Raw genomic sequence first — 70,759 nt, forward strand, 5'->3', positions numbered from 1 at the left:
TATGAGCCATACCCACCTCCCCCCATGGGTTTCTAAACCCCATAACCTTATGGGTTTGAGGTATGGGTTTAAAATTAAGAAATAAATTAAACAAACACTAGGTATGGGTTTTGTTCATTCCAAACCCATACCTCATACCTTGAACTAATGAACCAAACATATATGTCATGCTTAGTTAGAACTACAGTATAACAAACCCTTTGGAAAATATAAAAAGAGAAACGAGCCACTGCTTAATATACAAAATATAAAAAGAGAAACGAGCCACTGCTTAATATACAAATAGGGAAGAATATCAACAAACCAACCATTTGAAATTATACTACTCCCTCCCTCAGTCTTTTCTATATTAGTTGTTACATTTTATTTTAATTGTCTCCAAAACACAAATTTGACTTCGAAGAAGCAAATGTATCAACTAATTTAAAATGATGTTGCCAAGAAATATGGAACGAAAAGAATATGTTCGGTCGTTCACAAAAAAAAATGTACAATGGTGAAAAAATCCCCTTTCTTTTAAAATCCATTTCATTCTATGTTGTATGAAGTGATTAACTATTTATTTTCTTCTTTTTTTTATTCGTATGAGCCACGAATGTAGTACAAAATACAAAGAAGGAGATAAGGAATTCGAACCTATAACTTGTAGTTCACATCAGCTCAATCTTAACCAACAGGTTAAGACATCCTTGAATATATAATACATATTATTTGTCACTTTGAATATTATTATTACTGCATTAATATTAGTCGTTACTCCAATAATTTACATTACAATATCGATGTATATTGCTTTTAAATATATATAAGCATTAGTACAATAATAACTAATGATTCAAAACTTTATGCGCGTAATTTCTAAATTTATCAATTGAAGATAAAGAGATAGAAAGTAAAGGATTCATCTATAATTATGATTTATGATGATGCTAACCTCATAGTTACTTGACATATAAGGCTCTTACTTTTATTGATAAAAAAATTAGTAGATTAAAATACAACCAAAATGTAATTTAAAAAATTGACCATAGCATCAACTACCAACGATTTGGCAGGTTAGGTTAGTATATTCACATTTAAATATAAGCATGGCATGGAAAAAGGCCAATAAAATCCATATATAGGAGAAGTTTACGTGTATTTGAGTAGGTGAAGAGAATTGGCTAGACAAGTATAAACAAATGTTATAAGGTCTTTTGGCTTTTATTGAACTCCAAGTGTCACGGAAAATGCCACTTATGGTATCTTAAAAATATGGGACTTATCCTAATTAATAAAAACTACACATACATTATAATATACACTAGGAAAGGTTTATATGGCATAGATGGAATAATCTAAAGATTGGCACGTCAAGCTACCCATGTCTACATTCTTTGAAACTTTGAAGATTTTGTATAGGCCAGGTGAGTGACAACAAGGGTCACAATATAGAGTATTTAATTTAGACTTTTAGAGTCCATGTACAAATAAAATACATGTACAAGCGTAGAGAATAATTGTATTAATCTGAGTAGGTTAATCTTGACTTTCAATATATATAAGGAAAAATTGTTAGAAACTACCTATTAAAAACATTTTTTTTAAAAAAACTACCTTATATCATGTTTATTTTACAAAACTACCTTATAAGTGGGAAAACTTTAAAAAGCAATACCAAATTCAGAATGTACTAACTATGGTTAACTACTCCCTCCAATTATCCCTCTAATTTAAGATTATGTAAATACCCCCTAAATTCAGTATGTTACAATTATGATATCATCACTTTCTTGATCATTTGATACTCTATCTCTCAAATAAACATGTGGCAAGCACAAGCAAACCTTTGCTTCCTCAAAAGTCATTCCCAAAAACAAACCAGTAGTAAAAGTGTCTAATAGAGTAAGCTTTGCACCATCATCAAACCATATTCTTCATCATCATCAACGACATCAATTCATGACCCAAATAAAACCCAATTTCTATCTGCTTTTGCTACTCATAATAATGAAGAATTAATTGGTGAAGTAAAAGGTTGGGAGAAGAAATTACACAAACGATTTAAGGGGGTATTCAATAGTTAAACGCTGTTGTGAGGGAAATTAACAAAGAGGGGTTGGGTAATTTAAAAGGTATTTTATTAATCTTATATTAGAGTGATAATTGGATGAAATAGTTAACCATGGTTAGTAAATTCTAAATTTGGTATTGCTTTTTAAAGTTTTTTCACTTATAAGGTAGTTTTGTAAAATAAACATGATATAAGGTAGTTTTTTTTAAAAAAAGTGTCTTTAATAGGTAGTTTCTAACAATTTTCCCTATATATAACATTTACAATACAAGCCTGACTAGTAAACTACCATTCTACCATTTACATATAATATTATCCCCTTTATATATAATGTTATCTAATAATACATTCTGTTGAATTTAGAGTGAAATTTTCCACGTAGTAGTCATTTAGTTATTAAGTTACCACATGATAATGTTAAGAACTTTAGATACACGTTTAATATTGATAAATCAAGACATTTTTGCATAGTTTAAGCATTAACGACATTCTTGCCGGAGTGGCGAGTACATACCAAAATTTATAATGACTTAACTGGTTCAAATTGCTCTTAGATTAACAAAATGGCCAACTTTCATGAATCAAAAGAGACCACAAAAAGCTCCCACTTATTAAGAATTCATTTAACAACGTTCAAAATAAAGTTGAGCTTAAGATCACGGTGTAAAAAATGTAGGACTTGTCGAGTTACCAAGTAGTAATGAGAATGAAGGTGAAGGGAACAATTGTTACAAGACTCTTGGTGAAATGTGAGTATATGCATGGATAAAAAAAACTAATATGAATCCGGTGTACACTAACTTAGTGTACATCTTATCCATCTCACGTGAGTTTTAATGATTACAACTTTCCGTTTTGCCGCATTCAATGTTGCATGTTATATTGTAATTTAAAACGATATAGTGTATTTTAAGATCATAGTGTTTTGCTGAGTTTTTGGCATGATAGTGTTGCATGTTATAATGATTACAACTTTCCGCTTTTGCCGCGTTCAGTGTTGCATATTATAGTGTATTTTAAGATGATATAGTGTATTTTAAAATCATAGTGTTTTGCTGAGTTTTTTGGCATGATAGTGTTGCATGTTATGATGTATATTGACATGATATAGTGTATTTTGAAATAATATAGTGTATTTTGACATGATAGTATTTTGCTGTATTTTTTGACATGATATGATGTGTTTTGACATAATATAGTGTATTTTGAAATGTTATAGTGTAGTTTATTTGTATATTACACAAAATTATCATAATCGATCGTTATAGTGTTTAACATAATAGTGTATTTTGACATGATATAATGTATTTTAAAATGATATAGTGTATGTTTGTTCTGAACAACTGTTTTTGTTAAAATTTTAGGATGAGAGAATCTTATTGAAGAGAGAGAAAATCGCGCGAATTTTGAAAAGCGGGAGTGACTAGTTTGTAATGGGGGCACATGTCTAGGCCTGGTCCACACTAATTTCAATGTGAATCGGGTCCACACAAGACGGGTTGATGCATGGGTATAAGCATGTGGAACATGACCTATAGCGATATTTTCACAGACAAAGTGAATATCTATCTTAATGTGTTGGTGCATTGGTGGCTTTCGTGCTACAACAAATTGTCCAATAAGCAAATAGCATTGATAATGTCACGATAGACTAATTAAGATAGCTTACAAAAGAGGGCAAGGTAAGTCAAGGTGAAGACTATTAAGCCAACAAGTCTTAGTAACAACACTATTGATGATCATATATTCACCTTCAATATAAGTAGTAGACCAATAAACAATGGATTGACGAAAGCATCTGCATAAACAATCAGCTTCATTATAAGGGATATAAATAATGCATGTCATGTATGATTTATAATATCTTTAAGATAAGAAGGATACGCTTAATCCCCAGGATCAAAATGGTTGAACGATATGAAAAATGTTTTGGACATGTATGTCAAGGTAAGATATCAACGTGCACCAACAAGACTCCGGTAGAGGGCTTATATCAATTCAAACAACAAGCATTTCTTGCTCTCCTTATATTATATCATGTACAAACTTATAATCATAAATATTGTCTCCCATCCCATTACAATTTTGCCAACTCACTAATTTAGAATAAACTACCTTAAAGCAATTAATTTTATTAGATGAAGTGGCAAAATAAGAGCTATTAGCGACACAGAATGAGATAACATATATGATAAACAATAATTTATTTCTTACAAAAATCTAATCTCGATTATATATATATATATATATATATATATATATATATATATATATATATATATATATATATATAAGGGTGTGTAGTGGTCCAATATTGGACTAGATGAGATACTAATTGGACGTTAGGTTTTGGATATATTGGACCAAAATTTGTATTTTTTAAATTAAAAAGATTTTTATGTTTATATTTCAACATATTTATAAATTAGTTACATTAAAAATTTTATCATTATAACAACAATAATCCTAAGGGTAATAAAAAGTAGGTTTTTAGTTTTCTAATTTTTATACTTTTTTAAATTATAAAATCAAAATTTCCGATCCACCTGTCTGAACCAAAATTTTCTCCTGGTTTGGACTGGACGACCGAATTAGAAACCCGAAATCGTAATTTTATATGGATCGAGGAAACAGTCCAGTCCGAATTTCGGCCCGCTGATGCTTACAAAAACCTAAATATAATAAGGATTTCATTTCAATTTTAACATCCCATTTAAATTATAAAATTATATATTTCCACAAAATGAGCAAATATGGTCTCGAATATTGCTGCCGTCTATACTTAGGCGGTGGATAGTCTTGTTCCCATGTAGTAGTAATTGGTTTAAAACCCTTGATTCATTTGAAACCAGACCAACAAAATTCCAATTACCAATAAATAATGCGCGTGTCCCACCACCCACGTTAAAAAAAAAAAAAATACTCCATGGGGGTAATTTTAATTCCCATCGTTAAGGGCGCCTGCTCACTCCCACCCCATAAATGCTAAAGACACCTCCTTTGCATTTGCATTTCACAAGAAGGTTTTTGGGTCCCACCGCCTCATCACTTTCTTTTTGTCGGTATACCCTTAGTCACGAGCAGATGTAGGTCCCACCAGAGAGAGAAAAAAAAAACCCAAAGCTTAGCTTAGCATTGAGCCGCGTTTCTACCTTTTACTTCCCGCAAATCCAGCCCCTTTGACATTTTGATTAAGTCAACCTATACCACTCTGGTTTTTCAGAGGAGAGAGAAAGTGGTGGTAACATATTAACAAAACCACCCTTTTTCTTCCACTACCACTTTCATCAAATTTGTATGTTCATTCATATAACCTTATGTAGTTATGTTAACACTTTTTCTTTAAATTAGTTTTGAAGGATTACGTAATGCTCTCATAAAATCACTATTAGTTTTAAATCTTTATTGTTTGTTTAGTACTTCCTCTTTGTTTTTTTAATTACATCATTTTTTTAATGTTTATCTATATATTTCTTTCGATGTTAATATCTGTTATTGCGTATCAGTAAAAATTATAAAAAATTAATTATTAGAATCCTTGCATTAAGACAAATCTAACAAATACTTGATTATGTTTTTTTTTCTTACTCCCTCCGTCCCATAATATAGTGCTTGTTTCTTTTTTTACGGTCTCCAAAACGTAACTTTGACATTTAATATCTTCAATTCCTTATTAATAAAAAATATAAAAAGTTGATATTATGAAACTACACATTGAGACGAATCTAACCAGATCCTACATGAATATGTTATTTTATATATACAAATGAGAATATTCGGTCAAAGATTTTAAAATTTGACCACCAAAAATGAAATAAGCACTATATTATGGGACGGAGGGAGTATATAATACTCTCTCCGTTTTTAAAAATTGATACATATTCATTTTAGGAAATCAATTAAACTACCAATTTTGACTAATTATTGTAATCTTTTTTATAATTAATAATATAGTCATGTATATTGGATACATTATATTAACAACTTAGTTACACTACTTGCGACTTAAATCTTATTATAAATGTAACATTTAGATTATATAACCCTGTAATTTGACCATAAATTATGCATCGATGAATATGAAAAACATTGATATATAAATCTTGTTAGATTTATATAAATCGTTTATTTTTATTGTATCCACTTTTCATATATTTTATGAAGAATAAATACTTAAAGATACTTAACGGAGTAATATATCTATACAAATATATTAAAAGACGTGGGAATTGAAAACAAGAAACTGTGCCACGTGGCGCTCTCTCTAGGGAGTTGTAGTTCAATGAATCCATGTACAATAAAAATATTAAGAAATTGCATAGTATAAAGCTTGAACCCGAGACCTCAAGTACATATACTAAAGTTTTAACCACTAAGCTAAGTTGTATTTAGTGTTATAATCATAAAGTATTATATTAATAAATGAAATTTTTTCTTACCCGGGGTCGGGGCATAGCCCGGGCCTAATAACTAGTTTATATTTTAAAATGTGAAAACTAATGAAATAAAAAAAAAGGAAACATACAAAATTCAGTAGATATTTATGGAGTTATTGTAGTATTAACCATTTTATTTGGACCATTAAGGTTATAAATCAAAGATCGATTGAGCACCGTATTTAAAAGCTTTTACACCGTCGTAAATTTGTAACCATATCCTCCGTTCCTTATCGGGGTATAGCCCGGACCTAATAACTAGTTTATATTTTAAAATGTAAAAACTAATGAAATAAAAAAAAAAGGAAACATACAACATTCAGTAGATATTTATGGAGTTAATGTAGTATTAACCATTTTATTTGGACCATTAAGGTTATAAATCAAAGATCGATTGAGCACCGTATTTAAAAGCTTTTACACTGTCGTAAATTTGTAACTATATCCTCCGTTCCTTATTTAGGTTGATAGCTTGACTCACACATTTTTCAATGCATATCTTTAATTATAAATATATGTAATTAGTAAAAATTATAAAATATTGATATTATCAAAGTATTAATTGGGAGAATCAAATAAGACCCCACATGATTATATTTTTTTCTTCTATATTAATTTTTTTAATAGTGCCTCTTGAGTGTAATATATTATACCATAACTTATTATGTAACGTGCGTAATCACATACCCTTTAACAAGAATGACATATACTACACAAATAATAGCGTGAATTTCATGTCATTTGAGCTTTTTTTTTTACAAAAAGAAGTAGATTGTTACACCATAAATTATAGAGTAACAATTTAAGGGCCTGTTCTCTTCGGCATTAAACAGCTGAACTGAACTGATCTGAACTGAACTGAATTGAATTGAACTGAACTGAACTGATCTGAACTGAACTGAATTGAACTGAACTGAACTGAATTGAACTGAACTGAACTGAAATGAATAGTGATATGTGAGAGTAAAAGTATTGTCAAGAGCTGAACTGAACTGGTCTGAACTGAACTGGTCTGAACTGAACTGATCTGAACTGAACTGAATTGAACTGAACTGAACTGAACTGATCTGAACTGAACTGAACTGAACTGAATTGAACTGAACTGAACTGAAAATAAGCTGGGGAGAACAGGCCCTAAGAATTTGTAAAACGTAATAAATTCTATGTTATTCTAAATAGTGTTAAGACACAAACTAGGAACATCAATAATTAACAGAAATAGTAGTCCGTTTATGCTTATGCAAATATGGGAACTAGATAATTAAACTATTATACAATATCTTTAATTTGGATCAAGTAACTAAAAAGTTTGATCTATACATCTAGATATTCATTACCTTCTACTAAAACAAAAAAAGATTATGTTTTTTTCAATAATATCAAGATAGTTCCTGAGACGATGCTACATTTTTTGAATACTGTTACGATTGGGGATAATTAGTTTGTATTTAAAACTTACTACATTATAACAAGTAGCAAAAAGAAAAAGAACAATCACCAAAATACATTTGAAGTTCGATAAGTCTTCTTATATTATCCAAGATTTGTTTAATTTCTCATTATACGAAAGTTTTTAAATATTCATCCTGTATAAAACATCGATTATACACTCAAATATACTATAATTATACTTATTGATTATTTACTCGTGTAGATATGTTATTTTGCTCATTTTGTATGTATCCTCCAACATGGTTACATCGATGTTAGTTATATCTTCTTATTTTCCTCGTCCAAATCCTCACTCTTCTCTCATATCTATCTTCTTTCAATCGATCACACTGAGTAATTAAAGCATAATACATGACTTTTTTTTACTTACTCAACTTGATCAACCTCAATTTAAGACCAATATATATAAAAAAATCCCCAAACACAAAATATATAAATCAAGTAATGATACAAAACCCTCCTTATCTATAACACAAAATAACAAAACCCAATTAAAAGTAATTCAATGAAAACATAATTCCCACCTTTAAAATAATTTCTTTACAATATTCATAAAAATGTCAATGTATATAATGCACCCAAAAATACTATACTTGAAATGTCCTTTTCTATAAAATTTCTTTTATATATATAAATCCCATCCCACTACCCTCCTCTCTTTTATTATCTCTCTCTCTCTCCTCTTATCCCCCCCTTCCCAACCTTCCAAAAGTCAGCGCCTTCTCTTGTCTCCTTCTTCATTCCCTGATCTTTCTTCATTCTCTCTCTCTCTCTCTACTTTCTCTCTCCTCCCCTGTTATTTTCTCTCTCCTCTTCACATCCATGGAAACCCCTCCAGATTGGGATCTACTTGCCGTTGTCAGAAGCTGCTGCACCACCACCTCAACCGCCGCAAATACCACCTCAACGGCGGATCTAGAACCTTCTCATCTACCACCACCACCACAACAACAACAACAACAAAACCCATGTTTTTCTTCACCTTCTTCGTCTACTAATTGTTCATTTTTCCAGTTTTCAAACCCTTTTGAAACTTCTTCATCAACGACGTCGTTTTTAGGTGGTCAACAAGAGTTGCAGGATATTTGTAGACCGTTGATTTGCACCACTACTACCAGTGCTACATCTAACACCAACATTATTCTTAATAATAGTAATAATATTAAGAATAATAATAATAATAGTTTTCAGTCTATCTCATCTGCTTCTTTAGCTTCCCCTGTTTCTTCACCTTCTTCTGTTATTACTGGAAGATCTTTTGGAATTACAGAACAACCGCAACTTCGGGGATTAATTAAGCCTTCACATGTCATTTTTGGTGCTAATTCTTCTTCTGTTAATGCTTCTTCTCATACTCAAAGAACAAAGAAAAGGTTGATTTTTTTTTTTCTTTTTTTTCTATTATTAAATTTTATGAGAAAAAAATGAATTTTGAGGATTACCCATTTGCTAAAATGATGTTAATTTTAGTGGGTTTTGTTTTGATTTTTGAATTATAGGAAAAATTTGATGAAGAAGGTCTGCCATGTTCCAGCTGAAGGTCTTTCATCTGATATGTGGGCATGGAGGAAATATGGACAAAAACCCATCAAAGGCTCTCCATATCCAAGGTAGGATTTTTGTTATTTTTTTTTTTTTTACTTTATTTAATGTATTTTTTCTGTGAATATTCTCTTATTAATTTTAATTTTCCAAATTATTTATGTTTGGTCTTGCATTTTTTGCTTGATTCTTACCATAAACTAGAGGAGAATTTTAATTTATTTTTAGTCAATTTATAGAGTTTACACTAAAGCATATGCTAAAGCACCTAATGATAACATGCTCTGATAAGTTATAGAAATTGTGTTCAAACTCTTATTTTGCTTTATAAAGCAAAATCAATTTTAAACCAAACAACAATAAGAATCTCAAATCTCAATTCATTTTTAAACTTTCTTTTATGGGTGAAACCACCAAAGAAGTACTTGTTCAATGAAATAAACCACTAATAGAAATTCACCTACCAAAAAAATTATCTTTTTTTATCTTCAGATTCTGCTTAAATTTTCTTTATTTTTTCACTAATTTCCATATTTTTTTTTGTTTTTAAAATAGGGGATATTATAGATGCAGTAGCTCAAAAGGATGTTTAGCAAGAAAACAAGTAGAACGCAACAGATCAGACCCAAAAATGTTCATAGTCACCTACACAGCAGAACACAACCACCCTATGCCAACTCACCGGAATTCTCTCGCCGGAAGTACTCGCCAAAAACCACTTTCCACCGCCGGAACTCCGCCGGAGCAACCCACATGCTCATCTCCCTCCGCCGCTAGTCTCTCTCCTTTGACCGAAAAGTCAGAGTCAAAAACAGAAGGAGATGACTTACTAATGAAAGAAGAAGAAGATAACAATCATAATAATGAGATGGGTCTCTCTGATTTGATGCTTAATGATGATTTCTATGTGGGTTTTGAGCAAATCGACGCCTCAGATGGCAGTGATGGATTTTCCGACCATTTTTCGCCGTCTTCGGAGTTTCCTTGGTTAGCTAGTAACAGTAGTACTGCCGCTGCCGCCGGTGGGAGTTGACTTTTTCCGGCACAGGTTGACTTTTTCCGGTAAAGGGTTGACTTTTCCGGCAGAGGGTTGACTTTTTGGATTAATTTTCTGGTGATGGAGGTGGTGGTGGACTGGTGGGGGGAAGTTTCTTGTTGTTGATGATGGAGGGATTGACTTTTATTCATTGACATGATGGTTTTTTTTTTTATTTTTTCCCACTTTATTTTGGTCAACTTTAATTTATTTTTTACTTTTTTTTTTGTGCTTTTGTGGAGGGGAAGGTGGGAAAAATGCTCTCACTATTTGTGAGAATCTATGTAAGGTCACAATGGTATTGTGATTTGTAAGGTAGTGGAAATTAACAGTGAAAAGTTAGAGAGAGAGAGGGATAAGGAAGAGAGAGAAAGGACTTTTAGTTGGTAGAATCTCAATTCTCAACTAAAGTGTTATCAAAAAAAAAAAAAAAGAAATTATAAAAGGGTGATATAATGTAAGTGATTGTAATGGGAGTGGTCCATTAATTGTTAGCAAGAGAGGAGAACCTTGTAGAGGAAAAAAGGGGATGGTTGGGTGCATATGCTTATAGTTATTCTTTTGTTTTTGTGAAAGAGGAGGAAGAAAAAAAAAAGGAAAAAGAAAAAGGGAAGAGGAATAGTAGTATAGTGGTAGTACTTAGAGATAATAATAAAAAAAAGTGAAGTTACTTATTTGGTATATATACTTCTTTTTATTGAAAGTATAATGATTGTCTTACTTCTTCATTCTTTTAAGGTGTATTCCATCTTTTATCCAAATTGACTATTCTTATTATTCACTTTTTCATGCATTTTTTAATTTATATACTTTATCTTTTAGATTTAAAGGTAATAAGTCCCCTCAAAAAAAATTTAAAGGTAATAAGTCTTTGGAACTGTGGTATTTAAGGGTTTTATATCCATGTGTTTGAGTTTTATAATGATTGACTAGTTTATACATTCTATAACTCATGAAAGAACATTTAACTAGAATATTTGGTTTGAGAATTTGATATAGAAAAATAAGGTCAAAAAGGGGAAAAAAAACAAAGATTAATTGTAAAATGTTTACTGAGTAAACATTGTTTATAATTATGAGGGGTGTGGTAGATGATTTCGAGTAGCTTTTATTGTTGGCTTTCGACACAATCTAACAATAACCAAGTAAAGCGCTTAATAAAAGACAATTTGGGAAGAAAAGTCAAGTCTTTAGCAAAATCTAAATGCTGATTTTACTAGAGGTGATCATGGGACGGGTCGAGCTTTCGCCAAAAAAATGTCTCATTTTGGGCCAAAGCCTCGGTCTGAAATTACCACGCGTAGACCCGTTAATTCGGACCGGGACAAAAATTAGCCTAAACTTCTGTATTTAATTCTCTCGTGTCACTTTTTTGCCCAAAAAAATCTGGTTGGGACCCGACATCGAGATAAAAAACCAAGCCCAAAGCTCGCCCATTTTGGGCCATATCCATGTTGATCACCTCTAAATTTTACTAGCTTTTGGATTATGCTTTCATTTTGCAACAAAAGAGCCATTAACAACCTTTTTACAAAACCCTCCCCTCATCCGGTGTTCAAGTTAATAGGTATATTAGTTTGTTTCTCTAATATCTTTTTTATAACTTGTGCGGTAGTGCCCAACCTAGATTTTTGAAAGTTTTCTTAAAAAAGAAAGCAATTGATCACGTATTGCAAAATTGTGAAAAAATGGTATATATATATCAAACAACGTCTCACGTGAATGATGCTTTTGCTATAAATTCTATAAATTGAAAGAGATTTAGGACATCGTCGAATAATAACAAATATATTGAGATGCTCTTCTCACAAAATTAGACAAAAGTGCATATTATTAGCTTAATTTATTAAAACCTTCAACCAAGGGATTAAAGTTTGATCCAAAAAACAAATTTTTTTAAATTACTTATATGACGTTATGTACTCTGCTATTTCTTATTACGATGAAAAGTTAATTAAAAGACAATCATTATTGCAGAAATTTGTGTAAGAAAGGCTCAAAATAGATAAATATAAATGTGTTAATGGATGACTATTCATTCTTTTGTAGGTAGGGAAAATTTTTAATTTTCGATTAAATTATTTTAGTTACATTTTCTATATTTTAATTTAAGGGATTTTGTTTCTTCTAATTGTACTTACTCATTGTTAAAAAGGATTTTTGACCAAACCCCCCTAAACAAGGGGGTTTATTACTAGCCATCATAAACTTAAAATATTAAAATAAACCTCTCATGTGTGACAAATTGAGTACTTTAAGCTATTCTTTAACAATTTAATTCAAAAATTTATACTTATTACATTTTTTTTGAGAGAAAAAGGAAACATTAAGAGGATTTACACTTTTACATTGAAGTAGTTAATAAGGGGTCTATTCTTATAGCCACCATTTGTTTGCCTATAATTTTAAGTGAATATAATTGTCTAACACCTTTTTTATTTATTTATATGAACCACGAAAGCAGTATAAAGTACAAAGAAAGGAAGGGGAGATTCGAATTTGTAACCTGTTGTTCAGACGTTCACAACACCTCAATTTTAACCACTAGACCAAGACATCCTTGGTTTTGTCTAACACCTTTGTGCTCCTACTAACAAATATGTTTAGAGAAATGTTCATAATTAAATGTAAGAATACACGTTACATTAGAGGTTTTGATATAGGAATATCTTGATCAAAACATCATTAATAATTTTTCGAAACAAACATGTTAAAAGGTGCCTTTGATTAGACATTTTGTCGTAACCCTCTCGTTTTTTCATTGATGTTGCTTGATAGTTGGCACTATTTGAAATAACATAGAATCTTTAAAATTTTCTCAATATATAAATTTTTTTTTAGCCATGTAAATTGTTGTTTGATTCATCTCTATTACTTTGATAACATCAAATTTGTAATTTTTACAAATACATAATTACATATATCCATATTCAAAGATGTGCATCGGCAAATGTGCAAATTAAACTAACCATGAATAGGGAGCGGAGGGAGTAATATAGATGATTTATTTTAATTTTGATTAGCTTAAGGTAATGATAAGGATAAACCCTTCATTTATGGATGGTTTGCAGTTAAAATCCTACTATATAAAGGTAACTCAAAAGTGGGTTTCTACTTGTTCTGGCTTCATTTATGCTATGAAAGGGATGGTGATTGTTTAAAAAATTGCTAGTTTTGGGACCATCGGATGGAATCTGTGAAAACACATGGTTCACAGCTGTCGGTTCTCAATCTCCAATGAAAGTCACCATCTTTTTCCTCTTTTATTTTGGGAGGACAATTCCAATAACTGCCTAATTTTTAACTGAACTCTGCAAATTTTCAAATTTAGTTGGCTTATTTATAGAGCAGAGACCACTTACAGGTTACAGTACCAAGTTTTGAGAGTAAAACTAGTGTACAAAAGAAGCAGCAATTTCTTGTAGTGCCACTACTGCATATCAAAAAAGAGTGATAGTCTGAAATCCCCATCTATCAACTTAATATGATTTCTAACTGCAAAGTGAAGCATCCACAATTCGTCTTCATGATCTAACTTCTTTTTCCCTGGAAAATTTAATATAGATATTCAACTATGGGCGACCCAACAAAAACGTACTTGGCCGTGGTCGATAGGTAGCCGGTCCAGGCCATTAATAGGGAAGCTTTTGCAATGACTATAATTTTATGGTTGCCATTGGTGATTGTAAATGCAAAGTTTAATACATTGAAATCAAGATGTAGGCCTTGTCATGTTAAATGCAAGTTAGGATTCCTCTCTTGTTTTAGCATCTCTGCTGACAGATTGACAATCATATAAAACAGAAATGTGGGTACGATACACCATCACAAAATCCTCCCATATACATGGGACTTTGAGCTACATAATCAGCTACAGTTCAGCCTGGTTTTCCAAGAAAATTCAGTTGATACTGATAGAGTATTAAAGCTTAAGCTGATGGTTGGAGTCGGAGGAATAGTTTAATAATCTATCAGATACCAACATTTGTATTGTGAGCTTAATAGAGAGGATAGTTGAAGGGTTGTACCAGAGCCATTTTATCCTTTGACAAACTATCTAAGTTAGTCAGCTTTATCTACTGAGCTAAGCCGCTCTATGAGTACCTCCATGGTCATAAGCCATCTGTATCCTTCGTTAAACTGCATCCTTCAGCAAACTGAGTTGTCAGCTTCAAACTACTGAGCTAAGCCACTATATGAGTACCTCCATGGTTATAAGCCATCTGTATCCATCGGCAAACTGTATCCTTCGACAAACTGTCTAAGTTTGTCAGCTTCACCTACTCACCTGAGCCACTCTACGAGTATCTCCATGGTTATAAGCCATCTGTATCCATTGGCAAATTGTATCCTTCGACAAACTGTCTAAGTCTGTCAGCTTCACCTACTGAGCTGAGCCACTCTGTGAGTACCTCCATGGTTATATAGTCAGGATGACAAGCCAGTTCAGTCATCTTTTCCATAAGCTCAAAAGCTTTTTCGAGGTGATTCTCATCTCGTAGGCATTTGAATAAAGCATTGAAGGTGTTCGAATTTGGGCTAACACCTTTGATCAACATGTCTTCAAAAAGAGAGAGAGCCACCTCCATCTTCTTCTTCTGGCATAGAGAATCTATCAAGATATTGTATATCACAGTATTGGGTGGAATCCTGGTGGATGATCTCATTTGCCTGAAAATTTTCATGGCATCATCAAATTTTCCTACCGAACAACACGCGTGAATTAGTGCTCCATATGTGACAACCGTAGGAAAAATTTTGTTGTCCACCATTTGTTTAAGTAGTCTATGAGCGGTTTCAAGGTTCCCACATTTGCTGAAATACGAAATCAGAGTATTGTATGTGATACCATCAGGTTTAAGTCCAACCTTCCCCATTTCATTCATCAACCAATGAGCTTTATCCAACTTATTCTTCTTGCAAAATCCATTAATCATCACATTGTAGCAACCAATGTCAGGGCGAAATCCAGCACTTCTCATCTCCAATAGAACTGACTCAACATCATCCATAAGTCCAGCTTGGGATAAACCATTGATCAGGGTATAGTAGACCTTGGCATCTGGTGCACATGTTTGCTTAATTTCATCAAACAACTCCATCGCTTTACTGATATTATTCACACCACAGAAACCACTTAATAACATAGTATAAGTTACTTTGTTTCCCTTCAACCCTTTTTCTTGCACTTCACGATAGAACTTGAGGGCGCTGCCAACATTTCCATGTCTGCACATACCACCCACCAAAGTATTCACTGTAATGACATTTTGTTGAACTCCTTCCTTTTCCATCTCACCATAAAGTTCAAGAGACCTCTCAAGCTCACCATCTTTCAAAAATCCATCAATTAGACAGTTATAAGTTACACTTGTTGGAGAGCATTTACCCTCTAACACCATCTTTCTCATCAAAGCTAATCCTTCTTCTACGCGTCCAACTTTACATAGCCCATCAATAAGAGTATTATAAATGACTACATCCGGCTCAACCGGAGCACCTATCTTTCCCTGTCTCATCTTTTCAAACAAATTCAAGGCTTCATCAATCCTCAAAGACTTACAAAGATGATTGATACTAATCCCAAGTGTTATAACATTAGGACATATGCCTTTCACCTGCATCTCTTCCATAACAGATTTCATCTTCTTAAATTGGCCATCTTTTGCCAAACCTGTTAACAAAGCATTGCATGATGCAACTTCAACAGGTCCATCCAACTCCATGAAACCATGCAACATCTTCCAAGCCATGTCACTCCTTCTACTCCTACACAGCCCAACAATCCATTTCGTAAGCATAACAGAATCAAGAAACAAGCCGAATCGACCAAAGTTCAATACGAGCTCCAATATTTTCTCTTCAGACATCTCTCTGTCGCCCTTCTTAGCTTCCAACAACACCGGGAAAACAATACCAAAAGTGTTCACATCTGGCGGGAAAATCGCATTTGGTTTCAGCATTTCGTCGAGCACCTGGAATGCATCATGAAAACGCCCACATCTAAAAAGTTCACCAATCAATACATTCCGAACATGGGTATTCTTCATTTGGGCATTTAAACCATCATAAAACATCACTGATTTCTCAATCATTCCTTCTTGCCCACACCACCGGATGAGTAGGGTTGCAGAATTGACAGTTAAAGGAACACCCAACTCTTTGAAAGTGTTATAAAGATCAAAGAGCTTCTTTTTCCAATCAGGTTGACGAATAACAAGCTCAAAAACAGCTTGAAATGCAAAAGAAAGAGAATTTGCATCTGGGAAATTATTACAACGAAGGTGTTCGACGAAATTAATGGCAGTGGAGGAATCACCCAAACGACGAGTAATCTGAAGGATGTCATTGCAGGAGAGAGAATGAGAGTCGGAGAAAAGAAGCCCAGAAAGCTGCTTATTTGTTTTCCAATTTTCATTGTTGTTGGATTTGAGGATGTCGACAATTTGGGCTAATTTGGGTGATGAGGATGATGAAGAGTCTAGTTTGGACGGGTTATTATCAATGCAGGGTTTTTCCGTTGCTAAGTGAAGAAAGGATTTCTGAAGTTGAGGGTTTTGGTGTCTGAGTAAAAGTTGCAGTTTTGAGTATTTTGGTGCTCTTGATGTGATATTCATCTTTCTATCAGTGTGGAAGGTGAAGATTTTAGGGGGGAAGAGAGGGAATCATATTGAACTTTTAACATTAAACGGCTGCTTTACTCGGTTACTCCCGCAGCCCGCAGCCCGCAGCCCGCAGCCCGCAGCCCGCAGCTTAGAGGTTGCGGCGCGACTAGGCGCTCGGGTTAAACGGAATATAATAGCACTTTCTTCGTAAAATAAATGAAACACTTATTATTTTTATTTTATAATATATAAAACATAACTTTATTTAGTATTTACTTTTCTCTATCACTCTCCTTGTCACATGAGTCCATCTTTTTCTTTCTCTCTATCTCTATCCTCTCCTAAATCTCTATGTCAAGGGTCATGCATTTCATTTAAAACAGAATAGAGGAAGTATTATACTTTTACTAGCGCATGCGCAACACATAAGCTAACATGCACCTTACCCGACTTGGTTTAAAAACATGCACCTTACCCGACTTGGTTTAAAGATAAATATATTTTTCTTTATAGATAGAGTTGTCGGCCTGATAAGAGGATTAATATGATTCAACATTATAGTGGTTGTATATGGTCAGATAGACACATTTTTAAAATTCAATATAAGCAGAAAAAAAATTAGAAGAATGTCATGTGGGTTGACATGACATGGGTCATGCCCATCTCTATCTAGGACTATTTGACCATGGCCTGTGTGATCATATCCATTCCATTACATTGTTAAACCTTTATAGAATTTTTATCAATCATACCTATAGAGTATAGAGGCCCTAATTTTCGCATATAAGAATTTGTCAAGGACATAGGAATATCTTAATATGTTGACAGAAGGCAGAGTACGCATATAGATATAAGTTCGATCATGACTGCAATAAATGATTGTCCTTGTTAATTGTTTAAAAGTCATTCTCTTGAGATTCTTAAAAGAGATTTAGAGGAAGTTTTCAAATAAAGATCCAGTTCCGACAAAAGAATGTCAACTTGTGCTTGTATTCGTAATTTCTGATTGGACATTCTCTAAACGGATTTCCAGTCATTAAAAAAGGAACACTTAATATCAAAGAACTAGTGCAAATTAGTAGGTACACACGTCTATGTGGTAAAAAGAAGGTGCACACGATGAACATCAAGCACTAGATTATGAACATAAAGACGAATATCAATAAAGTAATGAACATATACTAACAGAGATGCATATATGTTCATTTGGCTTATTAGCTATGTACATATGTTTATTTGACTTGTTATTCATGTACATTTGACTTGTTATTCATAAAAGATGCACAATACAAAACATTTTCTAAAAAAATTTCATAGAACTAGTGGTCTTTCGTTGCAAACAATATTCATAGAAGATGCACAATACAAAACATTTTCTAAAAAATCTTCATAATATGAATTCAACAATAAATTACATAATTGGGAGACCCCTGCTTTATTGCTTCTGAGCATACAACCATACAGGGCATGATCTCATTAAGAAGACAATCGACTCTTGTATCAGAGAATAGAAAGTCCTACACTAAATGAGATGTCATTTCTGTAACCAAATTTGCAGCACTTAATCTCCCTTTATTGCCATGAAATTTCTCCAGCTAAAAATACAGCCTCTCAGCACAATTACGGCTACTCGACAGCGAGTTATAGGCATGAACAACATTATCAAATCCTATCATCGTGCTAAAGTATGAAATCCGAAAAATTCTGATACCCTAAACTTTATTGGACAGAAGAGACAGTGAATGAGTTGTTACAGATCTTCACTTAGGTGATTTAGTTTTACTCCATCTTTTCAACAGCTTCAGCTGCAGCAGTGGCAGCTTCATTCAATCCCATTCTCTTTAGCTCATCCAAGAAACCATCAACTTCTGAAGCACTGATTTTATATGGGCTGTGAGCAGGTCCAGGGAATGAACCTTTTGTCACTTCATCCTTGTACTCCACAAGAGCTTTGTTAATCACATCTCCCACGTGCGCATATTGCTTGCAGAATTTAGGAGTAACCTGCTCATAAAAAGGCCAATAAGTTATCTATTTTCCCACTTCTGCAAGGGGTGGGAGATGGCAAGGTTCAGAGACTTGCACTGTCTAACCTTTGCATGGTGAGGGTGTTGCAGCATTCCCAGTAGATCATGATACACTAATACCTGAAAATTCAGAAGCATCTTGCTTTGGTGAAAAGGTTACTCATGATAAGATCCAAATGATCATATCTCATGAGGTTGAGTCTACAAATATATGATAGTACGACTGAATGTAGCAAACATCCAAAATCCTATAGTAAAAAATTGCATGAACAATTAAGCACGTTTCTCTGTTTTTAAGTCTGAAACAGCGGTAAAATTAACTGAACATGGGACCAGCAAAAGGGTGCATCATACTAAAACTAATTTATCTGCAGTACTCTGCATCCTTGTAATGAATCCATTCATTGCACAGGGAAGCAAGGAGGGAAGTAGCTATTCTGCATTACAGATTGGTAGGATTCCTACAAGTAGATAAGAATTGATTGTTTAGTGTATCCAATTTGTGATACACAGCACGGGGACCATACTGAACATAATGATATCCATAGATTTAGGTCCACATCAGTGCTTCAAGAAGAGACACTTACTTTTGCAGTCTAGAAGCGGTAAAGCAACTGAGTCGATTTATTAAACCAATAGAAGATGTGCTGTAAATCACAAAAAAATAGCTTTCTATTTTTAGTTTTTCTCACATTTTTAGAGTTAATTTTCCTTGGAGTACTGGGGGATGGTGTACAAGTCTTCAAACAACTTATAACTTGTGCAACATAGATTCTCTTTTTTGACGCGTTGCGAAGAAAAATTTGGGGTAACCTTTCCCATTTCTTTCTGCAAGGAGCTCAGATTGGATGCAAAGTCCTTAAATTTACATTTCCATTGAAAAATGATAATAAGTTCCCATGAGAAAGATGGACCGAAGATCGCCATTTGCAGCATAGCAGAAAGCTTAGCTAAAGAAGAGGTAGTGTTAATCCCAGCAGAATGGGGCCGGTTGCATGAATCAAGATTTTATCTCCGGTGGTGTCTATGTGGAATGTTTTGCTTACTGTTGCCATATGCAAAGTGAAAGTCACATGTAAGTTTACAAATTTTCTACAAACTATCACTCTATGGCTCTATCTAACATTTCCTCCTATAACGCCTGTCCCGCAACCTACATGCCCAACCCACCCGTCTGTAAGAAAATTCAAGTGGACCGCTAATGACCCGCAGCGACCTGCCCAATAATAAGGCCTAGTCACAGACATAGTAACTCCTTTATACCAAAACAAGTCATGAAGAATGTATACACATCCAAAGGAACCTCAAATACTCATAAAATTCAATAACATTCAACTAACCTGTCCACTGCAAAAAGGTCCTGCTCCAATACCAATGGTGGGAATTTCCAACACAGCTGTTGCTGCAGCAGCCACTGCTGCAGGAACGCATTCCAAAACGACAGCAAAACATCCAGCTTCTTGCAGAGCAAGTGCTGTCTCCACAACCTAGTACCAAATTTAACTTCAGAAAATTATTAAGACCAAGATAACATGGGGTGAGGGTCTTTCAAAACCTACCTTAACAGCACTGGAGATGTTTCTCCCCTGAGGCCTAAATCCTCCAAGAACACTTATGGCTTGTGGCGTCAATCCTACATGTCCAATCACAGCAATTCCAGCTTCAACAATAGCCTTTGCTGCTGTAATTCTCGAAGGCGATGCTCCTTCCAATTTTATAGCATCCATTCCTCCCTCTTTCAGAATTCTGACAGCTGAATCAACTGCCTGTTTACCATTCAAACTGCCATATCACAAACCATCACAATTACTGGAAATTGAGACATACATTCAAAATATCAAATAAAATATGCACAAAGACAATGGGTGTGTGGTACAACAACTTCAAAGCTAGCTCACATTTTTAGGAAACCAACTATTGTAGAGGTGTTTGGCGAACAAATAGTTAAGCTAGCTACAATCGAGATGAAATAACGTTCTCCTACAGATTTCAGCTAGTCAAATGTTCTGAATTTCCAAATTTTAGCATCAGGTCAACTACTCCTAAACCGCCAGCCAAACGAGTCCTTTTTTAAGAGTAGGGGGCGGAGTGTGGACACAAATGGAATAGCTTCTGGAGCCAAATGAGTACAATATTCCATCATTTAGACCTCAACAGCTTCCAACAAAATGCACAATGAACCTCCTTGCAACAGCAAATCAATTTCTCTTGAAAGTTGAAAATAGTCATTGCCAGCAATTCAAATCAGGAGTATTATCAATGTAGCAACTAAGAAGGTGGTGAATGTTGATGTACCTTGTACATGAATTTACATGGCATTTCACAAATATCCAGACTAATATATTTCCCCTAATATACCACTCAATGTCATTATATGCTTTTTGAGTACAAATTATTCAGCCAATCAACCTCTTCTTGTCTTTGTGCGCTAAATTGACTAAATCAGATCAACACCAAAATTTCACAATGGTTAATAATTATCCACATTCCACAATCAATCATCAAATTTTCAAACTACAAATTGCATCCCCTACCTAACCAACATCCAATCAAACAAGAAAGACAAAATAAAAACAAAAATGCTATAACCATCAAAAATTAACTTCTTTTCATACAATGAGCAACTTTAAAATTAAAAATAAAATATTATAGAATGTCAAGTTAGAGCCAGTTTATCTCATAGATGTACAAACTTTGTACATCAACTAACTTAGAAATACTAAGTCATATACTTAAATATTAAGGGCTCGTTTGGTTGAAGTTGGAAAGTATGACTTCCCATGAATTTGCATTGCTCATGCAATTTTATTTTCTAAGAAGTACATCTTTTTGTTTCGTTGAACATGGAAAATTTTATTTCTAATGGAAATTTCCACTTACGAGGGGACTAAGTTATTTTTCCTTTCATCTTGTAGGAAATAGAACTTCTTATAAAGTTCTATTTTTCATGTTTTTGCCAATCAAACAACAGCACATATATTTTGTTCATAGGAATTCTAATTTCTTATGTATTTGAAGGTTAATCAAACAAGCACTAAATCAGTGACTTAAATACTACTCTCTCCGTCCCAAAATATTGTTCCCGTTTCTTTTTGCACGGTTTCCGAGACATACCTTTATTTTTATTAGTAAAAAATTTAAAATTTAATATTACGAATGTACATTGAAATGAACCGAATAAGACCACTCATGAGTATATTTTTTATACTACAACAACTATATTTTGAGACCCAAGGGAGTACTAAAATTATGACTTAATATCTGACCCAAATGCCACTTAATACAACATCTCCGAGATGAATTAGCATTTTCTCCGAATACCTGGTGAGTGGTGGACTCATAAGTACCAAAAGGGAGGTCCCCAACAAGAAGAGGGCGCAACGCACCACGCGCCACCGCGCGACAATGAACAAGCATTTCATCAAGAGTTATCGGCAACGTAGTATCGTGGCCGTGCACAACCATGGCAGCAGAATCACCGACGAGACAAATATCAATTCCGGCGGTGTCGAGGTGTACGCCGGACGGATAATCGTAGGCGGTGACCATTGTTATGGGCTCTCCTTTCTTGTGCTTCTGCTTTAGATGAGCTAGTGTGACTCTTTTATCTGGGTTTTGGGGTTTTGGACCGCCGTATACGGTGTTTTCCGGTATGTTGCTCATTTGACGGATGTAGAAGCGGTGGGGTATGATGGCGGCGCGTTTTAGGATGTTGTTGATGATGGCCGCCATTGGAATGAGAGAATTGTGATGGGGTTGTTGGCTAGTTTTGTGATGGGCTGCTATAAATTTCAGTATTAAATTGAACTTTTGTACACACTTTCAAATTCTGCACCTACTAGGCTTCTTCTACTTGCTGGTTTGGTTGAACACAAAAACTAGCATTTTGTGAAAATTAGCCACTAAACTGAACCAAACTGAGCTGAATTGAAGATAAACTAGTTAAGTTATTTTTGTTTTGTACTTATTTTCAATTTAGGGTTATGTTCTCTTCAGCATAAAACAACTGAACTTAACTGAATAGTAATATGTGAGAGTAACTGAGTAAGAGTATTGTCCAGAACTAAACTGAACTGAGGTGAACTGAATTGAGTTGAACTGAACTGAATTGAATTGAGCTGAACTGAACTGAAAATAAGATGGGGAGAACAGACTCTTAATTCAATTCAGTTTTAATTTAGTTGCTTTTAAAAATTTAATTTCTTTCAATTAGCGATAACAATGGTCATGGAAAGGATCCGACTCATTTACAAGGGTTTAGGTCCATACTTTTTAGACCCAACGGACCTTGGCCCCAAAGATCATAGGTCGGGTCTAGATCCACATGTGCCATACCCGACCCGGGTGTTTAGATCTATTTACGTATTTAAAAAAATCACCTAAACTCTAAGGTTTTATGAGTTGTGATTTTGTGAAATCATTAATGTTGTGATATTTTAAGATTTTATGAGTTAATATTTTATTTAGATAATATTTTATCCATGAATGGATAACCGATATATATTAGGGCGAAATTTTCTAATCACATAGATTCAAAGATATGATGAAACTAAAAACTAAGGACTATTTAAGAGTTAAGACCCATAACCCGCTATACCTAGTGGATATGGGTTCGGATCTAGACGACTACTTACTTTCAGCTTTACACAAGTATTATGCACAATTTAACTATAATTTCTCATGTAATATCTATAAAATAGAAAATATTATAAATAAAATATATTTTTGAATATGATCACAAATTTTACTATATTTATCTCTAGAAAATTTCGAGCCGAGCTTTAATAATTTGTGACAGACTAGGAACATTAACCTTCCTAGTACCACCCATATTTGGATATTTTACGAGCTAATTACACCACCCTCAACCAAGTCCCCAACAACCCAAAAAAGTTGTCCCTCTTTAAGTGACGACAGTGAAGTGACCAATGTGGTCAACTAGAATACCCTTCCCTTCCCCATTTCTACTTCTTTGTCGTTCTTCACCATCTTCTCCAACTGCTCCACTTAATACTCTACTACCTCTTCCTCACCTCACCTTTCTCTCTCCTCGCCGGCGATTCGCTACTTACTCCGCCATGGTCGGACCAAACACAACTTCCGGCGATTCTCCGGCGGATCACGTCGTCGGAAAATGGTTCTCAGTGCCAGAGCTCCGGCTGCGCGACCATTACTTCACTGTTCCTCTCGATTACTCTCTCCTTTCTAGTTCATCTTGCCCTAAAATCACTGTTTTCGCTCGTGAAGTTGTTGCAGGTACTTTCTCTCTCAGACTCTCACCCTCTTCGTAAATATTATTAATTCATGCTTTTAACATTGTATTATCAGATATTTGGTCATTTGTTGTCATTGTTACATGATTATTCTATGTAAATACGTTAAAAGAAAAAGGAGGAACCTTTTGCCTCTTGCTGAAAGTAGTATTACTTTTTTGTTTAGCATTGATAATGTTTTAGGAATTTCCTGTTTGTCTTTAATTTGGGTTTTTGCTTAAATAGGAAACTTGTGAATTTTGTTAACTTTTCAAAATTTTATATATTCTCCACGCTAGTTTTCCTGTTGCTGATTAGTATCTTTTTGTTTTACCCAAAAGTCTAGAATCGTATAGGAATTTTTGTCGATTCCTTTTGTGGGGTACTTTTAATTACAATAGTTAAAACCCCTAAATAAAAATTACAATAGTTAAAAGGAAAAATGGATCAGAATACCCCCACTTTGGCCCGTCCGCTTTTAATACCCCCAACTTTGGATTATTTTTAAATACTCCCAACTTTGGGGGTTGTCCGCCAAAAATGCACCCAGATGACTTGTAACCTGTTAACAAGGTAATTTTTTTATCTCTCTTTTATTTTTAATTTTGACTCCTACCCACCACCACTTCAACCACCCTCCCCCACCCCAGACCCTCCCTCTCCCCTCCGGCTGCAAACCCTCATGCTAGCCCAACCATCCCCCTACTCCCACCACCCCAGAACCCCCCACTCCCATCCCCTAGCAGTCCCCCCCCCTCCACCCCGCACCCCGCCACCCAACCCAGCATCCCCAATCCCCCACCCCCACCCCCACAGTAGCAGCCCCCACTGCCCTAACACCCTTCGGAACCCCCTCCCCTAACCCCCGTCGAAATCTCCCTCCCTCCCCTCGATTTTCGCCACCCCTCGCCACTCCTAACCCAGCAGCCCCAATCCCCAACCCCACCCCACAGCAGCATTCCCCCCCCCCCCCACTTCCCTAACAACCTTCGGAACCCCCTCCCCTAATCCTCGTCGAAATCTCTCTCCCCCCCCTCGATTTTCTTGGTTTCTGACCTCTTCCTTCGTCACAGTACTGAAGTCTTTCGGTGGGGGTTTGCTGGAAATCGAGGGGGGTGCAGGTAGGGGTTTCGAAGGGGGTTAGGAAAGGGGGGAATTCGATGGGTGGTGGTGGTCAGGGAAGGTGGCAGTGGGGGGTGGGGGGTGGGGGATGACGAGAGGAGAGAGAGATGAAGAAGAGATGGGGGGAGGTTTTTTGGTTTACCAATTCATCCGGTCATAACAGGTAAATGGTGCATTTTTGGCGGACCACCCCCAAAGTTGGGGGTATTTAAAAATAATCCAAAGTTGGGGGTATTAAAAGCGGACCGCCCAAAGTTGGGGGTATTCTGATCCATTTTTCCTAGTTAAAAAAGCATAAGATTGGGTAGTAGTGTTTGCAAACCACCCACTTCACTTAATTAGTAGGGGGTACTAACTTTTTTGTTAAGTGAAAATTTATTCATTATATGAAGTCATAGGACATCTACCATAAAAGTCAGAAGCTAAAAAATACAGTACATATCAAATTGAAAGAATTTCATTCTAATACGGCAAAACCACGATCGTTGAGCAGAATTAACCTTTTCAAATACCCTCCTTTACACCGCTGTCTGATGCAACCTTCTACAAGGTCTAACGATCTGATGTAGTTTTAATGTATAACTAAAGTTAATTCAATCGATTGTACGCGAAGTACTAACCGCCTCTGCAATCCCGCACAAAATTCTATCAACAAATCAACCTTCAAATGGGGTCAGGGTCCAAAGCACACTGACACATAAAGAAACTAAACTTATACACCCACCGTGAAGGGAGCGACTACAAAAGCCATAAAGAGGACTATATTACACAGTTGGGACTTATTGAAAGTAGCGAAAAAGCGACAAAAGTAAGAAAATAAATTAGGAATTGCAAAAAGTGAGAAAAAGGGGCTTACCATGGACGAAAACATCCATGACAACCCCTCTATAGGGTCTCTGTGGGAAGAGGAGAGAGAGAGGAGAAGAGGGGATTTGTAAGTGAATGAAACTGATTAGGAGGAGTACTTGCCTAAAGCCCTAAATAAGTGGGTTATAATTTATATCATATATGTGTATAACACCTAGGTCTTGCCAGAAAGGTGCTCCCACCAGATTGCCTCAACGTGTAGGTGTATGTTGCTGGCATGTTAACAACCAATGGTGATTATTGAGCATGCTCAGGCTAGGTGTAATGGAGGAGCGTGGCTCCTAGGTGCACGTCTGCACGATAATAATGTCCATATAAGATTAGTTTCACTAATGGTTAATAAGTTAAAAGATAGTTTTAGATATGGGATATATGTCTATACACTACTAAATAAAGTTAGTTGAGTTACTTAAGGAATATAATGTTTAGATAACTTTTTGTTTTTCATTGAAAGTAAAATACTTTTACAGCTCTTTTGGTGAGTGGTTATAAATGGTGGTAATGACAATTAGTGTAAATTGGTTAAGAAACTTTAATGTCAATACCCATGGTAATGAAATTTCATCACAAAACATGGGTTTTTCTTTAGAAATTTCCGTTACCACCCTATACCACCTTCTAAGTGGTAATAGATTGTAATGAAATTTTAGGAAGAAAATAGATATATTGGGATGAAGTAGCATTACCAAGGTAATTACACTATATTGCATTATTGTTATTCCGTTACCACCATTTATGACTATTAACCAAATGAGCCGTTTGACCCATAGTGATTGAATTTTAAGTGTTTGTATGAGCTCGAGCAAGTCTCATCTAATATACGAGCCTCGTGATTAGTGTATTAAGAAGTACGCCTCAGCAAGGCGATGGCGATTAAGTGCTTTCTTGTATTAGGCGAGGCGATTCCAAAGAGGGACAATTGAGGCACACAATAAGTGCAATGAGGCGCACAAAAAGCACTATTTACTTTTACATTAGGTTTTTGAATTTCCCTTAGTTCCGCCTCACTTCGACAAGGCGCACCTAGGCGCACTACAATTCCATCGCCTCAATGCGCCTTGAGCTTTTTTTTTTGCATGGCTCGAGATACCTTTATAAGAAAAAGACTTTTGAAGATCTAATGCATACATTTAACTGAATCGAAGTTTTTTTTTGTCAATCTTCACGTTAAAAGAAAGTTATGAACTATTTGTATGCATGCATTTAACAAATTAAGAGATTCAATTACCTTTGAAAGATTTACTATGATACTAATTATTTTTTTTAAAATTTGTCGAGATTTTTGGGAGCTTAAACTAGCTCTTAACTTGTATGGATATGAACACGCTTGCAAATGCATTTAAAGGATTTTTTTTATGAGGGAACTCATTTACTAAACAAGTTTTAGATTGTTAGAGTTTGTTTATTGACGGCCAGGCTCGTTGGAGTCCAACTTATGTTCAGTATGTTCATGTTAATTAATTCAAGCTGTTTTGAACCCGTACGTATATCGCTCTTGAAGAACTGAAATTATTTGTATTCAATTTCCTCAAAATAGAGCCACTTTTGAGGTGTACAACTGAGGTAAAAATGAATTAATTTTCATACATTTGATTCCAACTTTCTCTATATGTTTACTTAGGTGTGTTCTGTTACTTGCATTTGACTTATCTGAATGCATGTTAAACTTATTGTAGCTGTCAATTGAATACGGATAACCCTTACTTGAACTTGTCTGATGAAACTAGTTTCCAAGGTGAAGAGAAGAAAGTCAAATAGAATGTTTGAAGTGAAAAACGAGAAGAAGTTGTTACTTGTTATGAGGGTCCATTGCTGCATATCAATAGACATGGAGAAGTGCAGAAGTTAACAGACATAGAATTGGCAAAACTCAACTGAGGGGGCGTTTGGTTGTCATGGGGTAAAGGGAATGGAATCAAGAAAGGGGTAGAGAGGGAAAGGAAAGCAAAACCCTTAGATGTTAAGTGTTGTTTGGTTGGTATAAATTTTTTTCTTCCTCCTACCTCTCTTCCACCATAGCACCACCAGTTCCTCCTCCCTTGTAGTTCTGCCGCCACCCTCTCCCCATCCAGTAGCGTCGCAAGCCGCCGCACCCCCTCCCCTGCGTCGCATCCGCCCGCCCGCCACCCTCTCCCCTGCGTCGCGTCTTCTCGCACCCCCTCCCCTGCGTCGCATCCGCCCGCCCGCCACCCTCTCCCCTGCGTCGCGTCTTCTCGCTCCTCCTCCCCTGCGTCGCATCCGCCCGCCCGCCACCCTCGTACTCTTCTCCACTCTCCTCCCCTGTTGTCGCGTCCGCCCATCCAGTAGCGTCGCGAGTTAGGGTTCCGCCAGCATGTCTGTAAAAACAGAGCTTCAAACGGTGGTTGGGTTAGGGTTTCGGTGGTCGGGTTAGGGTTTCGGTGATCGGGTTAGGGTTTCGGTGGTTGGGTTAGGGTTGCCGGCGGGTGGGTGGTCAAGGAAGTGGTTGGATGGTGGCGGTTGGTGGTGGCCGGTTAGTGGTGGTAATGATTGGGTTAGGTTGTGATGGTTTGGTGGTGGTGGTTGGATGGTCAAGGAGGTGGGCTATGGTGAGTCAAAGAAAGGGAATGTGAAACCTTGGGGGGGTGTGGGTAATCAAATTAGAGGGATTTGGGGGTAAAGAGGGGAAAGGGGGAGAAAAGAAACCCCCAAAACAAACAACATAAAAGGGAATCAAGAGGTTCTATTCCCTTTCCCTTTCCAGTTTCCCCCAAACCAAACGCCCCCTGATTGTTTTGTCTTTCTGGCCATGCTATATACATTGCTAGATTATGGTTGTTTACGCGTCTTTGCCAACTTGAGGTTCACTTACGTATTTTGTTTCTTTATTTTTCTCCCAGCTGGTAAGGAAGATCAACCACTGCCATATCTTCTATATCTTCAAGGTGGACCTGGTTTTGAGTCTCCACGTCCTACTGAATCAAATGGTTGGATCGGTAAAGCAAGTGAAGGCTATCGTGTTGTGTTGTTGGATCAGGCATGATTTATTCGGAGCTTAGTTTGCAAAGATTGTTATTAGCATTAGTTTATGGATTTTGTTTCCTTCTTGGAGTTACCTAATGAGTTTTCATACAGCGTGGAACAGGCTCATCGACTCCCTTGACTACATCTTCTATGCGGCAAATTAAATCTGCCGAAGATCTGGCTGAATATTTGAAACACTTCCGAGCAGACAACATAGTAAACGATGCTGAGTTCATTAGACTGCGGATGGTTCCTGAAGCAGCGCCTTGGACGATCTTGGGGCAGGTATAGATTAACTTCAGTGTCTGTATATGGATTGTTTGCATTGATAGTTTGAGTTCAGACCGTTTGTACAGTGTTCCATCAATTGATTGTCTTAACTAATATTTCCCCATAAGCCTGTGCCTGCTATCTCCAACATGTTCACAAATTAGTGAGAGAATAGTTTTTTATAGAGTAAATAAGGATATTAGTCTCTGTTCTCTTTTCTTATATGTCTAGGTATTTAGAATTTTTGCCACTCTTTATCTATTTTACAATTTCTGCCTAAGTTGTCATCTTGTGTAGTTTGCATACTGAATTTTGAAGTCCTCATTGTAGAATCAAAATTAATGTACCTTTCTCTCTTCTGTTTATAGAGCTATGGTGGTTTTTGTGCTGTTACATATCTAAGTTATGCCCCACAAGGGTTAAAGCAAGTCCTCCTAACAGGTGGAATTCCTCCCATTGGAGATGGCTGTACTGCAAATGCTGTCTATCATGCATGCTTTGAAAAGATTGCGCACCAAAATGAGAAATATTATGAAAGATTTCCTCAGGATGTTGAAGCTGTTCAAGATATTGTTAAGTACTTGGCAAATTGTGCAGAAGGCGGGGTGTGGCATGCTTCTTCATATAAGTTCATATTTCTACTTATTGAAATGCTTTTTTGCAGAAAACTATAGTAGGTCATCATTGAATCTTTTTCCATTTTCTTTATTGAAGGTCCCTCTACCATCTGGTGGAATGTTAACCCCAAAAGGACTTCAAACTCTTGGCCTTACTGGTCTAGGGTCTGGTGCTGGTTTTGAGCGGTTGCATTATATGTAAGTAGCTAGTCAATAGCTTTTACTTAATCTGGGATCAAACTTTTACTCTTTTAGTTTTTCTTCTTCTCTGTTCTCCGCAGGTTAGAGAGAGCCTGGGATCCTATCATAATTCCAGGTGCACAAAAGCAACTCAGTGATTACTTTCTGAATGCAGTAAGTAACTTGATATCTACGTTTATGTTGAAGTTTTAGAAACCGGGTTCAACTAAGCCCTTAAACAGACATGATTTTTCCCACTTTGCCTTTTTGGTTTTTTCTCTTCTTCTTCCCTTTGGTCTTTAGAATTTCCTCCTATGCTTTTGTTAATTAGTATAGTTCTACGTATTTTAGTTAGATTGAGTTCCTTATTCACGTGGTATAATGATTTCTGTCTTGAATCTCGATGGCAGTTCGAGAGCTGGGTGGCTTTCAACACGAACCCATTATATGCGATACTTCATGAGTTGATTTACTGCCAAGTAAGCATAGTCTCTATCAGTATGGTTTGGCTTTCTCAATGCTGTATGTATGTCAAGTAAAGATTTCCATGGAAGTTCTGGTTACTTATATTCGTATCTGCAGGGTGCTCCGTCACAGTGGGCTGCTCAAAGAATAAGGGAAGCCAATGGAAGCAAGTTTGATGCAATCAAGGCAGCCAAAGAAGGGCGTCCTGTATATTTCACAGGAGAGGTATGTTTCATATTGACATTGTGTTTGTATAATAGACTTACCCCATAATACCATTAATATTATGATTATTTTAGTAAGGGAAGGAAGATAAAATTAGGAAATTATAAGACTGTACTGCATAATACCATAATACGGGAGAATGACATATTTTTTGTTAATTTGCAACTGGAGATTCTGGCTTAAGCCTTTCTTATGCCATTGGGCAGAAAATTTCGCCCTATTTTTTCACACGTCACCCCATAACTTGATAAGGCCAAGGTCTTTTATAAAGATCAGTCATGTCATGTAAATAATTGCTCAATGAATTTTGCATAAATGTATAATTTTGCTCAGAAATTTGATAGGCGTGTCGCGTACCTAACAAAAATAATTTCCTAACTAACCTCCTAAGTCCTAACTTTGTAGCAGAGCAAGTCAAGATCGAATCCACAGAGACAAACGGTATCAAACACTAGGTATCTCGACTCACTTTAACTAAACAAGTGACAAACAATGATGAAAAAGGCGTTAAACTAATAATAATGCTAAATTATGACAACTACTCAGAATGCACAAGGTATCAATCAATAAAGATATCTAGAATTAAGTATCTACATTAGCACGAATAATACATGAATAATTCTCATCCCAATAAACATAATTAATGATTCAAAAGGAGTAATGCACTCTATAACTACCAAATATCTCTCCCACGTACCTATGGCTACTCTAAACAAACAATCAAACCTATTCCCATGGAATCATGCAAGAAAGAGACATTAAACATAGCATCACAAATAAATTCCTAGTAATCCTATCTATTTATTCCCATAGAGATATTCATACTCTAGATTGAATCAACAGATCCATCTAGATTCAATTCCCATTGAAAACAAGACATAAGGAATCGATTCAAAATCACCTATCCCTAGTATGATAATGAAAATAATAACAATTCAATTGCAAGAACAATTAATCACATCAAATTGAGATTATGGGAAGGATTCATGTATTAATCATTACTAGGGTTCAACTTAACCCTAGATTATAAAACTACTTACTCATAAGTCATAATTGAAATAACAAAGCAATTAATAAATAAATTGAAAGACATAATAATAATAAAGGAAAAGAAGAGAATAGGAAAACTTAGTCTTTACTTGAATGTATCAAACTTGTAGAATTCAAGGTTCAATAATGGAGTTTCCTCTCAAAAGCTCTCTAAAAAGTAATAGTCTCTTTTCTAAATGAAAAGGTACTCAAAAAGTATGTTTAACAACACCTAATAATGGCTTCTTAAACTAAAAAAGAAATAATTAAAAGTCGCGCAAATAGTCGGGAAACAACGTGCACGGTTGAGCGAGAAGTTGCACGGGCGTGCAAGACCGTGCACGCGCAAGCAGAATTCTGCTTGGGCGTGCGCGCGAAACAAAAGATTTTTGATGGTTTTGTTACAATTATGCAAGGGCAAGCGAGATCTCGCTTGGGCGTGCGCCTTGGTGCGTGGGCAAGCGAGATCCTGCTTGGGCGTGCGCCTTGGTGCGTGGGCAAGCGAAGTTCTGCTTGGTCCCGCAAAGAGAGTAATCTTCGATCGTCATTCCTTCAACTCCAAAAGCACTCATACTCATCTTCTCGCATCCGGAAACCGCCATCTAGACCATCTACAAACCATATTAGTTTCTCTTAGTCACAATCGGCCTCAATAACCTAAAAATCACATGAAAGACCCGAAAGTATCTCGAAATAACACAATGGTTCAAAAGAATGCCAAAATCGTGCAATTAGACCTAATATGCACTAAAATCTTCATGAAAATGAGACTTAATACCTACCTATATGCAACTAAAAACCGACTTATCAAACTCCCCCAAGTTAAACTAATGCTTGTCCTCAAGCATTCCAACATGAAACATAAGAAATAATAAGATAAAAACTCTACAAGCACACACAAAACACGGTTTTCAAATCAATCTTCAATGTGAAAATGAAACCATGAAGGGAATAAACACAAAACTATTCAATCCAAGTCCTAGATCTCATAATTGTGACTTGACAACCAGTATTACTACTTTGCTCCCCTAAGCTTGCCTTGACTATACATGATAACCCTCACTCTAGTCGTGCACACAACACTTATGTGTATAAAAAGGTCAAATAGTTGCTAAAGGTTCCATTCCATTGACTATATCCTACTATAAGCTTGCACATCTTCTCACTCTCCACCGCTACGAGACTATGTTATATGCAAAGAATCATGAGGTCTTATATGGGTTGTAATGAAAGCTTAAGGTATAGCTGTGGGAAGTTCTAGAAAAGTGATACTCAAAGGGGAAAGTGAAGCCTTTTTTTTTTCAAACACCCTTGACAACAATTACTAAACTCCAAAAGCACACATTTTAGTTTCACTTCATTTCTTTTTCTAATTAACTAATTCATAACTCCTCAACTATAAATTCCTATTTCTTTTTATTACGCACTAAAGTCATAAATCACAATTTTTTTTTTTCAATAAAAGATTTGACAAATCGTCTACAAGAGGAAATCAATCGGAGTTTCAAAGAAAGTAACTATGAAGAGTTGAACTCAATGCAATCAAACACCACAAACACCACAGAATATCTCCAATGTCACACATAACTTCATCAACATAGCTTCACAATCCACTAGGTAGGACAAGGTAAAGGGGTAAAGATGTAGTTAATCAAAAGAAACAGGCTAGCTCACAGGGGTGACAAAAGGGGAATAATCAATGTGGGTAGCATTTGGCCATGTAGCTTAGAAACAACAATTGCCTCAATCATATTCAATGCATAAACAAGTTAATGCGGTTTTGAGGAGTATCAATGCAAGTTCTAGAAAATAATAACCAAGGAAGAGCATCACACATGAAAAGAGAGACTAAAAAGATGTTAGTCTATTAGGCTCAAATAATCTCACTAGGTAAGTTTTTGCCTAACAAGTATAGTTAAGTCTTCTTTGAGAGGATCAAATCGTCTTACCACAAACCATTCAAATCACAACGAGCAAGGAGAAATCAAAAATAGTTCAGAGTTATTCAAATCATGCTTAGACTTCACATAGAGACGAGCATAGAACCAAGCTTAGTGTGTACTATCAGCAGAGATCGATCCTAAATGCAACCTGAAATGCAAATTAATAATGAAACTATATGCGAAAATGGAAAATAAATATGCCTAAATGATGAATATGTACAAATAATATGGTAAATCCCTTCCTCAAGCTAAATGACACAATGTCCTCAATGTGCAAGAAGAAAAAGCATGCAAAGAGAAAGGATAAAGGAAACTCGTGGATCACGAGGAGCATCATGCATGGTATGATTACTGGAGCTACTAGGCGTCCATCCTTGTGAGATGTGATCGCGGAGTAGCTCGGGAACATCACCAAAGGTGGCCTGGAAAGTCTGGTGGAGAGGTCATCACATCCACAGAACGCTGCATAGCAGCAACAAAATCAAAGTGGGACTGATGAAACAGCTGAACTTTTGTAGGAAGGCTCCCAATATCTCCACGAAGCGCATCAAGCTAGTGAGCATAAGGGAGGATTGGAGGCTCGTCACCCTGAGTAGACGACTCGGGAGCATGGCTAGGCTCTCGCTCGACCGTGTACGCTGTTACCCGACTATTTTATGACAATCGCTCGATCTGCAATTGAACAATCGTGTAAATAATTAAATATCTTCTGCTTACTTATTTGAGACCAAAGAGTACACGCTATCTTCGTGATGGATTTGCTTGCTTGGTTTCCCATCGACAATCGGAATAATTCAACATAGAGTCATATTCTTCACCGGGCGACTTGCATTTTTATAATCTTCAGTAATGAGCGTCTAGTCATGTATTTTAAACTGACTTGAAACCCTGCCTGCACAGATGATATTCCCATGGATGTTTGACGAGTTTTCTGCCTTGAAACATCTCAAGGAAGTGGCAAACTTACTGTCTGAGAAGAAAGATTGGCCTCCATTGTATGACATAGCAGCACTGAAGAATAACAAGGTTTGATGTCCTGCCTGTACTTGAGCTTGAATCCTTATTGATTTCTTCGACTGTCCCTGGACTCTTTGAACATTCACTAGTTTTTGGTCAAAAACATTATAACATTCACTAGTTTTTGCTAACCCGATGTTTTCTTGTTCTGCCACTTTTCTAACATCCATGACAATGCTTATAGGTTCCTGTAGCAGCTGCGGTCTACTATGATGACATGTATGTGAACTTTAAGTTGGCCATGGAAACTGCTGAACATATTTCCGGGATCAGGCTTTGGATAACTAATGAATACATGCATTCCGGTTTACGTGATGGGGGAAGTGATGTCTTTGATCATCTGATGGGAATGCTCAATGGAAAGAAGCCCTTGTTCTAAACAATCCTGTCAGATATTTTTTGTTTATTGAATTCTAGTATTCTTTATCAATATCCTTGCATCAATTGGCAGATTGTATGTGTTTCACCGCGTTCATGGTGAGGCCCGAATAAGTTCTGAACGAAGATAAGGGACTTTCTAGTATCTACTAGGGGGTTCAGGCTCTAATCCTTGTCCCATAAAACTTTCTGATATTTTCTCTTAATGTAATAATATAAGTTTTTGGCTCAATTAATGAAACTGAACTCGATTATAGCAACTACTTCGCCAGTTTCGCTGTTTGTATCTCCATAGTTGAAGATTCACCGTCATTTTCCATCAAAAGAGAGAAGATTCACCATGATTTTCAATGAGACCACTCATTAAAAGTCATCAAATTGCTTCCGGATGATTTAGCTTAGAAGGGGGGCATGGACCAGGCTGGCATGGGACGGGCTCAGCACAAGAATAAAGATGGTGAGCGGTGAGCGGTGGGCTGTGGGCTGTGGGTTGTGGGCTGTGGGCTGTGCGTAAACAATCGAACATCATTACGCAAATTAAAATCAGCACAAGCAAGATAGCCACAGGCTTTGCTCATGTTTCGGCTTGTTCATGGTACGGCCTATGCCTAGCTGTAGAGCCTGTATTAGTTGACAAGCTTACGAGTTCATATCTCTAGAACATTGACTCATTGAGTTGGAGCACGTTGAATACTGAGCTCTAATTTCCAAGAAACATAAGAATCTTTTGTAGACTTGCAATGCAAATGCAACTATGAATATATTCTTCTATGATCTTTAAAGGGCTATTTTGGATGCAACAAATTCTAGGTTTGTAATTTGTTGTGATGTGCGCAGCCTATGGCCTTTGCACGACACAAAGGAACACACAACTAATATGGTTCAATTATCCCTGTGGTTAATCACACAACTAATATGGAAAAAAATGGTTTATTCAGTGGGTAGATTAAGATAATAACCTCTTCTATTATATGTAACGTGTCACAACATTAGTTGATGGCATGGCGTGGGATAAGAATGCATATAAAGCGTTATTGACAAATACAAATGAAGGTTACCCATAATACATACACGAGGTTACACAAAAGAAATTATACATGTTTATTGGCGGGATTTTTCTATTAGGGAGGCTGAATCTAAATAAGATTTCACTGACAAAATAATGATTAGTGCTTTACCATCAATTTTTAATAAATTACCAAAATAATTAGGGAGACCATGACCTAGCCAAACCATTCTTTAATTCCACATCCGTACAATTATTTTTTTTAATAGGTAAGAAGTGAGATCCAACCCAACAATAAAGTATGTTTTTTGATTGCGTATTGTATGGGAATGATAGATAATAACACCCAATTGGCTATCATAGTTACTCTCCCTCGTAATACCTTGTGCAACACGTGCCAAATTGAAGATAATCCTTCATCTAACATCTAAGTATTCGCATTTTCCACTTAAAAAAAAACCCGGGTTGGTGGGGACGAGGCATAATAGAGGTCTAAGAGTATCATGGTCCCTGGTGGCTGGTGAAAGCCCAATTATACTGATTATAATAGGTTAAGAATATTAAGAAGTGAAAATAAATGTTATTTTTATTGGTAAACTGACCCTCCCTTCACAACCATGTTTATAATTCTTTGTTAAACCGCTCCCTCCACAACGGGGTTGGTTAACTAATTAAATGACAAAAATTCTGAAAGAAGCTTAGCTGCCTCTTTATATATATGTGTCACTGCGTCCTCATACTATGACTTTGCATTCACCATAAATAAACTAATTTTTATAAAAAAGACATACTATTTTTATACTTCCTACACAAAGAACATTCATTAGTGATACACTCTTGTATTGGATATTTTTAGGGTTTTCTTTTCCCTTTTACAAACGTAATGTAGCACTAGTAGTTGAGCAACAAAAGTAGGTACATTTTAGTTGGTCCTTCTTTTTCTTTGAGAACTCCTTCAAACTTGTTTATTTTTTCCCTCTCTTTTTACATACTCTCTCTATTTCTTGATTCATCTGGCCAACTTCTCACCTTCCATCCATCTGATTATATCATAAAATCACACACCTTTTATACATATATATATAATCTTAATTCTTCTATTTATTCTCTCATCATTATTCATTAGTGGAGCCCTCATGGATGAACTACAAAACGTCGTCGCATCAGATCATCATCATCACATTCCATCATCTTTGTTTTCACCTCATTATGCTGATCTTCATCAATGTAACCAAACAAGTAATCTCGACCCTTCGATTAACGTTTCGGATGCCGTTGATTGGTCTAGTTTTTTGATCAATTCACCAACGGTTAATATTGCTTGTGATCAAGATGATGATAAACTGATGATTGATTGTGATCTTGAGCATGATGATCAACAAATCAATGGTTCAGATCATCTTTTAGGTGGTGGAAATAATGAGGATGAACGTAGAAGATCATGTGTTATTGATCATAATAAGATGGATAGTATTAGTAAGAGAAGTAGTAATAGTAGTAGTACGAGGTCGAGGAAAGCTAAGGTGATTCCTCGATTTGCGTTTCAAACGAGGAGTAAAGAAGATATACTTGATGATGGATATCGTTGGAGAAAATATGGCCAAAAATCAGTCAAGAATAATATTTATCCAAGGTATGTGCATGTAAAACTATTTTATTTTCTCTTTTGTGGGTGAAATAATGCTTACTTGCACTTTAATTAGAATAATAGGCCATGTTTGAATGCCAACATATGTATGTAAAACTACTAATTGTGTCTAAAAAAAGAGTTACTATATGTGAAGAATATTCTTATGCTTGATTTTTATACTAAGAATTATAAACGTAGGCTGAATCTTTTATATAGGACCAATCTAATAAATGTTTGAGATACATGGTAAGATTATTGTTTTATAGGGTCTATAGTAGTTCAAGGGATCGAAATTGAAAAAATAGTTGATTTGTTGTATTTTATTTTATATTCTCAATTAATTATTGGTATGTACATGAAATAGAAATACGGGTCATCATGAAATTCTTGCAACTTGAGTATCGTAGAGATAAATGCAGTAACATAATTAGCTTTAATTAATTTTATTGAGGAAATGAAATTGTGCAAAAAAAAAAAAAAAATACAGGTCATCATGAAATTGTTCGAGTGTTTAATTTGATATTTTTTCTTTATTTCTTCTAAAGACTCGGTTGTAGCCAGCATGTAAAGTTAATTACAAGTTGCTCAATTTTGAGGTGACAAATTGAGTTGAGATTGTATATTTGAATAATGTCATTATCTTATATTCCATATTAGCTCTTTTTACAATATTGGTTTATATTTCACTATTATTTATTAGACGGCTAAGTTCTGAATAGATGAATTATTATTTCGCTATATAGACTATCATGAAATCAACTAACTTGACACACCAAATTAAGAAACAAAAAATAAGTTTTCTTAATTTTCTTAATATATATGGTATTTTCTTAATTAATTTCCTTGCATTTTTTTTGGCTACACTTATTGACACTTTTAATTACATATTAGTTTAAATTATAGAAATTTGAAATTATTAGTAACTCACACGTTAATTATATATTGTCAATAATAATTACATATTTTCTTAATGTTTGTTGGTTGTTTAAGTGATATTTTTGCATGTTTCACTAATGATCGAAAAGTGAACAAGTTTACGTGTAACATATACAGGAGCTACTATCGGTGCACACATATGACATGCAACGTGAAGAAACAAGTGCAGAGGCTATCGAAGGACAACAGCATTGTAGTTACAACATATGAAGGAGTTCACAATCACCCTTGTGAGAAGTTGATGGAAGCCCTTTCGCCTCTTCTTAACCAAATGCAATTTCTCTCTAGATTAACCTAAGTATATAACCACTTGCTGTTAATTTTCCTCAAACTCATCTTTAATATAACCCAAGTTTCCTCAGCTGAGGAAACTACGTATATAAGAAATGTAAAGACACACATTTACATGTATGATGTATCAATGAAAATTATTTTAGACCAATCTAATAGCTGCATATATAGTTGATATATTTTGTTTTTCTTGACTACTACCAAATTATCACAAAGATATGTATCCGATTTAGTATTATGTAGCACTCATTTTCAGACTGATTGGTTGACCGTTCATTTTTGGCATGTTACTCCCTCTGTTTCAAAATATAACGCATTCACGTTTTACGAAAATTTATTTTGACCACAAATATCTCTCAAATACGATAAATAAAAATTATACCGTTGGATTCGTCTTGAAAAATACTATAATAACATTATTTTTTGAAATTTTTTTATCAGCATATTGAGAGTAATTAATTAACGGTCAAAGTCCGACCTCGAACATCGTGCGTGCCTTATATTTTGAAACAGAGGGAGTAATAATTAACGCACTCATAACATATATTCGCTTAATACATGAATAGCTAAAGTTAATTGGATTACACCCCCAAAAAAAAATTAATGGGATTAAATTTCCTCTCAATAATCTCAAGTTGGTTGTAATAAGTTCGTACAAAACAATATTTTTGATTCTTATTAATATATGAAAATTGATTTTTATTTGCACACTAGTAAATTAAAGAAGTTCAACTAATAAATTATAAAGGTAAATCATCTTATATAAGGTCCATCTAAGATCAAATTACATCTAATATATTTAAGTTTGAAAAAATTTATACAGAGTTCCACGTTCTTCTGAAAGATTACGCATATATTACTCTCCAAGTTAAGTCATTTTATATGCTACATGAGCAAGGACTACCTTTCATGAATTGCATATTGTGAGCAACGACCCAATTGAACCACTAAAACCAGATCTAACCGAGATCCGACAATTGACATTGGAGGGCTTTTGAAATTATTTCGATGCCTAGTACATAAAGCGACCTTAGAAATTATTTCAAGGTTAAACTTGCTATATACAATCAAGTATAGATACATGGCAAAAGCTAATGGACGCCTCGGGGATGCTAGATAAGAAATATATTGTTCTATTTAATTACTCATATTTATATAAAATAATATAATAATGTATAATTCCAATGCAATGCATTTATGCTATGTTTGGATAGCAAGATTTCATTTCAAATCCTGAATTTGGATGAAATCTATTGTTTGGATGGCATGGAATTTGAAATTATGGAATTTGACTAAATTCTTATCAAAAGCCTATATTAGTAGAATTTGAAATTCAAGCTATTACCTTGTTATTTGAAATTCTCTCCTCATACATATCCCAACTCTCTATGAGTATCTATATCCCAACTTCACTCATTCTCTTTCTAATATTTATTTCTCTCTCCTTTAGTAAACCCACACTTTTTCTCTCTCCTCCATTCAACCTCTATTTCTCTCTCTTCTATCAAACTCCCTTTACAAACCAATGATTAGGAATTGAAATACAAACTTTAAATTCCAGATTTCAATTCCATTATTTGAAATGAAATACAAGTTTCCAAACACTACCTTAAATGCTTTGCATTTGAATTAAATGTTTTCCCCTTTCCTTTTGAAAAACATTAACTCTTTTGCATTGGAATTATATATTATTCTATTATTTTGTATAAATATGAGTAATTAAGTACAACAATATATTTCTTATCTAGCGCCCCGGGGCGTCTGTTAGCAAGATCCTAGATACATTAAGAGCAACACAAAAGGTTCTTATGACCAGTAGGTCATCTCGAGGCTCTCAGAAAAATTATGGACAAATAATGGATGGCTCCACCAAAAGAATTGATGGCTTTATTTATCATTTTGCAGCTAATTGTAAATTTTGCCAAACACGTGTATAAACAAAAATTAATTACACAATTGTTAATTTTCAGATTATATAAAAATGGGCCTGGGTAACCCAATAAGGAGGACAGTTTAGCCCACTTACAAGCTAGGAGGTTCCATCCTAAAACCAATTGGTGATAGGAGGAGTAACTCCTCATCTTATAAAGTGGTTTATTCTCTCCTCTTTCTCCAATGTGGTACACTCACAAGTGGACTTTCAATATGTTTCAACACACCCCCTCACTTGTGAGTGTCCTTAGAAATTCAGAGCTAACTGGAAAGGTCAGAGCAATAATCCTCTTAGGGGTTGGACATCTTGTCAAGGTAAATCCTTATCCAGTAGTGATCAAATACCCAGTTTAGACGAGACCTGCAACCGGGGCTCTGATACCATGTTAATTTTCAGATTATATGAAAATGGGCTTGGGTAATCCAATAAGGAGGAGAGTTTAGCCCACCATCATAAAAACAAGTTAGAACTATTTAAGTAAAGCGCCTAGCTAACAACCAACTACTCAAGAAGTCAATTCGGTTTTTGGATTGTTTTCGAGTCCGTGTCTTAGATTACCATGTTCAATCAACCACTATAATTCATGTTGTCAGAATCGGGTAGGAATATGATCTTGTCAGGTGCCAGTCATATCTAGTTAATCAGATCGAGTCTCGATTAGGTATGGAATTGATTCTATCTGGTCGAACCAAGTTCAAATCGAGTAGATATTAAGTCTGTTTTTTAACCACTAAATATTACCAAACAACATGTACTAAGTCAATGGCCAACCATTAGACCAAAGCCATCACCTTAATTGGGGCTTGGATAATAATAAAATTATCATAGACGCGTGTTGATTATGAAAGAAATACTATTTAATTACGTGAGACTCGGTTTTAAGGTCTATGACATCGCCCGCCACCTCTACTTATAAATTACTATATCTAAGGTGATCGCAAATTACAGCCATCATATGTTGCATAAAATCAAGAGCATATATCTTTCCTAAATTAGTTTCTTGTAATTCTCATATAATAATACTTGTATTCTATCTTGTTAACAAGAGGAAGAAATAATAGAAAATGTCTGGGTTTAGAGACAAAGCAAAGAACTTTGTTGTCGAGAAGATCGCAGATATACCAAAACCAAAAGCAAGCATTGAAGATGTGGGTTTTAAGAAAGTTGGCAGGGATGGTGTCACCTACAACGCTATTCTTGGGATTATGAATCCTTATTCTCGATCTGTTCCAATTTGTGAGATTTCTTATGTCCTTAAAAGTGATGGCAGGTTTGTTTTCCCTCTTTTTTTTTTTTTTTTGGTTTCTCTGAATACATTGATTTATTTTGACTAAATACTGATTGTGATTGTGATTGTAATGTGTAAATTAAAATTGGCAAGTACTCCTTGCGGAAAGTTAGTGGTCGCATTACAAAAATAAAAACAAAAGAAATGGATAAACTAATAAAGGACATGCTAAAAAAAATAGGAGTAAACTAATAAAGATCGGAAGTAGTATTATAAAAGTTATAATTGTAACTGTATTCATTGTTCTGAAATACTTGGTATACTTTTTACCATTCCACTATTTGCATAGTCAATGTATAAGAAAGAAGGGTGGACAAGTTAGAGGGTTGTTGGTGCACAGTTGCACTTACAAGGAGTAATGTCTATTTTTACAATAACAAATTGGTACTAGTTGCACATATTGTTTACTACTTTTTCTTTTACAAATAAAGAGTAGACGAAATACTTAATTAGTGCTAGCAACCCTCCTATGGGCTCATTTTTATTCGTCTTTCGAGTAACCGATTTGTGAGATAACTCTTGGTGGGCTCATCCTTATTCGTGTTTCGATTAACCTATTTGTGAGATAACTCTTGGATATCTAATTTATCCAAATGTAAAAAGTTCATGTAATTTAGAGCAGTGGTGAATCCATAATAATATAGGTGTAAATTTTTTTTTATTTTAATAGGTGCAAAATAAAACTAAAATTTTGATTGAAAAATACAACAGATCAAAATTTAAGTGGGGTTAAATGACTCCACAACTCAAAGAATAGCTCTATCGCTGATTTAGGCCTTAGGATAGGGGATGCCAAATTACCTAAATATATTAAATTGAAAATTTGCCATCCTTGCTTGTTTATTTTGCCAAAATATATGCTATTTTGTTGGTTTCTCATCCTTCAAACTCAACGATTCTTCTGACATTAATTAGAGAAGTACCCTACAATTAGTAGTCAAATTCAAAATTACTACTTTAAAACTTCCAAATGTATGTATTATTAGATTTGTATCAAAAGAATAATATTTGTATTTTGACTTTTTTTACTTTGTTGTTTTTTTCTTTAAAATCCTCGAGATGACATTAATTCATAAGAATGAGGAAATGGGGTTGGATCAAGTGGTGAGTTTTCCCATCTTCCTAGTATGTCAAGATCGTTCCAACGATTTGATCGTGGCCTTCTCTCCTCCTTTTTTTTTTCTCTATCCTATTTCTTTATTCTCCTTTAATGTCTCTCTCCTCATGATCCAAGTTTGGGATCAATCAATGGGCATACTCTAAAGTTCAATTACTATCCTAAACATTTGCTTGAAATTAAGAGAGAAGGGAGTTGGAGGTGTTTGGCTTGTAATAGGTATATGAGTGGGGCCTGTACGAGGACAGTTCAAAGTATTTCTTCTCACCAATTTTTTTTTAAAAAATAAATTCAAAAGAATGAGTGAAATTTGTATTGTTTATTTTATCTTTCTTTCCTTTAATTTGAAGTATTTGATTACGACATTGACAATAATATTTACAGGGTGATATTGTCCGGTAACATGCCAGACCCTGGGTCAATAGCAGGAAAGGAGACGACGAAGCTGAATGTGGAAATGAAGGTACCACATAGCATTATTAAGAGCTTAGTGAGGGATATTTGCAGGGATTGGGACATTGATTACGAGCTCAATGTAGGTCTTATTATCGATCTCCCTATTATTGGCAACTTTACAATTCCCCTTTCTTCTAAGGGAGAGATCAAACTTCCATCCATCAAAGACTTCTTTCGCGGAGGAGGAGATGACTGAGGATTACAAGAAATGAATTTGTTTTCTTTATGTTTGAATGGATGAGGAACCACATTGTTCTTTAATTTAGTGCCTTACTTTCATTAATAATTAAAAATACGTCGCCTGGTCGAACGCGGGACGAAATTTCAGTCTGGTCAATTCTTTGTAAAATAACCATAACTTTCTCGTTTTAAGACAAGTCTCAACATATAATTAAGCGAAGATGGTTTACAAAGACAAGTATCCGAAATATGATTTATGAATACTCCATTCATAGTATGCTCATACACGGTACTACTATATTACATATTAGAGGACCAAGGATCCTTTGGTCCAATGGTATCGCTTCCTATCTCCCACATAGGAGACCAAAGTTCGAATCTTGGTGGAAGCAAATTTCAATATTGTTGGGGAGGGGGGGTTGGGGATTGTTGGGCCTCTGAGTGAGTGGCCTTGGGCGAGGGTAGCCCAGAGGTTATTCATCTTACCACGAGTCCCCGAATGGGGGCCAAAAAAAAATACTAGAGGTAAATTGATACTTTGAGTTCCAAAATGAGTTATATGGATAATGGTGTATATCACATGAGGTTAAATTTCTTCTCAATAGTTTCAATTCAAGATTGGCTAAATTGTTGTATTACTTAGTTGTTTCTGTCAAGAAATTAAGAGATTATATTATGTTGAGAGACTTGATGTGGGCTCCAAGAAGGTGCGCGTGAGCTCCATTATTCGTACATCGGAATCCTGCAAAACAAGGTTAGCCTACCCCGGGGTGGTCCCGAGATCGCCCCTCCGATGCTCAAGTCAGTAAATGATTGAGGTAGAGAGAGATGTTATGGGTTTTGTAGCTTAGAATTGCTTACCTTCAACTGACGAGACAACCCCTTTATTAATAGAGGATAGGACCTCCAATAAATGAGGGCATTTTAGGGCCTGTTCTCCCCAGCTTATTTTCAGTTCAGTTCAGTTCAATTCGGTTCAATTCAGTTCAGTTCAGTTCAATTCAGTTCAGATCAGTTCAGTTCAGCTCTTGACAATACTTTTACTCTCACATATCACTATTCAGTTCAGTTCAATTCAGTTCAGTTCAGATCAGTTCAGTTCAGTTCAATTCATTTCAGTTCAGTTCAATTCAGTTCGGTTCAGTTCAGTTCAGTTCAGTTCAGCTGTTTTATGCCGAAGAGAACAGGCCCTTAGTCAGCTCCAACTGGTAGAGGATTGTGTTCCCTAGAGATAGAGATATTTTAGTAACTTTGTCATAAGTGGGCTGGTCCAAGAAATGGGCCCAAACACTTGCCTAACTAATAAGTTATTGTGGAACTTTTTTCCCGATGATTTTTATCTTGAGAAACGAGACCTGGCAATCGGGCCAATCGGATCGGATTCGGACCGGACCAATTCAGATCGGACCGTTTTCGGATCAAGTTACATTCGGACTAGGATCGGACCGGATCGGACCGTTTCGGATTGGGTCATCGTCCGGACTATTATTTCGGATCGGAATCGGACCGGAGCAATTCAGATCGGACCGTTTCCGGATCATGTTACATTCGGGCCGGATCGGATCGTTTCAGATTGGGTCATCGTTCCGACTATTATTTAGGATCAGAATCGGACTATGGTGGAATGAATGGAATACTTATGCCAATGATATTTTTTTTATATAAAAAAATGGGTAAGTTTCGGGTATTTCGGATCAAATCCTGATCGAAACCAATACTTTCGGATCGGTTTACCTTCAGGTCGGATCAGTTTTGGATCGGGTCGGATCGTTTCGGATCGGATAAGATTATATCGGATCATTCGGATTTCGGATGAGTTCGGATCAAGATTATTTCGGGTCGGGATTCGGACCGGATCGGGACTGTTTCGGATTCGGATCAAGGTTCAGACATCTCGTTCAGACCCAGATCGGACCACGGATCGGATATTTCGGATCGGATTTTCGGATCAGGACCAACTTTGAGAAACTAAATTTGTCCATTTTACCATTGAAAGATAAGTTTATCCCATATTTAAAGGTAAAAAAAATTGAGGGATCTCATATTAAGTGACCCCTTGATTTTCGGAATTTTACTCATATATAACCTCCACATTTGCATGCTTTCATAAAGTAAATCTTAACTTATAAAATGTCAAAACTTGCGATTTTAGAGATGATATATCTAAAGTAAAAAGTCCTATAAAAATATAAACATTTTACATACTCTAGAATCTAGATTGCCTTTTGTAAGTTTCATTTATATAACCTAGTGTTATATGGAGTAGAAATTACAGAATAAGGTTAATCATTTTAATACGCATATTGTAGAAGTAGTTGAATACAGAGAATATTTATAATACACCTGGGTGTACCATGCTCATGGTACACCCAATACTACTTTCTCCAAATGAGCAAAATGAGCGAATGAGCAAAATAAACAAATGAGCAAATGAGCAAACATTTCTACTCATTTAACAAAATGAACAAACACTTTTATTACAAAATGAGCAAAATGAGCAAATGAATAAATGAGCAAAATGCCCATATGAGCAAATTTGGTGTCAAATGAACACCTAAAATTCTAATTTATTACAAAAATACCCCTGGGTGTACCATGCTCATGGTATACCCGGATATACCATGAGTGAACTCTTGAATACGATTGCAGAACTTTCCATGATCAAAACAAGGAATCAAAACAAACGAATCCCATGAAGATTGGGCCCAAGGTCCAATTTTAGCACATGATAAGATGAAGATCATAGAATATGGTAAGGAATTGGGTACAGTGAAGCCCATTAAATTGAAATGAATTTCTGATAGTCTAGCCCATCAATCTAACCTTCATTTGGCCCATACTCTTCAACATCGTACGGAAGAAGAATTCTTGACCTGTGAAGAGAGAAAAAAAAAAGCCCAAGCCCAATACTCTATCAGGTGGCTGAGGGCCCCAGCTGTGATCTTAAATTACGGCTTATACACCGGTATACACGTGTTCCATCACGTGTCCCCAGGATATATTCCACGCTTTCAACCTAAGGGTGCGTTCTATTCAATTTATTGGACCTGAACTTATTGGAACTTATCTGAACTGAACTTATTGAACCTGAACTGAACTTATTGGAACTTATTAAACCTGATTGGACCTGATTGGACCTGATTCAACTTATTGGACCTGATTGAACCTGATTGGAACTTATTGGACCTGATTGAACCTGATTGACCTTATTGGACCTTATTGGAACTTATTGACCCTGATTGAAACTTATTAGACCTTATTGGACCTGATTGAAACTTATTAGACCTTATTGAACCTGATTGAAACTTATTTGACCTTATTAGACAAAAACATTGACCTTAATTATTATTATGTAATTATTATTATTATTATTATTATTATTATTATTATTATTATTATTATTATTGTTAACCTTAATTATTTGACCATGATTATATATTATTGTTAACCTATATTATTATGTAATTATTATATTATTATTATTATTATTATTATTATTATTATTATTATTATTATTATTATTATTATTATATGTAATTATTATTATTATTATTATTATTATTATTATATGTAATTATTATTATTATTATATGTAATTATTATTATTATTATTATTATATGTAATTATTATTATTATTATTATATGTAATTATTATTATTATTATTATTATTATTATTATTGTTAACCTTAATTATTTGACCATGATTATAATATTATTCAATAGCAATATGAATAATCAAATAATAGACAATAATACAAGTATAATACTATACATTGTGGTACTTTAATAAAAAATTCTAATAATAACATAATCAGCTAATAGTAATATGAATAATAAAATAATAGACATAATATAAATAAATAATAAAATAATAGACATAATACAAATAAATAATAAAATAATAGACACTAATACAAGTATAATACTATATAATCATTGTGGTACTTTAATTAAAATTCTAATAATAACATAATCCGCTAATAGTGATATGAAATTATGAATAACAAAATAATGGACAATAATACAAATGTTTATTAAACATTGACTATTTGGATCTTATTGGACCTTATTAGACCTGATTGGAACTTATTGGACCTTATTAGACCTGATTGGAACTTATTGCACCTGATTGGAACTTATTGCACCTGATTGGAACTTATTGGACCTTATTAGACCTTATTGGAACTTATTGCACTTATTAGACCTTATTGCAACTTATCTGAACTTATCTGAACTTATCTGAACTTATCTGAACTTATTGGACCTGAAACTTAATTTTTTAAGTTGAACAGAACGCACCCTAAGTACTTTTTTCAGGTGAGTTTTTTGAAAAAAGAACTATATTTGCAGGGAGAAAAGAAAATAGGTACCATTGTACTGATGTCTGTTACATTGAACAAATATATGTTGTAAATCCTTCGTACTCGGTATGAGTGTTTCTATCATGTTCATAACAAAGATGATCATGAAAATCTAATACTTCTTTCGTTTCATATTACTTGCTACACTTTTCAATTTACGGAGTCCTAGTGAATTTTTGGAGAAGAAAGAGGTAGAGAGTAAAAAGAAAAGGGACTCATGTGGGAGGAGAGAGATAGAAAGAGTTTATTGCCCAAGAAGTGTAGCGAGTAATATAAAACTTCCCACAATAAAAGTGTACAAGAAGTGTAGCGAGTAATATAAAACTTCCCACAATAAAAGTGTAGCGAGTATTATGAAACGAAGGAAGTAGATTAAAATGATTTTGGACCTACATTTTAAAACCTCGAATCATTCTGAACTACTTGATTTTTATGGTCATATTTATTATGATCATGATAGAATCTTTATACTTGGTATGCTTATTTCAGACCCCTTCAAAATGAGTACCTAAGCAAAAACAATCTTAAGTTTATTATGCTCAACTGATCTACATTCATATGAAATAATAAAATTTATACATTAATTTAAATAACCATTGAAAAATTTCAGCAAGGCATGCAATAATGTGAAAAAAGACAAGGGTAGATATTTATTTTCTTTCTTTCATCATGTCTACTGTCTTTTAATTGAATTACTATTTTTCATAGACAAGGGAGGTATTTCCTATGTTAAAAATAAATTACGAAGTTGATTTTTAGTGATATAAATCATAAAATTAGTTCATTGTATTCATCATACATTTGGAGTCTGGAGATGCTCTTTTTTGCTCATTTGAAACTTTCACTATTTTGAAATTGTTGTTCATTTGTAGATTTTCAAACGAGTACTCCTTAATGGTAAGAAAGAATATCAAATACATTGTACTCACTATACACCCGGATATATAATAAAAATTCTACCGATCTCTTCAAAATCATAAAAAGTCAACTCCTTACCACTAGATTAAATAAATCATCTTGGAAACAATAATAAATTTATAGACGTGCATTGATTGAGAAAGAGAATAATCTACGTGTGATGCGTACTTCTTAATGGTAGTATAAATATAGGGCGATTACTTGGATAAATCAAGAGCTTGTATCTTTCTTATAATTCTCATCTCTAGTATAAGAGGGTTAATCAGTAAGTAAAAGAAAAAGAAAAAGAAAAAATGGCAGGGTTAATAGACAAAGCGAAGGAGTTTGTAGCGGAGAAAATAGCAGATATACCAATACCAGAAGCAAGCATAGAAGATGTGGGTCTTAAGGGAGTTGGCAAAGATGGTGTCACCTACAACGCTATTGTTGCGATAATGAATCCTTATTCTCTATCTGTTCCCATTTCTGAGGTCTCCTACGTCCTTAAATGTGATGGAAGGTCTGTTTTTCCCTCCCCTTTTTTTTCTTGGTTTGATTCACCTTATTTTGTCTAATTTTATCTTATCTTAGAGCTGATAAACTCTAGCCCGACCTGAATTTTAAACGGGTTTGGACGGAATTTTTTGGCTTGCGGTCGGGCCCGGCACGTTTTTTTTGCTTTGGGCCGGGTTTTGAGAAAGTCAAAAATGACTTTTTAGTCTATTTTTTGGCCCGGACAGATTTTGGCCCGAAATAGCGGGCTTTGGACTAGGGATGGCAATCCAGTCCGAATCCGACCCTAGTCCGCTCCGATCCGAAGGAAAAAATCCGAGTTGACTCCGACAAAAAAGTAATCCGACTCCGACTCCGTTTAAAAAATCCGACTCCGAGTCGGAGGAGGGTCGGAGTCGGATCTCATAAAATAATCCGACATCCGAATCCGACTCCGACTTTGAGTCAATCAATCTTTTTTCTTATTTATGTAATGTATTATTTATGTATAATCTGACTTCGACTTTCAGCCAATTGTATTATATAGGATTTTCCCATAGAAAAAATGATTGTTAAAAATAATAGTAATAATTAGATTATTTGTACTATATAAGATTTCCATATGCTGATGAGAATAAATTGTAATGGTTAAATTATTGTATTATAGAAGACTATTTTATTATAAAAAATTGGAAGAAAAATAAGTTGGATCAGGTTCGGAGTCGGATGTTCGGATTTTAAGTCGGATGTCCGGATTTTAAGTCGGGTTGGATCTCGGAGTCGGATGTTCGGATTTTAAGTCGGTCGGAGTCGGATTTTCAAAGTCGGAGTCGGAGTCGGACTCGGATTTAAAATCCGACTTTCTGTAGGGTCGGAGTCGGATTATGCATAATCCGGTCCAAGTCCGACCCATTGCCATTCCTACTTTGAACACAAAATTTTGGCTTGGCCTGGCCAATGAACAATTTTTCTTAGTCTCCGTCCGGCCCATGATCACCTCTATCTTATCTTATCTTAAATACTCACTCCATCCCAAAATATAGTTCTAGTCTCGGTCCGACCAAGTACTCTCACTAATATATATAAAAAAATATACTCATGTAAGATCTTGTTAGCTAGATTCGGCTCAATATGTACATTCATAATATCAACTTTTTATATTTTTTTACTTATACGAAATAGAAGATATCATAAGTCAAAGTTACGTCTTAAAGACTATGCAAAAAGAAACAAGAACTATATCTTAGAATGTAGGAAGTAATTTAAAATAAGTTGAACAGAATAGGGACTAATGGTAAAAATCCAAAATTAATATTTTATTATAAAAAGTTACTATCGTAATTGGACTCTAAAACAATAAGCATTCCAACTATATGAAACTCATATTAAATGGTTAATCTGAAACATATTTCATGTATATATATATATATGATCTATCTGTTCTTTGAAAAGTATACTTACTACATACACAAACTTTTAATTAGCAAAAGGCAGGAAAGTGTGGATTGTGGAAGCTTGGATTCACATGCTTTCTTTATTGCTATTTTGTATTTTCTCTAAATTACTTGCTACATTACCATTTGACGCACACAATTTTAAGGATTATGTAAAATTAGAGAGGAAAATATAGATGGGGTGGGTGTTGGGTCCAACTTTATTTGAATGTTAAGAGAAAAACTTGTAAAAAAAGAAAAGGCATGTATTAAAAATAAAGTGGGACTAGGTCTCCATAACTACTAGATCTGATTGGTCCGATTCTTTAATGAGATCTAAAAAATTGAATATTTGATCCATTTTATAATTTTCGAATGGAATATCCAATTAATCGGATTTTGTATCGGATACGGATCAAATTTAGTTTTTTTTTAGGTACCTAATTTTGTATCGGATACATATCGATCAAATCTATAGAATTGTAAAGGCATGTATACAAATCGAATATCCGCTTTTTGAAAAGGTTGACGTTTGATATAATATTATAATGTATATAGATAGAAATAACATATGATATAAAGTTTTTTTGCACAAAAAGTAAGATTATAAAGTTGAATATTGTTTAAACTACTTCCTGTCAAAAAAATGTTTAAACTACTTATTCCCTAGCTTTCATGAGGCTATATGTTCATGCCTTGGCGCAATTTGCATTATTATTGTTATAACGGATGTGAGAGAGAAACAAATAATGAACTCAAAAGCAATAAAATCAGACAACAGATTTACGTGGTTCACCAATTTGGCTACGTCCACGGCAGAGAGGGAGAGAATATTTTATTATGGGAAGAAACCAGATTGCAGAGAGAACATAGTGTTTTTCGTAGTGTAAAACCTAGTTAAAAATAATCTATTTATACCCAGCGGCTCAAAACGCGTTTTCCGCATAATTCGCCGACCCGCCCGGGCTGCCTAGGCGAAATCCGCCCGACCGGGCGGAACCCAGCTCTCCAGAAATGCTTGCGTGCCCGACCGGGCGAGATCCGCCCTACTTGCCCGGGCGGAGCGCAGGACGAAAGCAGTTTCGTCAGTTCTTCGTAAAACTGTCATAACTTTCCCGTTTCTCAGCAGAATTGGGTATATGACCTATCGTTGGAAAGCTCTTGGAACAAGCTATCACCTCCAATTTGAATCACATCAAAACCATTTATAAATTGAGAGATATGTGCATTTAAAGTCAGCCTTATGTCATTCCTTCTTCACGCATTCTACCAAACACCTTCAAGGCACCATTCAAGTCACTATTCTTACAATTATATATTTTAGATTTACGATGTAATTAAATTTATGCTTGCATCGCATGTATTAACTTGTCAAAAACTTTTTTAATAACTACATTGGAGCTAGCTAGTCAGCTAGATTATACACCATCTGTTTTTGTTAGTTTATCGTTTTGACTTTTGAAACTATTTACATACATGACTTTGACTATCTCTTATGATTTGTACTTCTTGTTACATTCGTATCAATATATATTATCCAAATATGAACTTTTTATTATTTTTGCTTATTAATAATTAGAGATATTAAGGTTCAAGTTGGTGTCTATCTCTAGTGGGTTAACTACCAAGTGTGTATGTATACGTAGCATTCCTACCATCATGCCACTTATGTGTAAAGTAAACCAATACGGCAATACGAAACAAATTAAGCAGACGTACATATGTCTTCTTTAATTTGTTATACTTCCTCCGTTTCGAATTAAATGCAATAAATGCATCTTCTTACTATTCACATTGACTAAGATTTGTGATTTATATATAATGAAAAATATAGTCAAGTGAGATCTTGTTAGTTTTTTTTTCGTGACATACTTTCATAAATCATAAAATATAAGTTTTGTATTTTAATTTTTTACTTATATGTATTATAGATATTTATAGTCAAAATAATGCATCATGATATATAAAGGTGTATTATTATTGCATCTAATTCAAAACGGATGATGTATTTTTTTTCTTAGGTTAGGCCTTAGGAGTTAGGGTTATCTAACCAGCCAGACGCAAGTGTCTGGAAGTATAACTGAAAGACCTACGTGAAATTTGCCAATTAATTTCTTCCAATTTAATTAAAGAGTAATTTGACAACATTTACAGGGTGATATTGTCTGGAAACATGCCAGACCCTGGATCAATAGCAGGAAAGGAGACGACAAAACTGGATATTTCAATGAAGGTACCACATAGCATCATTGTGAGCTTGGTGAGGGATATTTTTAGGGATTGGGACATTGATTATGAGCTTGAATTGGGTTTAATCGTTGATCTTCCAGTCATTGGAAACTTCACTATTCCCCTTTCTTGTAAGGGAGAACTCAAGCTTCCTTCCATCAAAGACTTCTTTGGCGGAGGAGATGACGAGGATAAGAAGGATTAAATCTCTTTAAGTTGATGTTTGAATGATAAAACACACTTTTTTGTGCCTCATTTCATTTTGTTTTCAACCTTTATTTTTCTTAACAGACTAATGTTGTCAGAATGGCGATCAATTAAATAGTTATGATCAATTTTATTTTTATAAGTTTTTTTTTTTAATCCATATGAGAGTACAAAGAATGGGAGGGAGGATTCGACCTTGTGAGTTGTGACGCATCGGTCACAGCACCTCAATATTAAGTTATTAACCACTACGTCAAAACATCTTTGATTTTACAGTTTTATAAGTGGTATTGATGAGGATGAACATAGATAATCATGTTTAAGTTTTAGTAGGTGATATTCATTATTACCTCGTATCAAATTTCATCTACACATAACACATTCCCTTTGTCCTTCTCTCTACACCTTAAGAAAAACGATAGAAAAAGTGGAGAACATAGCGCACATATGCATACCATTTACTAGCTTTAACAATTTTCACATGGTATTAATAATGTCGGTAAAAGACAAAATATTACTACTAATTAACTAAAGGAAATATTAATACTAATACATATGACTCATTAAGCTAATAACTCACTGATATCACTATTTCTAAGGGTTATTTCTTAGTTCTATGTTTATTAAAAACAATTTTTCTTATTTAAAAATTTCATATTACAACATTATTTTATTGGGTAATAACTTCTCTCTATCTCTCTTGTATCACACGATTTTTATTTTTTTTTACTTATTTCTCATATACACACATGTCCTTTTTTAAAAAAACTATTTATCAGGCTCATGCTATGCGCTGTGTAAGGAAAAATTCCTTTTATTAATATTGTATTTTAAAATGTTAACATTAAATAGAACTTGGTCTAGTGGTTAAAACTTTAGTATATGAACTTGAGGTCTCGAGATCAAATCCTATATTATGAAATTTCTAATTTTTTATTGTACATAGAGAGCGCCACCTGGCACCGTTCTTTGCTTAGGAACGCCTTTTAATATATTTACTAGTATTTGAGTCGGGCGTAATCCCGGGTTAAAGTTGTGTTTCTGAACTTGATATGCTTTTTTTCCATTCCCACTAAAATATATTAAGGAAAATTCAATATTTAAAAAGATACAAATATAATAATGTGGACACTTAAAGCATGATTAAAAGTTGGTTGAGATGGTAATTGTGTCATGTTATATAGCAAGAGGTCGCGGGTTCAAATCTTGTTGCAAGCAGGTATAGGGATTTCTCACAAACCCCTCTCAAGTGAGTCCTCTTCATCTTACCAAAAAAAAGCCTAATTTTAAACTAGAATTAGATGGTCTCTTATAAGACCGATTCTTTCTGCACAAAGCTTTGACACCATTTGTATTGCCTCGAAAAGCCTCTGATTAGCTCATTTGTTCATTTATCGTGAAACCCAAATTAGCCTCGAAATGAACGTAAAGATATCCACATATTCCTTCCAAGCCACATGACTCTTTTCAATAGACCTCACATGTCCCTAGGAGGCATCTTATGGCATCCTTAGCTCGGGCCTTGGTAAACTCCGAAAGCGTGTATTATAATCTTCAATTTTGGCTATTATTAGGACATTTTTGGCATTCTTCGAGCCTGATCATATTTTCTCCCGAAACGTTCCTAGGAAAGCCAACGTGATTTGTAACGTTGCGCGGGTGCTTGGCACCATTTGTGTTGCCTCGGAAAGCCTCATAACACCCCATTTGTTCATTTCTCGTGAAATCCAAAATTGTCTCGAAATGAATATAAAAGGAATCCACATATTCGTTTCAAGCCACATGACTCATTTCCAATGACCTCCCGTGGCCCTAGGAGGCATCCCATGGCGTTGGAAGCTCGGAACCCGGTAATGTCCGAAAGCGTGTGTTATAACCTTCAATTTTGGTTGTTTTAGGGACATTTTTGGACTTCTCCAAGCTTGGTCATATTTTCTCCCGAAAAGTTCCTAGGAAAGTCGATGTGACTTATAACGTTGCGCGGGTGCTTGGCACCATTTGTGTTAACTCAAAAAGTCTCTAAACACCCTATTTGTTTATTTCTCATGAAACCTAAAACTGTCTCAAAATCAACGTAAAGACATCCACATATACGATCCAAGCCACATAACTACTTTCCAATGACCTCCCATGTCTGTAGGAGGCATCCCGTGGCATTCGGAACTCGAGCCCCGGAAAAGTCCGAAAGCGTGTATTATAACGTCCAATTTTCACTATTTTTCGGACATTTTTAGACTTCACTGGGCCTAGTCATATTTTCTCCCGAAACATTCCTAGGAGTGCTGACGTGACTTGTAACGTTGCGCGGGGTGTTTGGCACCATTTGTTTTGCCTCAAAAAACATTTGAACACCCCATTTTTTCATTTCACGTGGAACAAGAAATTCCCTCGAAATGAACATAAAGGCATCCACATATTGGTTCCAAGCCACATGACTCTTTTCCAATGAGCTCTCATGTTCCTAGAAGGCATCTCGTGGCGTTCGGAGCTCAGGCCCCAAGAAATTCCAAAAGCGTGTATTCTAACCTTCAATTCTAGCTATTTTTGGGACGTTTTTGGACTTTTTCGAGTCTGGTCATATTTTCTCCCCAAACATTCCTATGAGTACCGACGTGACTTATAACGTTGCATGGGCGCTTGGCACCATTTCTGTTAACTAGAAAAGCCTCTTAACATCTCATTTGTTCATTTCTCGTGAAACCCAAAATTGTCTCGAGATGAACGTAAAGGCATCCATATATTTGTTTCAAGCCACATGAATCCTTTGCAATGACCTCACATTCCCCTAGAAGACATCCTGCAGCGTTCGGGGCTCGGGCCCCGGGAAAGTCCGAAAGCGTGTATTATAACTTTCAATTTTGGCTGCTTTTGGGACATTTTTGGACTTTTTCGGGTCTAGTCATATTTTCTCCCCAAACATTCCTATGAGTACCGACGTGACTTATAACGTTGCGCGGGCGTTTGGCACCATTTCTGTTAACTAGAAAAGCCTCTTAACATCTCATTTGTTCATTTCTCGTGAAACCCAAAATTGTCTCGAAATGAACGTAAAAGGCATCCATATATTTGTTTCAAGCCACATGAATCCTTTGCAATGACCTCCCATTTCCCCTAGGAGATATCTTGTGGCGTTTGGAACTCGGACACCGGGAAAGTCCGAAGGCGTGTATTATAACTTTTAATATTGGCTATTTTTGGGACATTTTCGCCTTTTCGGACTTATCTGGGCTTGGTCATATTTTCTCCTAAAACGTTCGTAGGAAATCCGACGTGACTTGTAACCTTGCTCGGGTGTTTGGCACCATTGGTGTTGTTTCGGAAAGCCTCTAAACACCCCATTTGTTCTTTTCTTGTGAAACCTAAAAGTACCTCGAAATGAACGTAAAGGCATTTCACATATTTGATCCAAGCAACATGAGTCCTTTCCAATGACCTCCCATGACCCTAGGAGGCATACCGTGGCGTGCGGAGCTCGGGCCTCGAGAATGTCCGAAAACGTGTATAATAACCTTCAGTTTTAGATGTTTTTGGGACAGTTTTTGACTTCTCTGGGCCTAATCATATTTTCTCCTGAAACATTCCTGCGAGTGCCGACATGACTTGTAACGTTGCGCAGGTGCTTGACAACATTTGTGTTGCATCGAAAAGCCTCTAAACACCCCATTTGTTCTTTTATCGTGAAACCTAAAACTGCTTCGAAATGAACATAAAGGCATCCGCATATTCGATCCAAGCCACATGACTCCTTTTCAATGACCTCCCATGACCCTAGGAGGCATTCAGTGGTATTCGAAATTCAATCCTCGAGTAAGTCCGAAAACATGTATTAGAACCTTCAATTTTGGCTGTTTTGGGACAATTTTTGACTTCTCCGGACCTGGTCATATTTTTTCCTGAAACATTCCTACGAGTGCCGACGTGACTTGTAACTTGCGCGGTTGCTTGACACAATTTGCATCGCGTCGAAAAGCCTCTGAACACTCCATTTGTTCATTTCTTGTGAAAACCAATATTGCCTTGAAATGAACGTAAAAGTATCTACATATTCGTTCGAAGTCACGTGACTCCTTTCCAATGACCTCCCTTGTCCCTAGGAGGCATCCCGTGGCGTTTAGAGCTTGATCCCTGGGAAAAGTATATATTGTCACACACGCCTTTTAATATATTTGTATAGATGTGTTGTGGGCGCTTTTGCAAACTTGCAATAGTATGTAGAACATAGGTAGATATGAGGAATAGTGATACAAGTAGGGACGAAGGGGAAGGCGGTTCATAGTATTAATTAGTATCCAATTAATAATTTATGCATTGCTCTGTTATTTCAAAAGTTATTGGTTGACTATATTTTTAATTTTTTTTAGCCATGTTAATAACAAACACACTCATAAATGGTATTTTTACATATGAGAGGTATGTGGGGTTAAATTTCTCTCGAAAGAATTAACATGGATAATTCGAACTTTACCAGTCTTTTAAAAATAATCCCAATTATAGATTATTTTAGAATAATCCTAATTTTAGAGAGTACTTTCTCAAAATAATCCGAATTATTAATTTTCTATAAATTATAGACCTAAAACGGATTAGTGTAAGAAAAGTGATTCTTTGGTTTATTTTGAGAATATTCACTCAAAGTTAGGATTATTCTAAAATAATTCAAAGTTGAGATTATTTTGAGAAGACGGCTGAAAGTTGGGATTATTCATGTCAATTTTTTCAAATTAACTGAACTGAATTGAAATAAGTTCAAAAAAAACAAGGCCTGAGTTTGTATTGTTTAATAAATTAGTAACTAATTATAATAAAATAAGTACTTTTAACATAAACAAGAGCAAATAGTTTTAGATGAAGCTTGAAGAATTCATATATTTAAAACAAGGATAAATAAAGATACTTGTATTTATTAATGCTTTTCAACCAAGGAAGAAATAATCACGAAAATCTAGAGAAAATTGGGCCCAAGAGCGGACTTAAACACCTGACAAGATCAGATAGATCTGGTACGAAATTGGATGGTAAGAAGCCCATTTAATAAATACATTATGGTTGGAATGTAGCCCATCATCCTAATTCCTGACCACCATTATTAAATTAGCCCGCGCACCTTCGACTTCACCGACCAATCCTTGACGTGAAGATGCCCATATTACAAAAAGAAAAGCGAAAGCAATGCAAGACTTTATCACGGGGCTGGGCCCCAGCTGAGATCTTACGTTACGATTACGAGCTATACGCGGGTAGCCACGTATCCTACCGACATAGAGTACTTACATTTTTTTTTTGGTATTACTATTCTCCACAAAAAGTAGTATCCATCTTGTTTGTATCTTATGATTTGGTTGTGGGATTAAACTCTATTTACCATTCTCCCTATGTTCAAAGAGTCTTGTCTGTAAATCCGAACCAGATTGACCTGTGCGAAATCTGATCCGGTTAGGATGTCTTCTCCTTACCTTAAAAAATAATTCTCCAAATAAATTCTTACGCAAAAATGAAAAGTATGTAATTTAAAAAGAAACGGAGGAGCTTATATTTGATTATATTTGCGTGCATTGTGAACCTAGCACGTTTAACCATCTAAAGGGTCTAAATTAGGAAATTGTTAACTCTAAGTAGCAATTGAGCTAAAAAAATAAATAATTAATTAAGATATGTTCAGTTTGATTTAAATTATAATGAGTTCTAACAGCGTGTAAATTAAATTTTCATTATTTCCAATAAAAAAAAAATTTAAAGTTCCAAAAATTATGATCAGTTTGAATAAGTTGAATAAAAAAAGATATTTTGCGCCACTACAATATTGCCACTCTCCAACGGACCATTAAAATAAAGCGAAACGAATATTTCAGTAAAAAAAAGTATCTAAATACCAACAATGTGAAAGCGTACAAGGATTAGATTATGGATGGCAAAGGGGCGAGTCAAGTAGGAGACCCGCTCCATCTCCTTCCAAGTGGGGCGGAGATGGGTCTAGGTTTGGCGGGGATGAGGATTAAAATCGTATCTGAAATGGGTGATGGAGTGGGTGTGGATTTTATGCTATACCTGCCCCATCCCCGCTCGCCCCACATATTTATTATTTAAATTCTATTTATATACTTATATTATTAATAATCAAATATAAATTTGTGGGTATAACACGGGTGCGAGTATCCATGCGGGTGGTGGGGCGGGGACGGGTTTAAATACTTACCTAGTGGGGCGGGAGCGGGTCTTGAATTTTACCCCGCAATAGCTGGTGGGGCAGGGATGGGGATGCAATGAGAATTTTATGCGGGTGCGAGTGTGGCGGTACCACTATAGTTACAGCTTAATTTGTTACGGGTCGAATATTCCAGTTTTTGAAATTTGGATTCTATAAAAGAAGTCTTATGTGAGATCTTTTTAGATATAAAACTAGTTATATATTATTCTCGGGCTATGCTCCGGGTAAGAAAAAATTCATTTATTAATATAATACTATTTAGTCTAGTGGTTAAAACTTTAGTATATATATACTTAGGTCTCGGGATCAAACCCTATACTATACAATTTCAAAAAAAAAAATATTGTACATGGATTACATGAACTAAAACTCCCTAGGGAGAGCATCATGTGTCACAGTTTCTTATTTATGTATGCCTTTTAATATATTTATATAGATTTATGTATTCAGATTGTGAAAAAAAATTGTCATGCCCATGATAAAATTGATGAAGTATTAATAAAAAATTTCAAATACTCTACATTATTATTTTTTTGACAGGAAAATACTCCGCATTATTATTAATGGATGAAGTATTTAACTATCTTAGCAATCTTATAATTATTATTATTTCTATAAATGACTTATCTAATTCACCAAGGCTATGTTCAGTTCACCTTATTTTTGCTTATTTCAGATCTAATCAGATCAGATCAGATCATGCTTATATTTGAAAATCACTATTACTATTAAATATCTTTCATTACATATTAGTAAAAATTATAATAATTGAATATTAATAAAGTACTCATTGAGACGAATCAAACAAAACCCCACATGACTATACTACCTCTGTTTCTATTTAGTTGCAACAATTTCTACTTTTAGGTGTTTTTTATTAGTTGCAATATTTTCCTTTTTAGGAAAGCTTTTGGGATAATTTGACTATATTACCCTTACTTCACCTACTCTCCCCATTTAATTACAGTACTAGTAGCAGGGGTAAGTAGGTCAATTATACTCTATTTTCTTATTTCTTAAAGTTTGTGCAAAAAGGTGAATGTTGCAACTAAATAAAAACAGAGGTAGTATTTTTTCTTATATATTGAAAAAAAATCTAAAAGATAAGTTCTTGTAAATCAGATTAGGTCAGATCAAATCAGAAAAAATAAGTTTAGATCAGAAAATTTCAGATGAACTAAACATAGCCCAAGTGATGCATACCATGAACGACCAACAAACAATTACAAAACATCCCCTCATGTGTCCGCAATCATTATTCTTAAAATCACAAAGGCAAGCAATTACCACTAGACCAATCTCATAATACTAAACTTTCTTTTTATTCATATGACTATATGAGTCATGAATGCAGTACAAAGTACAAAAAAGAAGATCTTTGAACGCACATTAGGTTAAGACGTCTTTGGTTCGTAATACTAAATTATAGACGTGTGTTTGGTTGAAAAAAGAGAAATGTATACGTGTGACTCCTTAACGGTGGTAGTACTAAAGTCTCTAATATGATATCGCTCTCAACCTCTATATATATACACTGGGCGATCACCACCATATCTCGTATAAAATCAAGAGCTTAGATCTTTCTATAATTCTCATATCATAATATATATCAAATTTTTGTTTTTTGAGAAGGCGTTTATATTTGTTGAAAAGGGTTAATAGAACAAGAGAAAAAAAAAACAGAAAAAATGGCGGGATTGATGGACAAAGCGAAGAACTTTGTGGCAGAGAAGATCGCAGAAATGCCAAAACCAGAAGCAAGCATAGAAGATGTGGATCTTGGTGGAGTTAGCAAAGATGGTGTTACATATAACGCTAAAGTTGGGATTATGAATCCTTATTCTCAATCTATTCCCATTTGTGAGATCTCTTACGTCCTTAAAAGTGATGGCAGGTATGTATGTATGTCTTTAATTCCTTTTTTTACATATTAATCTATTACAATATCTTCTATATTATTAATCTAATAATTATTACATCTAAATTAAAACCAGATTTATCTTTTTTTGCTTTCAATCTTTTTAATGAGATGGGTTGCTAATTTTTGTTGAAAATTTGTAATAATTTGATCATGTCTTGGGGTTTTCCCTTTTTTTTTTTATAGGTGGAATTATATTAGGGGGGTATGGTGGAGCAAGAAATAGGATCATGTATTATATACCCTGTTTCTTCAAAGGAATTATTTTTTTGCTTTGTCTATTATAAAAATTTCATATAAGACTACCTTACAAATAATTCATTGTAAGATCGTGTAACTATTTGTCCTAAATTAGGTGCAGGGGCGAAGTTATGTTGGGGCGGAACTAGGGAAGGGGACCTTGGCCCCCTTACTTTCTGATTCTTTTGATTCTTGGCTTGGCCTCTATTAAGTGACCTCTTTTTTTAAAATGACCTCCTTAAGATATATGGTGGCCCTTTTATGACACGGAGTGAAGTGGTCTACCAAGAATATTTTGGTCTAGTGGTTAAGATTGAGGTGTTGTGAACGATATGTCACGGAATGTCATTGTTACACATGACTTACTATTTGGCTATCTGCCGATTTGATATGTAATTAATTATTGTCCTTATATTTGATTTAGTAGAATGGTTGCATCAAGTCTAGTTCTTTGAAGGATGAAAGTTCTATCTTGCTAGCTCTTATGCTCTGCCCTATTTTATAATTTCTAACTGTTCTGTTACCCTTAAAAAAATGTAAAATTTTGTTTAATTCTCTTTATTGGGTACTTTTTATACTATACACTTCTCCTACTAAATAACGAGTAGTAATTAAAGATATTAAGTGCAAGCAATCTTTGGTGATGTAAGTGCATGTTTTGAGTGAATTTGATCTAAATCAACATCATATAGCAATCTATTATTTGATCATCCAATTTAACATTAGTTTTGATGGATATGAGTATATGATTTTCTACTGATTAGCGTAAATCTAGCTAATAAGTTAGTACGATCATCTTATCATTTGAAATCCAGGCCAAAAATGCTACTAGATTTGAGTTACCCTTCCTTTCTATGTCTTGTAATCTTCATAATCTTTTGACAATAAAAACTCAGAATACACATCTTTGGTACATGATCATTGATGGAATAAGTACCATACTTGATAAAGACTTCAAATAATATGGTCGAGAATACATTTTAAAGATGCCAATATTAAAAGACAAGGGACACAAAGTCGAAGGGAATATGGATTTTATAATTTCGCATTTACTTGCTACTTAATTACTACCATGAATCATTCTCCTGCGTAACAGAGAAAGGGATGAGAAAGCATAAAGAAGAATAAACTTTATCTTTAGTCCTCTTATTTTATTGGGTGCTTTTGGGTGTGAGAAGTGTGATGTAGGTATAAGTATAACACATACAACAATTCGGACTATTTTGAGAAGATATTCGCTAAACTTAATTATGACTGTTTCGAAAATCAACAAGAAGAACTGAAGAAAATGGGTGAACTTTGGTATTATCCTTCCAATTTGATTAAAACTTGACAATTTTTTGCAGGGTGATATTGTCCGGTAACATTCCAGACCCAGGATCGATAGCAGGAAAGGAGACTACAAAGCTGGATGTTCCAATGAAGGTACCACATAGCGTCATTGTGAGCTTGGTGAAGGATATATTCAGGGATTGGGACATCGATTACGACCTCGAGTTGGGTCTCATCATCGACCTCCCTATCATCGGAAACTTTACCATTCCCCTTCATTCTAAGGGAGAGGTCAAGCTTCCTTCCATCAAAGACGTCTTTGGTGGAGGAGATGACGAGGAAAAGAAGGAATAAATATGTTCTCTTGATGTTTGAATGAAGAAAACTACTCTTTTTTTCATGCCTTATTTCATGTAGTTTTGAACCTTTTGTCCTTCACAAACTCATTAGGACTGTTACTTACTTAAGGACTCTACCTTGTACTGTTAATCTTACATAAATAACTAGTGGTATTCTGGATTACCCTGTAATAATCAATTTGGCTTCTTAATGTGCTTCGATTGTTTGTCATTATTAACTCATTTGTTCGTTTACATATTAAAGCTGCATTATTTGTTTTGCTACTCCTGGAAAACTGTTTGCTTTCAGAAGATAATAGTTCATTATGATATTCGGATTTTGAACATAAAAACTTTTTCTTCTCATTCAACAGTTGTTTAGTCTTTTTAATTGTAAAATTAAGCCAGGAATTATCAGTTCATTCCTCTTGGGTTTAATAGTTAATTAACCACGTTAAACATTTGATAAGCTTGATTAGGGTAAGATAAATCTTAATAAGCATGTTTAGACTGCAAACTTTGCCAAACATTTGAGCTCGTATAATCATTTTGCCTTGAGCTCAAACTATTTTTGGAGCCGTCGAAATGACTCAGGTTTATCTGAGAATTTGCATCTAGTGATCTATATGTTTCTAGCATCAGGATTCACATCTACTGATCTATATGTTTCTAGCATCAGGATTCAGGGAAAATCGGATGTAGCATGCATTTGTTCGAATATGACCTAATATCCTATTGACGGAATTTTTTAGAAAAATTGGTAAGAAGAAATCCTCTGGACTGCTCTCGCACAGGACCGCCACCCAGAGGCCCATTACAAGCCAACCCCAACTCCTATTCTATTGACGGAATTTGCCAAAATGATTGATTACAACAAAATTTCCCTGTACTCGGCGTACAAGATAACGGCCATTTGCAAAACAATCTACGGCTTGCTTTAATAATTCATCTCAAGTATATGGCAAAAACATGCATAGAACAAAGGCTTATGTATCTAAAAATATGGTAGCCTTGCCTTGCGCTAAAAATAATATTTGGGCCCACAAATAAACAAAATGGCACACACATATATATATATACATTCCATTATAGAATTCATGACATTATTCTCCATCAAAAGCTTTATAAAACACTATGCATACAATTGTAAGATAAGAGAGAAAATAATGAGTTAATTTGGGGAAATCTCCTCTACATATTCATCAATGCTATAACCTATAGGACTACCCCAAAGATGAAAATTGTTGAGCCAAAGAGCCAAAAGCGCAACAGCAACTCGGCAAGGTAAGGATTGTAGACCTCCACTGTATTTACAGTTCTGCCGTGATGTCAACACTAGAGCACCAAGGTAACAAAATCTGGGGGAGGGAGAAGAGGAAAAGTATAACAAGATGAACTCGGATTAAGTTACAGGGAAAAACAGACATCTGGGTCGAAAATTAACTCGTTTGTTTCCTTTGTCTAGCCTCTTGAATGTCCATGTACCTGGAGAGTATACAAGGAAATGAATATACAATTAACATACATAGGTTGATAATGCAAAGAAATGTATTAAAATTCGATACGCCACAACTGAAATGTACAAGGAATATGAACAAGTTGATGCAAAGCACTGATGTAAATGAACTAGGCAAATCTGTCGTTAAAGACAGGAGGTTAGTATTATGATATTAACCCCTTGAAAGTTTGACAATTAAGAAGAAGCAAATCACCTTAATAAACTTAATTAGCAAATTGTAATTAAGGCAACTTGTCAAGTAAGTGCACTAAAGGCAATCAGCCTACTCTAACTCAAATGAGTTTAATAAGATAATTCTAACATCTAACCATACATGCTCCATACAAGATAACAATGATGACTTGTTCCCAACAAAGAGCATGAAACAATTACTAACTAAGGACAACGTTAATAGTTTGATTCTAGCCCCGATGTAATCTATAAAAATAACAAATATCCTATAGGTAAATCCACCCTTACTAGAGATAAATGTCAAAGGACTTGAGATCTCATGCAATTGCATCCTGAAGATTCAATAGAATTGATGGCACATAGATTTAGACTCTGTTTGGTTTGGCGGAAACCATTTCAAAGGAAAATGATTCATTTTCCTAGAAAAAGCACAGTTGTAACTTAAATTTTCTTTGTTTGGTCCTCACCAGAGAATATAGAGAGATAAAGGAAAACTGAAAAATGGAGGGGAGAGAGGACGAGAAAAGACAGAGAGGAAGGTATAGGGAACAAGATGTGCATTCCTTCCTTTACAAAGGAGAATATTTTCCATCCTTAGGAGCTGTTTTCTACCCTTTAAAAAATTATTTTTCACCCTTTATAAACCAAACAAAGGAAAATGAGAATATCACCTTTTCAAGAAAATATTTACATTCCAATTCCCAAGCAAACACCCTCCATATGAGACACAACAGTAATATCAAACGAAAACAATGAAACAAGAAACTTACCATGAAGCACAATGCTATGTTCTTCAGGTCGGAGTAGCAGTAGAATCAGACCTACATTTTGCATGCACAATAGGACCCAACTGTGAACTGTCCATACCTAAAGTTGACATAGAAGGCGCTTTCAAGTACACAGCTCCTCTATACATCCATTCTTCAGTTTCATCACTATAAAAATCTTCAAAAGGTTCCCGACATAAAGCACAGACATTCTGACCCTCATCTGCAGGAACTGCCATCTCGTCATCATCCTTCTTTTCAATAGCTCTCTCAGTTGACAAAAATCCAGGAGCTGCATCAATACCCAATGTTTCTGCCCCACTGAGCCACATACTCACACTGACGAACCACTTACGAGAAGGGTTGTGCTTACGGTTCTTTGATATTCGATTCTTAGTCACATGCCAGTCCATGTGCTTAGCGTGTTCTTCTTGGGTTTTGAACCGAAGGCCACATGTGGTGCACTGTCTGGGTAGATCCCCAAACAACATCCTTATGGTTGACTCATTACGCGCTTTAAGGTGGTCAGGGTTAAAATCCACTCCGAGAAAATCCTAATTTCAAATAGTATCATATAAAGAAAATTCAATAGGAGCAGAAAATAACAAGAAATCTATTGCTGCTATACAATCATAAACAACAAATCCTAAAATACAGAGAATTTTGGCGTAAAATAGAATTACTGCTCAGTGCTCACTTACCTGCACAGGGGTCTGCTTCAATGGGTATAAACCTTGTGCAATAAGAGAGTTAAGTAAACCAGAATCTAGTAAGCCAGAAATAGCAGCAGTTGATGGTTGATTAGCAAGAGGACCAGAACTCTGCGGAAGGGGTAGATATTGAAGATGGGGACGAGGGACTAAGGAATATGGTGTCATAGGTGCTTGGAATTGCACAGAACAATTGGGTGCGTTTCGGAAGGGTACATGAGGATGAGAACCAAGTGCAGGATTGCGCACAACATTCCTATCTGCAACCCTGTGACCTAGTAGAGTATATCCAAGACTAGATGGCAATATTGTCTGTTGTGGATGTGAAGAAATAGTTGATACAGCATTCTGCTGAGGTTCTTGAGGCAGACGCAATTGCTGTGGTAATGGTACTAGTTGCTGCTTCTTATGATGTGATCGGTCAAAGCTAAACTGTGGCCGGTGAGCTGGCTTTTCAGGAATCAAATTTCTTAGGTCATTAGTGACAAATTGTTGAAGGCCTTGGTCAAGGATACTGTAATTTCTACTTGTAAAGTCAAAGGACATTGTGGGCTGGTTTCGCTGCAGATATGCAGGTGACAGAGGCACCAAATGGTGCATACTTGCAGAGGGCAATGAGGAGGTTGACACTGGTGCTGAAGAAGGCTTTCCATCGGATGATGATGAAATATTTTGTCTTCCAGCAACAGACATAGGCACAGAATGACTGTTAGGCAACTTCCAAGCTCCCTGAGAACGATTCATCTCATTACTTGAAGGAGGCTTGTTGCATGATAAATGACCGCCCTGCAATTTAGTAGAAATGTAAATCCGAATTTTCTGTTTCTAGTATAATTAACTGAGAATGAGAAGAAAATAAAAAAAAAAAAAAAAAGAATCAAGATTGGTCTAGTTGGTTGAAGGCCCTCCGTCCATCCTTGTTAGAGAGGTTTGATTATGGCCCCTTGCAAAGTGGTACCTCAAAAATCCCCCCCCCCCCTTCACCCTTGTAAAGAAACTTCATCCTACCTCTCAAAAGAAAATGAAGAAGAAAAATACTTCCTCCATTTATTTTTAGATTGCCCATTTTGACTTTCACACTCTCAAACGCACAACTTTAACCATTCATATCTATAAATATCTATAAGTTAAAAATCATATAAAGATGATAATTGAGATAAAGCCAACATCTAATCGTCGTACAAACTATCATTTGTCATTATATATATTGACTGAAAATATGGACTCAGCATTAGTATGTAAATAGTCAATAGTCAAAGTGTTCTTATTAAAAAAAAAAACTAGAAAACAATGAAGCTCTTGATCCCCTTTGTTGATTAAGGATCACTACCACTGCAGTAGGCAATCCCAAATGTAACAAGGAATGACATTGACCAAAATCATGAAGTAGAGATAGGCAACATATTGACAAAACATAATAGCACTATTGATGAGTGAAATATTGAAAATAAATAAATTAGACATGAAGAGTCTCGAAGGGAAAATAAAGACCAACCCATAATATTGATGCTTTACATCTTTCCTAGCACTAAAAGGCAATAGCAATCTCCTATCAAGTGAAATCATGGCACTCTCAAAAAGATATAACAACATTGGGACACTAGAGAAAGTAATGATAATCAGGTTGCGGGTACGTACATCTTCAAAAGTCTTTTGTGAATCCTCTAGCCTAGATATCTGACTAGACACTCCCCAGCTCCTCCTGAGACTGGGATCAAAATGTCCGGAGTCAAGAGAGCCAACACCAGGTATAGCTCTAAAACCTCTGGAAGACAGAGTAGAAGCGGTGACATTGTTGGTCTTCCCATCAGATAATGTCGGGCTCATATCTTCCCAATCGAATTCTTCTTCTTCAGTACTTTGCCATGAACTATCAGTTTTTTTACTTACTGCGCCACTATCATTCAGGCGATCCCTAACAGGAGGTTCCTCATTCACAGACCTTTGCCCGTCATCATGGCCATAAGCATCAATTAAAGCCCTTGGTCTGTCATGTTCAAAACCTTTGCTTGAACCACAGTTAGCAATATTTTCAAAATCACGATAGGAGTCACCAGAGCAATGTCTTTTCAGCCAGTATTCAGTTTTCTCATCTCTTCCTCTCCTACGTCCATATTTATATCCTGAACAAGATGGAGATCCCCCTACAACTGCTCGTGAATCGGACACCTCGAACTCATCAATTGAAGGTGACAAGGTCCTGATGAAAACACTTCCAGATGGAAGCAACTTGTCTGTTGATAGAGGAAGCGATGTACGGCCACCATACCCATTGAATCTTTGGGGATCAATACTGGATGTTGTGCCTTCTCCTTGATTATAATTATAATCTTCATACCTAATAGAATGCTTCTGCCTCAGAGTCTCTGAGTCAAATGCCCCCCTCACAAGTGAGATGTTCTACACAACGAAGGAAAAAAAAGAAATGCAATCAACTGTCAGCGTCACTCCAAAAGCATGCTCAAAGCTTTTTAATGTAAGCAAGTTCCTATCAAATCGATGCCTCCACAGAGAAGTGCAGTGAGAGACAGAAAAAACTGTAAAAAGACTATAGAGAGGGGAAAAAAACTGTAAAAAGGGTACATCATAAAGGCAAATGAATTTGACCACTAACCTAGTGAGATGTTTATGTTTACATAGGCATACTACACAAATCATGTTTGTGGACTATCGAGTGATAAGTTCAAATAAGAAGGAAGAAAAGGCGACGAAATAACATGAAGACGAGGTGGAGTTAGGGACAAGGAAAAGAAGCTTACACATAGCAGTATAGCAATAATGGCCATTTCAGTATGCAACAACAAAGGGTGGTAATTTTGTAAGAAAATCTCAAGTTATAAACCATGTTAATGAATTTTCATCTCCAAACATGTGTTTTTCTAATTTCTTCATAAATTTCTATTAGCACTGACTACCACGTTCTCAAGGTAATATATGGTAACGAACTTTTAGGAACAATTAACAGGTTTTCAGAGGCAGCAGTAGCATTACCATAGATATTACCATCTTTATGACCACTCACGAAACGAACCGTAAGTACATTTGAGCTTTATTTCAAAGTTAATAATAGGAGAATTCTCATGAATCCATAATAAAAACATGCCACCATCCCTGTCAAGTTTTAGCATGAAATACTCACAGATCTATACTCCCTACGTTCCATAATATAGTGTTTGTTTCTTTTTTACACGATATCCAATACAAACATTTGATCTTTGATATCTTCAATTCCTTATTAATAAAAAATTATAGAAAGTTAATATTATGAAACTACATATTAAAGCGCGGATCTAAAAAGATTGCACGATTATGTTTTTCTTGTATATATTAATGCGAATATTTGATCAGAGATTTTAAAGTTTGATCCACCTAAAACGATACCGGCACTATAGTATGGGACGGAGAGAGTAATCAAAAATAACAAACTAATCTCATTCAATATATACCTAAATTTGCAACTGATGAACAGAATTCATTAAAAGCTGAACTTTAACCCATATAAGCATCTCGTTAGCGTAAACAATGAAACGAATCATAATAAGCGGATTGCATAATGGACCGACATATAGTGTAATTTCATGAAAAACTTACATTATTAATTGATGAATTATCAAATTGTCTTCTTGCTTCCAAATACTTGGGATTCATATGTATGCCATGAGA

General features: G+C 35.1%; 9 protein-coding genes across 10 annotated transcripts in view; 6 read left to right on the forward strand and 3 right to left on the reverse strand.

Annotated features, from left to right (window-relative positions):
- The first annotated feature begins 8,597 nt into the window (after positions 1 to 8,597).
- On the forward strand, positions 8,598 to 11,239 carry LOC104886959 (WRKY transcription factor 22). The gene is made up of 3 exons (XM_010671526.4): positions 8,598 to 9,314; positions 9,441 to 9,551; positions 10,039 to 11,239. The coding sequence occupies exons 1-3, from the start codon at positions 8,764 to 8,766 to the stop codon at positions 10,514 to 10,516; spliced, it is 1,140 nt and encodes a 379-aa protein (XP_010669828.2). The 5' UTR covers positions 8,598 to 8,763; the 3' UTR covers positions 10,517 to 11,239.
- Positions 11,240 to 14,835: 3,596 nt separating this feature from the next.
- LOC104886951 (pentatricopeptide repeat-containing protein At3g61520, mitochondrial) lies at positions 14,836 to 17,136 on the reverse strand. Its single transcript, XM_010671515.3, has one exon. The coding sequence runs from the start codon at positions 17,134 to 17,136 to the stop codon at positions 14,836 to 14,838; it is 2,301 nt and encodes a 766-aa protein (XP_010669817.2).
- A 1,344-nt stretch (positions 17,137 to 18,480) lies between these two features.
- On the reverse strand, positions 18,481 to 23,013 carry LOC104886945 (3-methyl-2-oxobutanoate hydroxymethyltransferase 1, mitochondrial). Its single transcript, XM_010671504.4, has 5 exons — positions 22,473 to 23,013; positions 20,711 to 20,917; positions 20,492 to 20,638; positions 19,218 to 19,271; positions 18,481 to 19,128 (listed from the first exon to the last, which is right to left on the reverse strand). Exons 1-5 carry the CDS (start codon positions 22,881 to 22,883, stop codon positions 18,904 to 18,906), a joined length of 1,044 nt encoding a protein of 347 aa, XP_010669806.1. The 5' UTR covers positions 22,884 to 23,013; the 3' UTR covers positions 18,481 to 18,903.
- A 947-nt stretch (positions 23,014 to 23,960) lies between these two features.
- Positions 23,961 to 35,758, forward strand: LOC104886940 (hypothetical protein). Its single transcript, XM_010671499.4, has 10 exons — positions 23,961 to 24,407; positions 29,251 to 29,387; positions 29,486 to 29,659; positions 30,013 to 30,249; positions 30,359 to 30,459; positions 30,543 to 30,615; positions 30,852 to 30,920; positions 31,024 to 31,131; positions 35,004 to 35,129; positions 35,305 to 35,758. Exons 1-10 carry the CDS (start codon positions 24,080 to 24,082, stop codon positions 35,497 to 35,499), a joined length of 1,548 nt encoding a protein of 515 aa, XP_010669801.2. The 5' UTR covers positions 23,961 to 24,079; the 3' UTR covers positions 35,500 to 35,758.
- A 1,791-nt stretch (positions 35,759 to 37,549) lies between these two features.
- LOC104886932 (WRKY transcription factor 71) lies at positions 37,550 to 39,580 on the forward strand. The gene is made up of 2 exons (XM_010671487.4): positions 37,550 to 38,137; positions 39,188 to 39,580. Exons 1-2 carry the CDS (start codon positions 37,641 to 37,643, stop codon positions 39,366 to 39,368), a joined length of 678 nt encoding a protein of 225 aa, XP_010669789.1. The 5' UTR covers positions 37,550 to 37,640; the 3' UTR covers positions 39,369 to 39,580.
- A 2,638-nt stretch (positions 39,581 to 42,218) lies between these two features.
- Positions 42,219 to 44,492, forward strand: LOC104886927 (desiccation protectant protein Lea14 homolog). The gene is made up of 2 exons (XM_010671483.4): positions 42,219 to 42,564; positions 44,084 to 44,492. The coding sequence occupies exons 1-2, from the start codon at positions 42,359 to 42,361 to the stop codon at positions 44,349 to 44,351; spliced, it is 474 nt and encodes a 157-aa protein (XP_010669785.1). The 5' UTR covers positions 42,219 to 42,358; the 3' UTR covers positions 44,352 to 44,492.
- A 5,354-nt stretch (positions 44,493 to 49,846) lies between these two features.
- Positions 49,847 to 54,452, forward strand: LOC104886924 (desiccation-related protein PCC27-45). Its single transcript, XM_010671478.4, has 2 exons — positions 49,847 to 50,115; positions 53,675 to 54,452. The coding sequence occupies exons 1-2, from the start codon at positions 49,910 to 49,912 to the stop codon at positions 53,952 to 53,954; spliced, it is 486 nt and encodes a 161-aa protein (XP_010669780.1). The 5' UTR covers positions 49,847 to 49,909; the 3' UTR covers positions 53,955 to 54,452.
- Positions 54,453 to 61,699: 7,247 nt separating this feature from the next.
- On the forward strand, positions 61,700 to 64,168 carry LOC104886916 (desiccation protectant protein Lea14 homolog). Its single transcript, XM_010671470.4, has 2 exons — positions 61,700 to 62,055; positions 63,666 to 64,168. Exons 1-2 carry the CDS (start codon positions 61,850 to 61,852, stop codon positions 63,943 to 63,945), a joined length of 486 nt encoding a protein of 161 aa, XP_010669772.1. The 5' UTR covers positions 61,700 to 61,849; the 3' UTR covers positions 63,946 to 64,168.
- Positions 64,169 to 64,976: 808 nt separating this feature from the next.
- Positions 64,977 to 70,759, reverse strand: part of LOC104886912 (polyadenylation and cleavage factor homolog 4) — a 6,289-nt gene continuing 506 nt past the window's right edge. For both annotated transcript variants that reach the window (XM_010671456.4, XM_019248011.3), the window contains 5 exons: positions 70,688 to 70,759; positions 68,735 to 69,496; positions 67,088 to 67,882; positions 66,390 to 66,940; positions 64,977 to 65,414 (listed from right to left, as the gene is read on the reverse strand). The exon at positions 70,688 to 70,759 is cut by the window's right edge. In XM_010671456.4, coding sequence (XP_010669758.2) covers positions 66,413 to 66,940; positions 67,088 to 67,882; positions 68,735 to 69,496; positions 70,688 to 70,759 — 2,157 coding nt within the window. In that variant the 3' untranslated portion in view covers positions 64,977 to 65,414; positions 66,390 to 66,412. The remainder of the gene's footprint in view (positions 65,415 to 66,389; positions 66,941 to 67,087; positions 67,883 to 68,734; positions 69,497 to 70,687) is intronic.

Source organism: Beta vulgaris, chromosome 1 (assembly GCF_026745355.1).
Source record: "Beta vulgaris subsp. vulgaris cultivar EL10 chromosome 1, EL10.2, whole genome shotgun sequence".
In the NCBI taxonomy this organism is placed as follows: Eukaryota; Viridiplantae; Streptophyta; class Magnoliopsida; order Caryophyllales; family Amaranthaceae; genus Beta; species Beta vulgaris.

What these genes read in the sequence shown, in the direction of transcription:
- LOC104886940 (XM_010671499.4), top strand. Translation starts at nt 24,080, where the DNA reads ATGTGGTCAACTAGAATACCCTTCCCTTCCCCATTTCTACTTCTTTGT. An exon ending in GTGTTGTGTTGTTGGATCAG is followed by an intron (nt 29,388 to 29,485) that starts GCATGATTTATT and finishes GTTTTCATACAG; the next exon opens with CGTGGAACAGGCTCATCGAC. An exon ending in CAGCACTGAAGAATAACAAG is followed by an intron (nt 35,130 to 35,304) that starts GTTTGATGTCCT and finishes CAATGCTTATAG; the next exon opens with GTTCCTGTAGCAGCTGCGGT.
- LOC104886932 (XM_010671487.4), top strand. Translation starts at nt 37,641, where the DNA reads ATGGATGAACTACAAAACGTCGTCGCATCAGATCATCATCATCACATT. An exon ending in AAGAATAATATTTATCCAAG is followed by an intron (nt 38,138 to 39,187) that starts GTATGTGCATGT and finishes TAACATATACAG; the next exon opens with GAGCTACTATCGGTGCACAC.
- LOC104886916 (XM_010671470.4), top strand. Translation starts at nt 61,850, where the DNA reads ATGGCGGGATTGATGGACAAAGCGAAGAACTTTGTGGCAGAGAAGATC. An exon ending in GTCCTTAAAAGTGATGGCAG is followed by an intron (nt 62,056 to 63,665) that starts GTATGTATGTAT and finishes AATTTTTTGCAG; the next exon opens with GGTGATATTGTCCGGTAACA.
- LOC104886927 (XM_010671483.4), top strand. Translation starts at nt 42,359, where the DNA reads ATGTCTGGGTTTAGAGACAAAGCAAAGAACTTTGTTGTCGAGAAGATC. An exon ending in GTCCTTAAAAGTGATGGCAG is followed by an intron (nt 42,565 to 44,083) that starts GTTTGTTTTCCC and finishes TAATATTTACAG; the next exon opens with GGTGATATTGTCCGGTAACA.
- LOC104886945 (XM_010671504.4), bottom strand. Translation starts at nt 22,883, where the DNA reads ATGGCGGCCATCATCAACAACATCCTAAAACGCGCCGCCATCATACCC. An exon ending in ATGAGTCCACCACTCACCAG is followed by an intron (nt 20,918 to 22,472) that starts GTATTCGGAGAA and finishes AATGGTAAACAG; the next exon opens with GCAGTTGATTCAGCTGTCAG. An exon ending in AACACCCTCACCATGCAAAG is followed by an intron (nt 19,129 to 19,217) that starts GTTAGACAGTGC and finishes TTTTATGAGCAG; the next exon opens with GTTACTCCTAAATTCTGCAA.
- LOC104886951 (XM_010671515.3), bottom strand. Translation starts at nt 17,136, where the DNA reads ATGAATATCACATCAAGAGCACCAAAATACTCAAAACTGCAACTTTTA.
- LOC104886924 (XM_010671478.4), top strand. Translation starts at nt 49,910, where the DNA reads ATGGCAGGGTTAATAGACAAAGCGAAGGAGTTTGTAGCGGAGAAAATA. An exon ending in GTCCTTAAATGTGATGGAAG is followed by an intron (nt 50,116 to 53,674) that starts GTCTGTTTTTCC and finishes CAACATTTACAG; the next exon opens with GGTGATATTGTCTGGAAACA.
- LOC104886959 (XM_010671526.4), top strand. Translation starts at nt 8,764, where the DNA reads ATGGAAACCCCTCCAGATTGGGATCTACTTGCCGTTGTCAGAAGCTGC. An exon ending in ACTCAAAGAACAAAGAAAAG is followed by an intron (nt 9,315 to 9,440) that starts GTTGATTTTTTT and finishes TTTGAATTATAG; the next exon opens with GAAAAATTTGATGAAGAAGG. An exon ending in AAAGGCTCTCCATATCCAAG is followed by an intron (nt 9,552 to 10,038) that starts GTAGGATTTTTG and finishes TTTTTAAAATAG; the next exon opens with GGGATATTATAGATGCAGTA.